A 70388-nucleotide genomic window follows, 5' to 3' on the forward strand; every position below is an offset into this window, starting at 1 on the left:
GATAACATAACTAAGATCATCTTCTAATTAGAATGTTTTCATAATTTCTTCTCGAAAGATATCATTGATTAGTCCTCATGAGAAAAATAATAGCACCATGTTCTTTTATTTTGTAATATAATATAAAAGTAATCTTTATTACTTGTTATGTGAATTGTGCCTATTCTCCTAATGATTATTGGGCCCCTGTATTAAAAAGCCCATTGAGATATGGGTGCAATTGAACATGGATCAGTAATCAAGCCCATCAATAAAAAATAATAATCATCAGTCCCAACTCAGTTTGGGTGAATCAGGGCATCAATACAAACTTACTCTACATTACATGAGAAATTTGTCGATGGCTGCAACCAATTTTCAATACTTTTTTTCTTAAAAACGAAACCATAAAAAAAGGTCCCTAAACCTTAATCTTATACAAATCATTAGGCCTAAGCGGGTGCTATCCAGCCACCACAGCTCTCCAATACGCGATCAAAACCATTTTGATCATCCGCAAAATGCGATTAGAACTGGCCGCCTTCGTATGTTTGCCCGAATCCCCAATTGGCGGGTGCAGCATCGTTGCTAATGATTGTCCTGCCATCGCTAGTGGTGACTTGAAACGAGAGGCTCTGACCGTTGAGGTACGAGTTGCTTTGCCAGTTTTGGCCCCAATTTCTCGACATCGGTTGCCATCCTGTCCTGGACCCCTTGATAGAAACGCTTCGGACGTCACCGGCACCGGCCACGTTCGTGACCAACACTAGGTTGAAGAAAGAGTGGCCATTTATCGTGAACCTTATTCCTCCCTTCTTCACACATGGCACCCTGCGAAAACAATATTTAAGCTATGACATTTTTACATTTGAAAAAAAAAAAAAAACCATTTTCTTGATTAATCGATATTATGCCTGTCAGCACTTTTTCACCTTCGGTAAGAAACAGGGACAATTCCAGCTCGGTAGACGCCAATTTGCAAGTAAGCGGGCTCAGCCAGATCAAAATGTTGGCGCGGAGGATTGCACCATCCGCCGTTGTCGTTGGGCAGGGCAGGGTTAGGCGGGCAGAAATTGGTGGCCGTCACCGTGATGGTTCCCGGGACGCACGACTTACGGTCTCCAGCACATGTCAGCTGGTAGCACGACCCGCAGCTTAAACCATTGTTAAATAAAGCAGTGCTCAAAGCTGCTGTGTCTGTGCCATAGCCTTGGCTGTATAAATTGCCATATCCACAAGCACCCCCTACATCCACAACAACCAAAAAAGCGTGTCAAATGTCTACTTTTCTTCAAGAAAAGAATAAATCCGCCCAAAAAGTGTATTTTACATGAATTAATTAATTTATTGAACATACCCATTGTACCGGATGCATCACCTCCACCATAGAAAGTCGCATGAGCATCTTCCCACCCTCCATAAATATCACCATAAGTTCCACGGATGAATAATCCCAAGAATGCTAAAGAAACCATTAGAATTGCCATTGAGCTAGTAAATATTAATCGAGATATATGAAAGATGATAGAGAAAAGGTTTCAATTTTTATTGAGTATCGAAAGGTTAGTACACAATTACTTTATGGAACACGAGGGCTCTATTTATATAGAGAAACTTTCAAGAATATGTAAATTTTAGGAGACAACGACTCGTGTAAGTCATATTCAAGAATCGGAGAGGGATATTGCCATATTGGGCAGGCAATTAATGTGGCAAGGTGGAAATTGACAAGTTAGCGGCACTAGTTCAAGTCACATAAGATGCACATGCAAATGTTCCAAAACGAAACTACCATTCGCTAGTATCGTAGACCCTACATGCACATGCATTTCTTCATTATTTTCCTTTTTACAAATTATGAATCTGAAATTATGTGATCATATTCAAACATGTACACGAGGAGTTTTTTATGTTTGGTTGTGGAATGTCCGCAAATGCATGCATGTTAACTCAAATTTCAAGCTATGATTGAAGATATTCGGATGATTCGACAAGTTGACAAGGAAAAAGTGGGGAGAAAACAACTGAAAATATAATTGATTTCTCGAATTTACATTATTAAAAACGAGACCCGTGTATATAACAATTGTTGAATCGTGAAACAAACTCTTTTTTTTAAGAAAGAAAGTACTAAAATTGAATATAGAAGATTTCTTACATTGTAATAAATGCATGTTGCGAACTTCGAAGAATCGAATGAAATCAGGAAGAATTTGGAGAAACATTGTAACATCGACCGAAGTTGAGAAGATTTGGTAGAAATAGTTAAAAAGAAATCTGGTTGAAGTCCCTACCATGTTAGGGGGCACATGCAAGGGTCCTAACAAAATGCTAACTTGTACNTAAAATATTACCAAAAAAAATTAGTGTATAAAAAATTATATTAAAAAAAACTAATTATCACTTTTAACTGGTATATGAATATTAATTAATGTTACAATATCGGAATCGACGGAACAAAAATGCATACAACTACATGTTGATGATAAATTTGAGACGATATATCAAATTGGAGACCTAGTTTTGTGTATTCTATCTAAATGTTTGGTTGTTTAGGGCGAAGGGCATTTATATTTTATGAAATGGACCCTCTCCCCCTAACCCAATCCAATACAATCCCAATTATCAACAGTGTTTAATGAAATGGTCACAAATTCTAGCCACATACCATCAATTTTTCTATTTAATTTTGTGTTTGGGTCTCATATGTTTGCCAAGTGCCACTTTATTGTCATTTGGATTTTCGACTCTTTTGATTTGACAATTTCTTTAAGGAAAATAGAAAAAAAAAACAGGTTGATTTGATTTTTGGTTCAACTTAGATTTCATTATTAAATACCTTATGGTTGGTTGATTGCTGTTAAACGGTTAAGATGTGACTTGATGTTTATCATATCCATCACACCTCATGCTATGTTTATTTTATAAAAAAAAATTCTTAAATTTAGAGATTGAGATACTCGAACTCAAACCGTTAGACGTAGAATCTCGAGTGAAACCAATAGAACTAAGCTTTGGTTTTCTCATGCTATGTTTTGCACTCTTTGAGAGTAGGGATGCCAATGGATCGGGGCGGAGACGGGTTTGTCATTCCCGCCCCATTCCCGCTTTCTCGGGTTCGTAAAATCCCCAAACCCGAAACTTCGGGGATCAACTTCTCATCCCCGTCCCCATCCCCGTTTCAAAAATATATATATGGCAAGATGATGACGGATTCGGAGATTTTTTCAAACCAAAACTTATTCTTATCTATTATTATTAGAGATAATATTAATATTAATATCAATATTAATAATAATATTATTATTAATATTTTAAAAAATAATATTATTATTATATTATTAATATTAATAATACTATTACTTTATTATTGATATTATTTTCGGGGCGGGTTCGGGGATTTCGGGGATGGGTATAGTAATCTCATACCCGCTCCGAACCCGAACCCGAAAAAATCGGAGATCCCCATCCTCGTTTCGGGTTTTCCCTACGGGACCCCAAACTCGTGGGGAAAGTTGCCATCCTTATTTGAGAGGCTCAAACTCAAACCATTACACAGAGAATTTCGAGTGAAATCAGTGGAACTAAGCTCTGGTTTTCTTCGGCTATGTTTTGCTATGATTATGAAGTTTATGCATGACCCTTTTTTTTTTTAAAAAAAAAAAGACACTACTTTAATAAAATTGTTACTATCTAATAATTGCCAAGGAATAAAAGATTTCTATATTTAAAAAAATTGCAAAATAGTATTTCAATAAATATTTATACAAAAAACCCCATTAAACAACAAACAAAAAAAACTTCCTAAACCATTGATTGATGAGTGGGTCTCATGTGAGACCGTCTCACGGATATTAATTTGTGAGACGGGTCAACCCTACCCATATTCACAATAAAAAGTAATACTCTTAGCATAAAAAGTAATACTTTTTCAAGGATGACCCAAATAAGAGATCCGTCTCACAGATACGACCTGTGAGACCGTCTCACACAAGTTTTTGCCTTGATTTGATTGATAATATAAACTATTTTACTATAATTTATATTTTGTTTACGAAAAATTTATCCATACATCTTAAATTGATTATTTATTTGAATGCAACTATTTTATATTCAACGATAAATTCATACAACAATTTTGAAATTTGTATTTATTGATTAATTTTTTTATTCAATCCTATTTATCATGTCGGAATATTTTATACATTGTTTTACTACAATAGCCCATTAAAAATATTTTCAATCGCGAAGGCATGGACCGTGGTTTCTCTATTGAGTTGGGCTTCTAAAGGTTGGACCTTTGAGGCTTCATAAGAAAACTATTTGGGTTCTGAAAGATAAAATTGGGGGCCTGATTGACAGGTCTATTGGGCCTAAATTGTTGGACATAGGGCTTGGCTAGGTCAGCTTGTACACTGTTTGTTCGAGTTTTGTTATGATGTAAATTCAATACACCACCCTTAGTCTCGTTTTAAGCCCGGTCTCATTTCGACTCGGGATAAACCGAGCTAAAAAAATGGAAAATAAAACTGTGTTCGAAAAAGAGTTTGTTATATTTGGATATCGAACGGAACCATGATATGTGTGATGGTTGATGTATTTTGAGTAAGTCTCTTATAAGACAGTCTCACGAATCTTTATCTGTGAGATGTGTCAACTCTACCGATATTCACAATAAAAAGTAATACTCTTAGCATAAAAAGTAATATTTTTTTCATGTATGACTTAAATAAGAGATTCGATCCACGAAATTGATACGTGAGACCATCTCACAATAGTTTTTGTAATGTATTTTTTATTTAAAAAATATATTGATTGTGCACATTTGTATAGTTTGAAACGTTTTGTTGGTCAAATGCGGAAGAAATGGCAAATAGGCACGTGGTTTTCTCATGTCAGTGCATGAGCGCCCCTCGCAAACACGCGCTTCGCTCACTTCCCCGCATGCCCATATTCCCATCTCTCGTACGCTTCGATTATACCCAATTATTTGTTCCTACTCTACCCAATCGAGAGAGAACCCACAACCACTTGGATTCTTCTACGAAATCTCGTTCTATATTCTTGTATAAATATATTAAATTCGGGCCTTTTATTTTAATTTGTCGCACACATACAATCTTGTTTCTTTCTCATTCATTGGCATCCACCCTTGAACGCTCTGAATCCTCGTTCGTTCGCCGTTTTCTTTGAAGATTTCTGTTCGATAATAACAATTCAAGAAATTCTTTTGAGAGTCTCTCTGCGTGTGTGATTGATTACTTTCGTGTTATACCCAATTGCCGTCTTTACTTAAGATGATGGCGGCGGCGAATGGGATTCAACCCAGAGGAAACATGGCTAATTCCTCTTTTCATGGAGCAAATAAATCGAATCGGGTCTACTCTTCGAACCCATGTTTGTCCATTTTTAATCAGACCAAGATAACGGCAAAAAAGCCTTTATCTGTATCATTCGATTTATCAAATAATTCCGCCATTGTATCCTCTCCCACGGATGATGTCTTAAAGGGTGCTTATGAATCACAGAGTAAAGATTCAGTCTCTTCAGAAAAGATCGATCCTTGGATCCAAGAATCGGTGGCAGACATTGTAAAGAACTTAAAGAAAGCCCCCTTGTTAGTCCAAATACACGAAGAAAACAATGGAGTTGGTGAGAAGAAAAGATTGGAATTCAAAATAGAAAAGGCCATCTTCGAGAACTGGGATTTCTTGAAAAGCGAATGGGAGAATGAGGGATCAAAAACCCCGGATGCTGTTGTCTTTGTCGAAGAATTGAAGCATGATCAAGAAAACTCGAATCAAGAATTGGTAGAGGGTGTGAATAAGGTGTGGGGCATGGTTGTACAGGGGAAAGGGATGGATTGTGTGCCTAGATGTTATTTGTTGAAGACTAACAGGATATGTGGCGGGCTGGGGCTGGGATTTTGCACTCATTTTTGCTTGATGAGGGTGATGGATTTCAGGGAAAGTGCTTTGGGGCAATTCAAAGATTGTTGGTTGCTACAATGAATTGGAGATTGGCTTCTTCAAATCCCACCTGATTATGATGATTGCTTTCGATTTATAATGTTGTTTTTTCATATGTTGCAAAAAGGGTGTCTTGTACTATTATTTCCCGGATTCGATGATACTCGAGTTACATAATTTGTAAATTTTATGTATCAACTTTAAGTGGTGGATAATTCTTCTTCTCATCATCATATCGGTTAAAAATGTCATGCTCGATCCGACCCTAGGCTCGCGTAAATGCGATTGCACGATAAGTTCTTGTAACAACTCTTATGTATTCGTCATTTCTTTAAGAAAATAGGAAACATAAGTTGTTAAAAAAATATATAGTAACTTTTTATAATCAATTCAAATATTACCTACAATCCGATGCAGGTATCACAAAAAAGATTATATCTTTTCATAATAAAAAAATTTGTATTGTTCAATTATTGTTGAATTTTCTTTAAAGATGTTCGAATTACCAACAAGGTGAAAAAATTCAAACTAAAGAATTACTCATGGAAAGAGGAAATGATCAATCTTGTTAATTGATATTATTAAGAAAAGATCAGCCTTAAAAAAACTGATTTTATTCTACCAAAGATCAATCATATCTGTTAATTTATAAATTTAAAAAAAACTATTTTATTATACTACTATATACTTTTCTTAGGTAAAAACTTGTGTGAGACGGTCTCACGGGTCGTATTTGTGAGACGAATCTCTTATTTGGATCATCCATGAAAAAGTATTACTTTTTACGCTAAGAGTATTACTTTTTATTATGAATATGAGTAGGGTTGACTCGTCTTACATATTAAAATCCGTGAGACGATCTCACATGAGTCCCGCTTCTTTTCTTAATACAATGTGATTTAGAACCATATTATTTATTGTTCTTAATAAAATATTATCAAATATGTAACGAATTTCTAATACTCAGATCAATTGTGGTATTATTCTAAGGCGAATTTTTCAAAACAAATTTCTCCGATGATTTTATGTCATTTCCAAATTCAATAAGTAATCCAACTCATTGTTCCTTCATATAAAAAGTCACATATTAAACCTTATCGATAAATATAAATCCTAACTTCGGAGAAATTGACCAAATACAATTTCAAAATGTGTCCTTTTCTAATCTTGAATTTATTGCAATAATTTAAAATTAGAGAAATGAGCTGGACAACCAAACACCGATAAAACATTTTAATATTGTGAAACTTGCGGCTACCACACCAACCCTTAGTGTTGGAGAAATTGATTAAATAATCATCCATCAACTTTTTTTTAAAAAAAAATAATTTTTGAAATGTATTTTAAATACAATTGATGTGGTCATTTTTTTAAAAAAAGAGTTAACCCATGTTAAAAAAAATACCCCTTTTGTTGTTATAATTGAAAGATCTGAAAAAACAATTGGCAATTATAATTAAAAAAATCCCACTCCAAAGGTATTCAAAAAATTAAATTTAATGAGTGTGATATTTCCCAAGTTTGTAAATATTGGTAAAATGGGAAAGCTAGCTTGAAAAATAAAATCCCCATCGAGTATGGTTCATTTATTGTGTTGATAATAGTTAAGATGTCACATGATTGGACAGACTTAAGAGAAATTATATATACGTATATGGACAATCATGTTCTTTGATATAGCTTCTGAGATTGAATGATATCCAAATCTCATTCTTAACATGGTATCAGAACAAATACTCGTCGTTATGTGTCGAACTGTCTATAGTTGTGTTATTTGTTAATGTTTATACACAATTTAACATGATATCAGAGTTCATACTCATCGTTATGTGTTGGAATGTCCATAGTTAGATAACATGTTAATGTATCCACGATCCATTTTTTCATTCTTAAGCGTGAGGGAGGTGTGTTAAGATACATTACCTCGGTTGGATAGAGTTCATGATAGTTGCATTTATAAACTTGAGCAATCCCTTCTTTGAACTAGTTTTTGAGATTGAGTTAAATCAAATTCACAATCTTAACAATAATAAATATTTGATATTATTAATAATAATATCATATTAACACATTTCATTTAAAATTACATGTAATCTTGAAATTTGATAGTCTAAATCAAATTTCCTTCAAATTTGAAGAAATTGACAAAACATTTAAAACGAGGAAATAAATTATTAGCGACTGTTTTGACTTTAACTGATATTACAACTTATTGCATGTGGTGAAATTGAATCAAAGAGATATTCTTAATTTATTGCCACTATTGCTAATCTGATTACGAGTATTAATTCATTTTGTCGTTCCCTAACAATTGACCAAACCTGTCTACAAGGTGAGTGTTCTTAAACTTTTTCATCTCATTAATTAAAAAATAAATAAAAAAATTCCTTAATCCATTCGGTGAACTTTTACTCACTCAAGTATTTGTTTCGTGGATTGATTTTTTCTTCAAAAATTACATTTTGATTATACCTTTAAATTATCTTGTATTTGTTCTTGTTTGATTTGATTTTATGTTATATGACTTCAACTTATTTTTGGTTTTTTAATTCGGTCTTTTACAATATGCAGAACAAAATTTGAGACGAGATGGAGATGACTCAGAATTCGAAGAAATCCTTGCTGCCCGATGTCACTCGTTTTTTCAAACCTATATTTGGCCAGGGCTACTCAGAATATTTGGTAATATAAATTCATTTAATGTTTTGAATTTTCAATTTATTTATTTTTTTGGGGATAAATTGGATGTTTCAATTTTGGGTTGTGTGTGTGTGTGTGTGTGTGTGTGTGTGTGTATAGTTAGTTTCCAAAGGAAACAAATGATTTGAAGTACTGTGTTATAGTATTTGCCTCCACAAATTGGTAAAACATTGAAACACATGGTTGATCAAGAGGCACATCTCCAAGATGCAACTGGGAAAACATGGCCTATTACAATATCATATGTCAATGGAGTCCTAGCATTCCACAAGGGATGGGATGATTTTTTCTTACAACACGGTCTATCGATAGGAGAAATACTGGTGTTCGAGCACATGAAGGGCTCGTCGTGCTTTTCTGTGAAAATATATGGTACACATGCGTGTGAAATACTCGATTTCGACGAAGAAATATGTGAGACGGATGAAGATGTTGGTGAAGAGATATCATCCCAAAGTGACACAAGTGAGGTGATTTCCTAAGGGGGAATGTAACGTTGGAACGATTGAGAATGATGGAGGTATATTGTTATTACAACATAATTAAGATGTTTTGAATTTGACTGGCAAAACTGATGGTTTTTTAAGTAAAATTTAAGATTTTGAAAAACATTTACATTTCATGTGCTCCTCTAGATGTCATTCTTGTATCATATTCTGTTAGTTTAGGTACATACGTGAAGATTCAACTTGTTTATATAATGAAATTGCAGCATCATTGCAAATTTTTCTCCTGCCAATGAGGCTGAAATGGTGTGTGTATCGGAGAAATAATACCAGAATTTTCTATATACACCAGAAGTTACTTCTCACAGCGTCAACACACTGTGAATTTTCGAGATCTACCTCATCTATTATGTTGAGGCATAGGAAGAATGACTTTTGGCTATATCACATCCTCAAAAATAAAACCTCAAATTTTGTGTCATTTTGTTATCATCTATATCTACATCTATTTCTATATCTATATACTATATATTAAGTTTGGACCTAATAGAGACAAAATGGACACCAAATTTCTTTTCCCAACTTCATGTTATATCAATATTACAATTTCCTTTTTTTTAAAAAAATTTCCACAAACCATTTTTTTATTTTTTTTAAAATTTCATCAATTCAAATAGCACTTTAGTCCTTCGATAATTTGTCAAATTTCACTTTAGTCCCTCAGTAATTATAAAAAAAACTGTACACACACGCACCACGTGTGCACAATAACTAGTTTAAAATTAATTTCTGGCAGGTCCAAACCAATTTTTTTTACCATAGCTCAACGCCTTTTGCTATTTGTTTTCAAGTACTCTTAAATCACTTGTCAGTTCTTTTTTCAGTACTGTTCTTGACAACTTTGCTTTTTTCTAACCACCGATTTAATTTTCCCTCTCCAGTAATTCGTTCTAGGCTTATGGAGCTAAGACGAACATCTTAAAGATTCGGGGACCAAATTTCAGACTTAATGGTTCTTGTTATTCTGCATTTGAATTGTGTAAGATACATGTATACTTTCAGCTTCCTTTTCATGATTGGATTTTCACATGTCAGGTTATTTGGAACACAATGAAATCTACCCGAATTCGGAGCTTATATTCGCATTCAGATTTAAATTTTGAGCTTAAATTCAACTCAGAATGTTCAAACTTGATAAATTGTCCATCCAATTTGAGTTTTGGCGTTTTATTGACCAACCTATCGCTACTCACGACTCCCTTCTTTATACGAACACATGGTCAGGCACACTAGAGCTAACTCACCATAAAAATTTAGACCTCCACTTTTAAAAGAGTACCTGACACCCCTAACCAAAAAGGTTCGAGACTAGAATAAGTCATGTACTAGATCAGAATGGCTTCTAAAATCTACAGCCCCTTTGTCGACAATTTACCGCAGAGACTTGTCATAAGTTCGAATCCAATATGTACGCTGTGATATATACGAGCTCGACTCTACAGCCAGGTGGGCATAGTCTTGCCGTGCAATGGATTCTCAGCAACTTTGGCAAGCGAGCGATACTGCAGTTTCACACTTTCTGCATTGTCCAACGTCTTTACTACATACCTGTCAGTTTCAAAATAGGTGAAGCTCACAATGTGTAAAAGGAGCTTTTCAAAGCGACGTGAGGTAAACGGGGTGGTGGACAATGAGTAAAATGAGTTTTTCCAAATCAGATGAGGTAAAGCAATTGACTTTGACTGACGCAAGAGACAATTCATAGTCGATTAAAAAAAGTACATGAGTGTCTTGTGAAAACAATTCAGAAATGTAAGTTTAGCTTCCACCCCTTCTTGTTTAACCTAGCTGTCATTCTTCCGCCGTATCCCAGTTATCAAAATCATGTTTTTACACATGTATCCACCACAATCACCTACAAACTAGATTAGCAAAGTGCTTTGGTGATTGGCCAGCAGGTTAGCATCGTCCAAACAAAATGTGATGTTTCAATCTGAAGATCACTTTTCCAATCTTTTTGTGGATGATCTGTGATTCTGTATAATGACTAGCGATGCACAATTCATCCAGCTTCTTATTCTCAGTCAACTGTTTCTAGCACATACCTAAAAGGATGTTTCCCTTTGTAGAACTTTGTACAGGCAACCTCGAAAACAACTTGTAGTGTATTTTGATCCAACTAAAATTGTCCCTCAAAAACTCGTACCAAGTTCCACAGAAGAGTTGACAATGTAACAGTTTATAACATGTTAAATTTATTCCATAAAAAATAGTAAAATGTCTAATCACAAAGTAAAGAGGGTATTTATGAAGTATAACTAATTATTAGAGAGATTTCAAGTGACAGGGCATTTCTAAATTTTTTTTTTTTTTTTTTTATAAGAAACAAAGCATTTCTAAAATTTGATTTGTTATGATTTGTCAAAATCGGAGTTCACGTAGAAAAGTAAAAGAAAGCTTTCCAAATCACTCTACTCTATGAGACATTATATTACAAAAAATGGTTATATGCCAAATTTCCCAACTTTTGAAGGGGGAAACCATTAACACGCCCACAACACAACAATAAATTCTTTTAAGTTGAGAATGCAGTAAATACTTATTTATTGAAATTTAGATTGCACGATATTCTCGTTATTTTAGTCAGAGGACTTGTCAGTCAGGTATTTTTCTACCGTTCTGAATCTCTTTTGAAACCATTCTCACCCCTCCTTTAAGATACAAAATTAGGATTGGCTTTTCACCTTTTAGGAATCTGATTTAACGCATTCACAAAGAACATGCAATTATCTATACACTCATAATAAGAAAGGCATGTACTGTACTAAACTTTACAGGAAGTGAGGGACCGCATTATTAAGAAAGAGACTTACCATCCATTCAAGCATTGTGCGGTAACAATTGCCTCACGTCCCACAAAATGTGGAGTGTTCTCTTGTTACCCTGATTCAGTTTTCCTCAGTAGTTTACACATTGCTAATAGAGTGATTTATATGAAATTTAAAAAAAAAATTAAATCCCACAACCTTTATAACAACCCTGTCAGTCACTGAAAAAGGAAACTGAACACCTATTCCTCTTAAGTGATCTGCAAGCATAGAATCTCTATAGGTTACCTTGTCCTACAAAAGCGAATGAAATGAACATCAATTAGAGACAACAGCATTACTAGGAAAACACAGACATAATCACAGTAAAATATGTTGTATAATCAGCTTGGCCCTTATGTTCCACAAAAAGATAGGTTTCACAATATCCAGAATCAAATTTAAGGAGCTCTCTTTTTAAAAAAAAAAAAAAAAAAAAAGAACACAGAGTCAGGACCACGGACATTCTGACAAATCATGCCATATCTTTCCTTTCTTCGTTTTGATGTAAGGCTAACTTGCAACTCTTCTTCCCTTTGGAACGCCTGGACAGCTAAGCGTATAGCTACACATAATAAAAGAAAAAATCACAGTATAAGTATTGTTTCACTGTAGCCTATTGATACAATTAGCAGAGCACTGAAACTTTAGCTTTCCAGGATTTCTGAGAAAAGAATTAAAAACACAGACAAACTACTGTACAAATAACATCTCCAAGCCCTATGCATGGATCTACAACACATTTTTTTTATGGGAAACTGTGGATCTACAACACATGCTAAGAAGAGAACGTGAAACAGGTACTTCTCATCAAAACAGATACAACTTTTCAAAATATACAAAGAATAGTTCAACTTACACAGATTTGGAGCAACTGAGTCCTCTGATACTGGTTGCGAACATGTGCAGCAAGCTTTCTAAAAATACATTTAGAAACATAGTTGAAAGAGAATTTCATTTATTTACTAGAGAAAATACAAATATCCACAAAGGATGCCATATAACAGATAGCCCAATCTAGAAAAAATGGTAAAGAATTATTGGATTCATTTCTAACAAATAAAAATAAATAGAAAACTGAACAGGAATCTCAGACATAAATAACAGTAACATGATCACAATAAATAAGAGTAGAGAACATAGCCACTACCACTTGATTACACATTTGAACAAATAAGATGATGAATCCTGTGAGATACTGAATATCAGTCAGACATAATGCAACAAAAGTGATTTTAAGCGACTAGATTCAGTAGCAAAATGGAGCCTCGCAAGAGAACTAAAGTCCCGTCACTGGACCGAAGAAAAGATGCCCATCTGAAAGTCATCCGTCCAATTCATGTCACTGGTTATCCAAACAAATTATTGAAATAAATGTCAATACAGAAAATTAATATAAAATGTATTTTAAAGAAGTTAACGAGAATAGTCAATCCTTATCTAGTGGGAGTGAGTCTCAGGACTAGCCATAACAAGGGACTTCAACCAAATAATTTTTTAATTGCCAATAAAATAGTTAGAAACATGACTATCCATATTTTGCAATAGTTGAGGTTAGAATTCAATGACGTAGCATGAAATCCATCATCTCAAGTGAGAAAACAGAATAAAGTAATTAGGAACTTCCGATCTTACCATTCTAATTATTCGTTCGATACCACCACTACCAAAGGAATGTCCACAAGGCAGTATCATCGCATCATCCATAAGTTTGCCGCTGTGAAGAGATGATTTAACATAAATTAAATATGGTAAATTGAATTCAGATACTCTCTCTCGAGAATATTACATGGCAAATTACTTTAATGAAATGGATAATTTAAGAACATTTATCGCGGAAAAGTCGAGATTCAGTTTTCTCATAACTATTATGCAATATTAAGCATTACGCAACAAAGCTAAAGCTCCAAAGAAAAGAACAAACATTGTGGCAATGAGATCATTCCGAAAAGATAATGATTCAGAGAACATGGCTAAAAGTAAACAAAAAGTGAAACTTTCGCCAAGTCTAGTGCATAAATGTCGAAGTTTCCGAGGCAGATAGCGGTTATGGGAAAATATTATCATGTGTCTGCCCGTTTTTTCTAGGGCGAGAAGAGAGTGCTCTTCTTGATCAGGAGTGGCATATAATTTCTGTTGCAAGTAAATCTTCCTTATTTGCTGTAAAGTTTTAGTAACATCGGTATTACCTTGTGTTGTGTATTGTTTCATCGATATCTGTTTCTTTCCTTGCTTCTGGAAATTCTGCTTATAACTAGAGGCCGCATCACAAACACATATTTAGACTAACATACACCCCAAAATATTTAGCATTTCAGTCAAATATTTAACTTGAGACAATAATTTAATGGATCTAAGCGCCCATGGCTTTTATCCATTAGAAATTTTTCAACCCCCAGCAAATCCAGCCAATTTAACCAACAATTTAGAAGTCCAAAAACCCTTATCTTCTACCATTCTGCTCTATCATTTGTGCCACTATCTTTTCCACCACTTACCTTTACTTTCACTTAAATATGAAACTATCATTTCCTCTCATCAGTGCTCTTCGCTTCCAAGTGAGAACAAGAATAAGCCATAATATCATTGAATGACGTGAATAGCTAGATGTGGTTGCTTGAACTCTTCAAGATCGAAGACAAAATAGAAGAGAAAAATATAGATCTGATATTATTATTTCGTATCATGGAATTTCATGTTGAATACTGCTACTTTTCATTAATTTATTCAATTATATGCATGTATGCATATGTTATCGTTTTCATAATCGTAAATATTTCAGAAACAAATTTGGCCGTCTCCGATTCACTTTCAGAATTTGATTTCTTTTTTTTCTTTTGGACAAGACTTAAAACATGCTAGATGTGTGTCAGTGTTGGGCCAGACAAGCCTGCATACATTATCGCCACTGAAAAATTTACCAAGCCTGTGCATACTTTAGGTGTGATAAACATCATATATATGCTAATATGAGGAGCGCAGATTATTCAGAGATGTCCTTAACTCAACCCGGTCTAAAAATTCTCATATTTTTTTGTATAAGTTAGACATTACTCATATTGACTCCACAAACAATTATGGAATGACTAATAAGTTTGAGGGGTCCTCTGACCTAATATACTAGCTTTTAGGATTTGAACTTTCCTTTTGATCTTATGCTCAAACGATATTGTTTTGTTCGATCCTAACGTTATTGCTCTGGTTGAGAGGACATGATAGAAGGGACAATCAAGGTAAAAACTACCATCAAATTAATCTCCATACTGTGACCGCATTTTAACTTGTATTAAGTGCTTGCTCCACGTGTCGATCGGTGAGTGAAATTTATCCAATAAATTGTCGTCGGTGTGGACTCTCAAGATGTGAGTGCTGTTAGATCTCCCACGTCATATTTATAGGTAATTGTGGAGCAATTAATAAGCCCGAGTGACTCAAAAATGTAACAAGCTAGTCTGTTCACCTTGGGCTCCCATATCGGGCTTATGTCCTACAAGTCCCAACGGTCCACTTTAATACCGAGTCTTTAGAAAACTCAAACAAACATATTCTCCATCATTTCACTCAACCAAATCTATAAAGAGACAAATATAACAGGACAAACTCAGGTATCAATCATCAGATATAATTCACCCTATCAATCACAGCAAGACCATGCTTGCAAAAAATGAAATCTCATCCATTTAACTTTTTAAAGGTCCATTTGTTACATACTCCAAGTTTCTAAAACTATTAACCTCTCAATACATAAATAAATACCATCAAAAACTAAAAAGGCGATATGGTTTCCACCTCATACTCCAAAACGCATAAGCTATACAATAAGCCATCATATTCTCTAAATGAAAAAAAATAGGAAACATAGAAATCACAAACAAAGTTTCTATAAATCCTTCGATCACACACATACACTAAAGAAACTTCCATACCAAACCCAAGTGCCCATTTTGAATATGGAAGAATAATAATCTTACGTTAGAGCATCCGACAGAATTCCCCTCAAGGACTCCCAGGATTCACTTAAAAACAAGTTATCCTTTCTCCCGCTAAATGTACATCCATTCTCCATCCCCGAAGTATCTTTCTGTCCCGACGAAGAACTTGGACCATCTGCCTGGTTCAAGTATGTTGGGTAGTACACTTCCCCTTCGGCGTTTCTCATTCCACCGTCCTGTTGAATCCCATTATTTCTTTCCTTACCGCTCTGCCTGACATTCCCCTCTTTGATTTCTGCTATAAACAGAATTTAAAAATCCAGAAATAAATCGGATAAACCCTAAGAATTAGATAGAGGTTCCATTTTCAAAAAGTTATTCGTAACTCACCCACGGCAGTAATGTCTTTGTTTTTCTGAGTACTACTGTTAGCACCAAACCTTTCTTCTTGGTTTCCGTCACTGATTTGGGCTACGGTGAGAAGATTCTCCACGTTATTTTCTTCCTCTTCTTCATCACCGCCGTCGTCATCTTCTTCGTCATCATCCACCGAAGCGTTTCCACCTGAGTCGCGGCAGTTAGCATTCCATTGGTGGCGGAACCCGGCGGCTTGAAGTGAGGAAGCATGAAAGTAGTGGGGCTGGTGATCAAGGAAGCTGGAAGTAAGCTCGCGGGTGGAGGTCTTAGGGTCACCAACGGTAGAGGCACGGAGGTGTGAAGGCTGCGGGGCACACGCGAAAGCCGCCGGGAACACAATCTGCGCTTGAGAGTGTGAGCTGAGGGAGTTACGAACTTGCTGAGGAGGGACCGTGCCGATTTTTTCAGACGCCATTTCCGGAGTTCAGAAAAACAATGGCAAAGGAACTCTGGAGAGATTTAAATTAAGTTAGGGTTTGGATTTCATCAACATTTTGGTAAAATAGAATTAATAGATGGAATTGAATCAATTCGGAAATCCGTGAATTGGTTAATCGAATTAACCGATATAATAAATATTATTATTTAATAAATTTTTATATATGTTTTAATTTTAAATTTTAAAATCAACTTTAATTCTAATCTGATCTCATTCTCACTTCTCTAACCAATCGACCGAATTAACAGATTTTAATTCGATTATGAAAATTAATTCGGTCGGTTCGATTATGGCTAAATATTTCGGTTCGATTCGGTTCGGTTAACCGAACCGACCGAATGCTCACCCATACTCGCAGCCGTTATCTTTCGATGAAAAATTATTGGATTAATTTCAAATTATGTTAATTAAGTAAATCATATTAGACAAACGTTACGTGACAAATTTGTAAAATAAAGTATTAGTAAGAAAATCAAACAATTGATCAATGGTCTAATATGATTTACTTAATTAAAAAATTTGTAAAATAAAATATTGGTAAGAAAATCAAACCATTATCCGTTGGGAGCTAAGGTTTCTTTTCTAAAAAAAACATGAATGTATAATGGTTAATTAGTCAGATTTGTCAATATTTTTGCATACAAGGCTAAAATAATCCTATGATTAATCAAGAAGACTTAGTTATCTCCCGTTAATGATTGAGAAATCAGTGGGATGCCAGGACTATATCAATTATAGAACATACACCGACGAGTCTTTTTAATTAAATTTTTTTTAAAAAAGAAAATCATTTTGTAGATATATTTCAAAAGCAAGTAGTTATGAAATCACGGGTGTAAGTAAAAACTACTCATCTAACAAATTCGCAAATAAGCAGAAAAGAGTGATTATTCGAGAATATAAGGTTGTATTGATCAATTTGATCAAATCCATATATTTTATATGTATTTTTGTTGTTTAGATAAATAAGACCATAAGCATCAAGTTCACCATTTACATATTTACATCATTTCATGTTAATATTTCAAGTTCACTCAATAATTGTGTAATATATTTTACTTTGTATATAATATTAATGAGTATAAATAAAATGTTGATTTAAGATTTAATATATTATTTTAATATAAACAACAAGACTAATCGAATCCATGAATTCCAATTCTATCTTCCCACATATATAATAAACGTGCCCAAATTGTAATAAAAATGACAGTGTAAATACAAATTAAGGGACCATGATTTCTATGGTCGCTAATTTTAAGTCAAAATAAGTATATTTTGGAAGTGGTGCACTTCAAACACTACATCATGGGCATTCAAATATTATATATTGATGGAGAAAAACATAGAAAAACACCTTGAATATATATGGATGGTGTTAATGGCGGAGTCATGATCAGTAATCTACTCGGAATATAATTTAAACTATGGAATTTTTTAATGTTTGAAATTGAGTCATCCGAACTAATATTAAGTAAACCAAAATTATCACAAACCTAATATACAAATTTTTAATTTTTTTTTATAAAAAATTGTTCTTTGTGGCTCCGTCACTCACGTGTAGTGTAATAAATATCACTTTATTGTTAGACACAATAGATAAACATTCGGCATATATTTGAGGTGTGTATAATATATTTGTATTGTTAAAAGTTGGTAAAGTACAAATCTTGAAGAAGTGACAAAAATGCAAACGGATAGGTTTCAATCCAAGAAAATGACGCTAGGAAAAAAGGAGAAAGCACGTGAATTTCGATGGCATAAAAACCTAACAATGTGTCGTATTCTATCGGAAAGAAATAAAAAAATATATTAAAACTCTAGAAAAAAAAAAAGACAAAAATACAGCCATGGATTGAAACTCATGGAGCGGGAAATGAAAATTAATCTTTAAATATAATTTTTTTAATACAATTAAAACTACATTAAATTACTTATGCATCAAATAAAATATTACAAATATATACATATTCATAAATCTATGATTAAAAACGCACTTGAATCCCTCCAGCATGTTTGACCAAATTGAATATTCAAAAGGGGAAGTTGATGTTACATATACACTGACAGCATCTTGTATTTTATTTCCATTTTTGACCCTTTTTTCCCTTTCTTTATTATGGGTTTTCTCCATTCTCTTTGGTTATGTTTATTTTAATATTCGCAACTCAGATTCATTCGCTTGGGGGAGTGGGGAAATCAGAATCTTGATAACCCTGCGGCCAGACTATCGAGTTCTGCTTTTGACTTGCCAAAACAATATTATAATTGAAATCTGTCACAGCATATACATTAATATACACAATGTGTGTTTTGTGTGTGAATTTGTGCTTTTGGCTGGTTTGAAGATGTCAACTTTATCCTCTTTCCACGTGGAAAAAGAACAGGGCGCAGATTGGTCTAAAACATGTGCAAGCATTAAACAAAATGGTTTTTTACAGCGCTGATTATTGTATGATCATTAGAGATTTAACCAAGTTGGAATCAACAAAAAGGACTTGTAATGAAGTTCAAACTTGACAATAAATTACAAAATCCAGGAGGGTTTCTTTTGGGGTGAAAAGAACATAATGGGAACAAAATAATTCCAAGAATTACATCTGATCACTTCTTGAAAAATAAACTAACCGAATTCTTGTTTGCGCAAGATCACTCTTAGTTCATACATCTCTTGAGATCCTAGAAGTTAGATTCATCCTGGCTTTCTGAAGGGCATCTAATCAGCTCCAATATGTTAACCACTTCTGCCATGTCGGGTCTGTTCGATGGCACCTGGGACGTGCAGATTAAACCTAGTTTCATCACCGGAATCACCTCATCCATAGGAAACGTCCCCTCCAACCTACTGTCCACACATTCCTCCACTCTGCCTTCTTCTAATGCTCCTCGAACCATATCACATAGCACCACGACATCATCATCCATGTACTCGACAGGCCTCTTGCCGGTCACTATCTCCAAGACCAATATACCGAATCCATAAACATCACATTTTTCTGTTATTTTCACTGTTTTGCAGGCAAACTCCGGCGCCATGTAGCCTAAGGCACTCTGAATCTTGCTGCTCAAAACATATCGATCCAGCATAGGTAATAGCCTTGCTAAGCTATAATCCGCAACCTTAGGTTCACCGGAGCCGTCAATTAAGATATTGCTCGACTTTAAGTTGTAGTGGATTGTGTTCTTCAGGTGTAAATGAGCTAACCCTTTTGCTGAGCCAAGAATGATATTGAATCTCTCATTCCACGAGAGGTAATTTCCAGCACATGTTTCATGTAGGTGCTTGTACAAATTTCCACCTGAGACAAATTCATATATAAGAAGCTGTAGTGATGGGGTCCAGTAATAACCATCGAGTGCCACGAGGTTATCATGACGAATTCTCCCCAACTTCTTCATTTCCCTTTCAAAATCTTCTTGGGATTTGACAAGACTCGAAGCAGTGAGTTTCTTGATGGCGACTGAACGCCCATCTCTAAGAATAGTTCGATAGACCGTACCAAATCCCCCACGGCCAAGTTCACAATCTTTGTTGAGCAGAGCATGCGTCCCAGTGCTAAAATTGGGGTCTCCTGAAAACATAACAAGTTTTCCAGAATCGCCATCTCCAGTCGGTGAATGGCTAAATTCATTACCAGAAAATGTAAGAGCTACAGCCGAATTAGAAGTGGAAGACCGTACACGGAAATTCAGAACAGTTATGGCAACTACACCAATGACTATAGCAGCGGCCGCACTAATGGCAATTAAGGCCGAAATGCTGAGAATTTTCTTCCCATGACGAAAACTTTGGGGGTTGATACCTGGTCCATCATCCGTAGAATTGGGATTGAGTACGAGCGGTTTAGGAAGGACAGTAGGGCAACTTTTATGGACTGCTGCCCCACAAAGAGATGGATTTCCTGATACTGATGATGGTGCAATGGCGTTGAAGAAACCACCAGCAGGCAGTTCACCTTGTAGTTGGTTCTCGGAAATGTTAAACGACTGCAAGCGAACAAGATTTGCCAGCTGCTTTGGTAGTGTTCCTGTCAGCTTGTTGAACGAAAAATCTACAATTTGAAGGTAGCTAAGCTTGGCAAGAGATGCGGGAACTGATCCCGTTATTTCATTATGAGCAAGAGACCTGCCAAAACGCAGCAAAATTCAATAGGAACTCCTGTTAGAATGGTAGAGCCCGAACAACTTGGCAATTAAGGGGTTTTGAATCAAGATTTTTCGCCAAGAAAATTTCTTCAGAATAAGTTATTTCAGGAATGGCATGCTCTAAAGATATCATCCTACAGTAATCACAAAACTAAATAACAGTCTAAGATTGTACAATGATCTATATCATTTTCAACCACCATAGCAGGACGAAAACAACCACTGAAAAATGTTCTCCTTCACAACTATGAAACATCTTTAGCCAGTAACAAGATGAATAGAGTGGCTTAAATCAGAGACGATTAACCACAAATACTGAAAAAAGCCACAATATTGACAAGTTGCAAGATAAATAAAGTCAAATCACATTACAAGCATAAAACTTACAAAATCATCAGGGAAGAGCAATCCTCAATTGTCGAAGGGATGTTTCCACCAAACAAGTTCCTCTCCAGTTTCAATTCATTTAGAGAGATGGCTCCTCCAATTTCAGAAGGTATGCTGCCACTTAACTGATTCTCGCTGAAATCAAGAACACTTAAGGCCTTCAACTGAGCAATATCTGCAGGTATGCTGCCCATGAATGAGTTACTTGCCATATTCAAGAACTGCAAGCTGCTAAAATCCCCAACAGAAGATGGAATTACACCAGATAACTTATTCTGGGACACATCCAAAATCAAAAGCTTTTTACGAGAGTTTTCAGTTGAAGAATCGATGGCAGTATCAATGCTGCCACTTAATTTGTTATCTGAGAAGACAACTTTCTCCAAACCAATATTGAATATCCAAGAAGGAAGATTTCCTATCAAATAATTATGACTGATATCAAACACCAGAAGGTTTACAAAACTGCTCATGGATTCGGGCAAGCTTCCCGTGAGGGCATTGCTGGATACGTTGAGAATCTTCAACGACTGCAGCTTCCCAATTGAATCGGGGACTTGACCGCTAAAACTATTTGCAGAAAGATCAAGGGTCTTGAGGCTTCTCATTTCTCCAATCCATTTGGGCAACTCTCCCACAAATCCATTTTTGTGTAAAACTAAACTATTGCACAAAGCAAGACTCTGCATTGTGCTTGGAAGCCATCCAGAAAGCGAATTTTCGCTCAAATCGATTAACCTCAAAAGCAAACAATTCCCGATTTCATGAGGGACTTCACCGGTAAACTGATTCTTACGTAAATTTAATGCCCTCAAATTGTTCGAACCTTCTATGAGCTTTGGAATTTTACCCTCTAACATATTATCAGACAAATCAAGAGACCTAAGCCCTGGCAACGACCAGAGCCCAGAAGCCAACACACCCGAAAACTGATTACCCGAAAAGTTGAGGGAAGCAAGCATAGAACATGAGCTCAAACTCTCAGGAATCATGCCTGAAAACTTGTTATGAGCCAAGGAAACAGATCGCAATGACCCACATTGGCTAAAGAAATCACTTGGAATCAAACCAGAGAAGCCATTATCACTCAAATCCAAGACCCTAAGATCAGGAAGCTGAGCAAGGCTGAGGCTTAATATACCTGTAAGATTGTTTCTAGCAAGCGAAAGCTTTCGAAGAAACTGCAGACGGAGCAGGCCTCTGCCTAACTTTCCTGAGAGCTCACAGCCATCAAGAACAAGGTCAGACACTCTATTGGATCTGGGGTTACATTTTACGCCATTCCAGTTACAAGGGGTATTGTCATCTTCGTTCCAAGAACTTAGTTTGCCATCAGGATCCTTGACATCAGCCTTGAACACGATTAAGCCCAGAACATCGTCATTTAAAGAGGGGCTAAAAGATGTGACCAAAAATGGAGAAAAATAAATGAGAGAGAAAACAAAGAGCAAATTTCTCATCTTCAAGAAACTGCCACGATGCTCATATAAGGTTAAGACATTGTGAAGCCTGATGGAACCCAATGAGGACGAATCCTTGTTCACTGAAAAACGGAGCTCGACGACTGAAGGAGAAACAACCAGGCATAAGCCGAGTCTGAAAAGTAGCTGAAACGACTGATGATTCTTAAAAAATTCCTCTAATTCTTCAAGACACAAACTATACTGCCTAAACACCTTAAAAAACTTGTAAAAAAATTCAACGCATATACATACAAAGATTGCGATTGCAACGACTTTAACGGCTAGAAATCGAGACCTGAGGAAAAACACGAAAGAACCCAGAAAATAATTAAAAAATTCCAAATGAACTGGACCAGAAAGAGAATGAAAAATGGGAAATGGAGGTCAGACTTCGGAAGAAAGAGTGAGAGTAAAGTAGCAGGCAGCAAAACAGGAGCAGTTTCGATCTCGAGAGAAGGGAAATGACTAATGAGCTCAGTAATGTGGCAAGCTTCGCCGGAATATTGGGTGAACTTCAATGGCGTGCAAAACAGCCAAATCCGCCGGGAAAAGTGCAGAGAATGAGAGTTCCCGGCGACAGGAGAGTCAGTAAAGCATTTAAAGCACTTACTTTCCTCTCAAATTTTTTTATTCTTCTGATTTTTTTGCTACTAAAATAAATAAGGCGAGGGAAACGAAAATGGATCAAAATATAATTATTTTATACTAATTTATTTGTAAGCCGGTATATTCAATTTTTATTTAAAAATAAGTTTAAAAATAATATTTTTTTATAAACTAACTCGTTTATGAACTTAATCTCACAATATTTACTACGACTTTACCATAATTTTCGTTTTTATTAATTTAATATACTTTTGCACAAAGACTTTACATCATAACCTTAAATCAAATATAATTTTTAGCGTTTTTTTTTTGTTTTGACAATCAAGTATCCGAGATTTTGCCCGACTATCATAAAGTTCTATAATCTAAACTTTCTTGTTTTTGAAGATGTCATTTATTTAAATATCAAAACAAGAATTTTTGCATAAATGACAATGATACCTTGCCCACTAACTTTCATGTGGCACTTTAATGGCTTAGATAGGGCTACATTTTTATGAACGGAAAATGGGCAACTAAATAATTATTTCCACAGTGCAATTAACTGAAATAACTTTCACAAAATATCTTTTTTAATATATATATATATAGAGTTATTTCAGTTAATTATATATATATGATGCAGCTAAAAGTAGACTGTGGACGCGAGATCCGACTGGTTAGTAAACTGATCCACTTGGCCGGTAATTGAGCTCACCTGACTTGTAAACGGATCTACGTAAGAAATATACAGTTAATTTGCGGGGGCGTCACCTGCGTCACGAACACTCGTTAAATGGGCGCCGATAAGGTTCTCGACATAGACACTCCGACGCTCAAGTCAATAAACAGTTCAAAGAAAACTCAGAGAACTAAAAAAACTTTTATAAAAATGATAGCCTCCCTTGAATTGTCTGAAAATTCCTCTATTTATAGATTTTTAAGAGCGTCTAATGAGCTTGGACTTCTGCAAACATAATCAATATTTTAGACATCAACAGTGATTTTATTAACCCACCAAATAATTGATCTTATACACATCAATATATATATATATATATATATTTTTCATATATATGTATAATATAAAGTATACACAAAATTGTGGAAAAATCAAAATCTAAAACAAGGAAAAGTTGGTGGAGGAATAAATAGAGTGGGTGGTGGCAATAAAGAAGGTGGGAATGATACATAAATGTGAGCAGGGAGGGGGCACAGAATATTGCAGGTGGGTTGGAGAGGGACTCTATCTTTGCCTTTAAAGCTTTTCTTGCAGCTTCATATTCTACTCATTCGATTTCAAACAAACCAAAAATATAACTCGATTCAATTTAACACATTTCTCGTATTTGAATTTGGTTTACGTGAGATCCGTCAGACTCTTAGATACACTATTCGAACAATACATTCAAGAGCAACTTGAAATTTCTCGATAATTAGTTCATGGATAACGCTCCGATTGAAGTGAGTAACCACGGTTATCATTCAAACGATTTTTCGAATGTTTTTTGTATAAAAATTTAAGAATCCTTTGATTATTTCCCCTACAAATCGATTTTATTTTATTTTTTACATTTTCCCGAAGGTATATATGATGATCAGAGGCACGTTGTAAGAATTAATTTTATAAATTCATATCTGATACGTCTATATTATCTATACTATCTATACTATATTATTAAGTGTGAGACCCTTATAATAACTACCTTTACCAAAATATTTAATTCAGTAATTAACCTTCTTACCTTACTAAAAACGTCCTCAAGTTAATCCATATTTTACATAGAAAAAAATCTAAACAAAACTTCATATTTGAACTCATATAAATTGAAATAATTTCATGTTAATTGTCTNTGGATGGAATAAATGTGCATCGGTGTAAGATAATAAATTAGCGGTTTAATTATACAATATGATTTTAATTCAAAAATATTCTACATTGGACGATGGTAAAAATAATATAGAAAACACGTGACTAAAATTGTACGGAATTGATATGTTTGAACAAATTGTGTGTGTATATTTTGTGTCCATGTATAAGTTTTCCATGTGTACAAAGCAATACGAAGCACGGGCCTAACGGAAATACAAATTCATTAAAGCAAAAATTTGTGTGAGACGGTTTTACAAGTCGTATTTTACATGTCTCTTATTTTAGTCATCCATGAAAAAATATTACTTTTTATGTTAAGAATATTAATTTTTATCGTGAATATCGTTAGGATTAACTCGTCTCACAGATAAAGATTCGTGAGATCGTCTCATAAGAAACATGCTCACCTACTAAAGCGAGCAAATGATGAAATCTGAAAAGAGAAATGAATAAAATCATGAGCATTTGGTAATTATTTTAGATATGTATCTTGTGTACGTCGTTCGTTAGTATAAATAATAAATGTATCTAGGTAAGTCGAATGAGATTAGGGATTACAATTTCTCATGGGTCCCCAAATTAGGGCGGGTTTGAGAATTTTTCAAATCTATGGAGACAAATAAGAGACGAATATGATAATGTTATCTTTATCTTTGAACCCGTCACAAGATCTCTGATGATAATATCATTATTACTACTAATAATAATGATTTTTCCTAATAATTGACAAAAAAGAAAACTCAAATTCCTAACATTCAAATATCGTTCATGATCCAACTCGTCACCTCATGATAATTATATGGTTTCATATTTTTTGTTTACTAAAACCGTGAATTACAAAAGTTTATATTGTTTAAGTAATATTAATATTTGTATATGTAATTGGATTATTGTATCAATTTTTTTAATTGAATTTGAAGATTTATTTGGTTAATTCAACTGATATTTGAAACGGTGATCAAGATATTGATTTAATTCACGTCAGATCGGGGATGATGATGACAAATTCGGATACCTCATTACCATTTGTAGATTATTTGAAGTGGGGATGAAGATTAGGATGAAAATTTAATGGACTTAATCCCCGCATAAATTAAATAAGGATTACTTGGGTTAGTCTATGCTACATTTCGAGTGTTTTTCACAGTATTTCAATATCATTAGATAATGTGAGTCTCTCACTTTAAAAAACAAGGGATTTGAAAAATAGTTATATGTTTTTTTGGATATCTCATAAGTCACAGTGATGTAATTATAATTTGGCCCAACAAATCTTTTGCAGGAAGCACTTCTTCAACTTCGTTTTTAAGACAAAATAATCTTCTCTTGCTTTAAAAAAAATACAAAACAAAAAACATCTTATACATATTTCGTCATACACCTATCGATGTACTTACACACACGCGTATTTATTGAGTAGGTGTAATACATTAGACAGTCTCACATATTTTTTTCCTTGCATCAAGTCGACTTGAATAATTTTTAAAGTGAAAACAATATTTTTGTCATAATAATTATTTTTTCATGAATCATATCAGATTAGATATCTATCTTGTAAAATTGACATATGATCCAATCTCACATAAATTTTATGCTATTTATTTATCTACTTATTTATTTGTGTAGAGGGCTGAGCTAGCCACTAAATGCCCATGTTGCAATACATCTTTCAAATTTGCATGTGGCTTCATCATGATGTTTGAATATTTCATCATATTGGTAGTAATGGGAAATCTTTTGATTTTCTTTAACATGAAATAAAATCATGATGACAAAATGTTTCTTAAAAAATGATGGGTAAAAATTTGTGTGAGACGATCTCACAGGTCGTATTTTGTGAGATAGATCTATTATTTGTGTCATCCATGAAAAATTATTACTTTTTATGCTAAGAATATTACTTTTTATTGTGAATATCGATATGGTTGACCCGTCTCACAGATAAAAATTCGTGAGAACGTCTCACAAGAGACTTACTCAAAATGATGAAAGAAAAGGGGAAAAAACACACAATCAAGAAATTAAAGCTATAGTAACCTTACGGCTTGACACTTGTGTGTTTTTCGTCAACTCCTCAATGGTTTGGGGCACTACCCATATGGGTAGGGTCGACCAAACCGAGTACCACACTTTGTCACATTCTACAACCGTGGGAATTATTATAATTTCCATTATTAGAATGTAATTGGATTTTTTATTGTATAAATTATATATAATTTAAATAAATAATAATAAGCATCAATTTGGGAATTTTAATTTTTCTTTAAAAAATATATTTTTGGGAGTGACCGTGAATAATTTTTTTGCATAATTATTAAATTCTAATTTTTTTTCCGCAGCCTTACTTATAAAAACCGCGTTAATTGCAATAAATAACTGGACGACATCCACAAAAAGAAAGGTTATTTTTCTTGTGTAGTTTTAAATAAACTATTCAATGTTTAGTTAGTTAAATGTTCTTTACACGATTGTCAAATAAATAAATAAATTATATCATGAAAATTCCTATTTTCATGAATTTGACTTAATTTACTTTATATTTTTGTAGTCAATATGTAATATAAAGAGACAGCTCATTATTCGTTTAATAATTAAATAAATTAAATAAATGATGCTGCCTGAAAAAACTAGTTTCTGTTGTTTACGTAATTATATTTAAATATCTGCAATTTCGAGTGATACAGTTACAAATTATGTTTTTTTAATTATTTTCTGTTGTATCAAATCAAATAATTAAAATAATGATAAATTGGATTTTAACATCCTAAAAATTAGACATAAGAAAAAATACAAAAATTATTGTGAGACGATTTCACATATCAATTTCGTGGGTTGAATCTTGATCCATGAAAAAACATTTCTTTTTATGCTAAGAGGATTACTTTTTATTGTGAATATCGGTAGGGCTGACTCGTCTCACAGATAAAGATTCGTGAGATCGTCGTATGAATCTCGTAAAATAACATCGGTGGCAGTAACAATATTCAATGATTTTAGTGGATTTGAAAGAAAAAATAAAATAAAAAACAAATTATTGAATGAAAATCAAAACTTGATCAATAATATGAATACGATACTAAAATTTCAATTTTTTTCAATTATTTTAATCCATTTTTGAAGTTAAGCGGGGCGGGACAATTAAAAAAATAAGATTAATACAGAAAAGATTTTAAAAAAAGGACTCTGACTTTTTTTTTTTAAAAAAAGAAGGAGTTGACTCTTAATTATTATATTTAACCTTAATTGAACTGTAAAACCTGTAAACTTAATAAATTAATTGTTATGTTGTCGTTTTTTCTCTTTCTTCTCAGTCTACGGATGTAAAAACCTCATCTACCTACCACATCAACGACTGCAGCATTACATTAAAGAGAAGTTGACAAGCTCATTCTTCAGATCTATATCTACATCTATTGCCCGATTCTTCTGTATTTGAAGACCAAGTCGTCTCCTTTTGAAGAAAAAACGAGCACGGTAAGTTTTCTCCATTTCCATTGAACCCAATTCATTGTTTTCTTCGTCTAGCCATCTACGAAAATTAACCTCGCCGAAAATTAAGTCTGTAGTTGAAGAAGAAATTTTTTTCCTCAACTTGGTCGACCAAGAAGAATTCCTTCTTGGTCGACCAAGAAAGAATTCTTATTGGTCGACCAAGAAAGAATACTTCTTGGTCGACCGAACAAATTGCGGGTGGACATAGTGTGGTCTTTTTTTATAATTATAATTTAATAAATTTGCCCATTCTAATTATTATATGTTTTGTTGACTAATTATCATATGTTTTTGGTGAATTTTGTAGATATGCCGACAGTTATTGTTGTTCATTTCGATGGGAAATGGGAAAATGAGGAGCTGGTATATAAATGGAATGCAGGGCCAAATGCAAAGTTTGTTGCTATTCCAGTGGACGATGATATTTGTGATTTTGAAAATTTAAAAAGTGAAATATATAGAGCTGGAAAATTAGAAGATAGTGTCATGTTGAGGATGAGTTATCTTCTAGATTTGCCGTGCAACATTCAACCGATTTACATAGAGAATGACCATGATTTGAAAGCATATTTTTATCTTGGTTGTCCGAGAAGTAGGCCAGTGCTTCAAGTTGAAATTGAACGTGCTGCTTCTGTTGATGTTTTTGATAATGTGCACGAAAACAATTGCAATTTTATCGAACAGAGACATTTTGATGATTATTTTCACTTGAATATTGTTTCTGTGGATTGTAATAACATCACTGACTTTTTCGACGAAGCACATAACGTGGATGCCATGCATGTGGATCGTAGTAACACAGACGAGTTATATGATGAAGCACGTAATGACGCAAACGATGTCGAGGCAAATCTTGTTGCAAGTGTTGACGCAAATTTGGTTGCGGATGTGAATATTGATAATGACACATTTTCATTCACTGATGGTTCAAACTTGTTTGTTGGTCAATAATTTCCAAACCGAGAAGCAGTGAAAAAAGAGATAATTAGAATAAGTTTGGAAGCTTGCTTTGAATTTGAGACGGTTAAAAGTAGCCAAAAAGTGTACGCCGTAAAATGTGTAGTGTCTGATTGTAAGTGGAGAATCTGGACCTCAAAGATTAAGAATGATTCACATGCAATTTCTGTTCGGACCTATTGCAATACACACACATGTGGTTTGACTGGGAGACGAAAAAAAATCCGTGGAGCGAGTTCTGCTGTTGTTCGTGATATGTTGGTGGATAATTTCCAAGGTCATCCAGTGCCAATTGTACCAAAAGCAGTGATGACGATGATGCGCAATAGTATGAATACTGATATATCATACTACAAGGCTTGGAAAGGGAAAGAACTAGCAGATAATATGTTGAAATGTGGTCCTACGAAGAGTTTTGCTTTATTGACTTGTTATTTGCACATGGTTGAGCAGATGAATCGAGGAAGCATAACAGACATTTTTGTCGACGAGGAAAATCGATTCAAGTAAATGTTTGTTGCCTTTGGTGCATGCGTCAGAGGATATCGAAGTATGCGGAAAGTTGTATCAATTGATGGTACGTGGTTAAATGGGAAAGTATAATGGTGTTTTACTGGTGGCATCGGCACAAGATGGAAATTATCACCAATATCCTTTGGCGTGGGGAATCGTAGATGTCGAGTTTACTTCTTCGTGGAGTTGGTTTTTGACGAAGTTGTTAGAAGTAGTACCAGACGAGGATGAATTGGTGATAATTTCAGACATGCATCAAGGAATCATAAATGCGATTTCTACTGTATATAGAAATGCGCATCATGGTCATTGTACGTGGCATTTATCCCAAAACCCGAAAACTAGATGCAAAAAGAAGGGTGCAACCGAAATGATTTTGCACATTGCAAAAATTTATAAGCCTTTCGAGTTTGATAATGCATATAATGAATTTAGGAATAAATATCCTGAGGCAGCGCAATTTTTGGACGAGAGAGATTCACTTGATAGATGGAGTCGAGCATATTGTCCAAAGACCCGTTACAATATTATGACGACAAACGAGGTTGAGTCGATCAATGCTAGATTACTTGAAGAAAGGAAGCTGCCAATCATTGCACTTTTAGGTTCTTTGCAGAAACTGGCCTCATGTTGGTTTGCCCGACATCGCCACGCTTCAATTGCAAGTAACATTAATCTGACCCCTGCCATCGAGGGGATTCTTCGTAGCCGATTCACTGATGCCCATGGAATGCAAGTTTTTGAATTAGGTCGTCTGGAGTTTGATGTTAGGGGCCATGGACATTCGGCCATAGTGGACCTGGAATCAAAAAGATGCACATGTCGAGTATTTGATATTGATAGAATTCCATGTGCTCATGCCATTGCAGCCAGTTGGTTAGCGAAGATTGAGATATATGATCTGTGTTCAGAGTACTATTCTACGATGTCATGGTGCATGGCTTACTCAGAGACTGTTTACCCTGTTCCGGAAGAAAATGAATGGCCACGCAACATTAATTTTCCATTGGTCTTGCCTCTTTTGGTAGAGAAGAGAGTTGGTAGAAGAAAACAAAACAGAATTCCTTCCATCGACGAATTCAGCAAAAGATAGAATCATATGCTGCTGGATGGTCGACCATTAGCCTGAGGGTCGACCAAAGTTTTATTTTTGGTCGACCATTAGACCGATGGTCGACCATTGGATTGATGGTCGACCAATCTTTTATTTTTGGTCGACCATAACCCCATTGGTCGACCATTAGCCCGATGGTCGACCATTACATTTATGGTCGACCATTAGCCTAATGGTCGACCAGGATGGTCGACTATTAGCCTGTTTATTATGTAAATTATTTCCCGATTCAATCATTTTGAGATTGATTCAAATTTAAATTATAACATATGACATAATTTTTCAGATCGTGACACCTGTAAATTATATCTTACAACGTAATTGTGATTTCAGGATTCAAATTTTTTGAAATGTAACGTCATTTTGAGATCGATTCAAATTTAAATTATAACATATGACATAATTTTCATATCGTGACACCTGTAACGTAATTGTGATTTCACGATTCAAATTAATTGAAATGTAACATCATTTTGAGATTGATTCAAATTTAAATTATGACATATGACATAATTTTCATATCGTGACACCTGTAACGTAATTGTGATTTCACGATTCAAATTAATCGAAATGTAACATCATTTTGAGATTGATTCAAATTTAAATTATAACATATGATATAATTTTCATATCATGACACCTGTAACGTAATTGTGATTTCACGATTCAAATTAATTGAAATGTAAGATCATTTTGAGATTGATTCAAATTTAAATTATAACATATGATATAATTTTCATATCGTGACACCTGTAACGTAATTGTGATTTCAGGATTCAAATTTTTTGAAATGTAACGTCATTTTGAGATCGATTCAAATTTAAATTATAACATATGACATTATTTTTATATCATGACACCTGTAACGTAATAGTGATTTCACGATTCAAATTAATTGAAATGTAATATAATTTTGAGATTGATTCAAATTTAAATTATAACATATGACATAATTTTTATATCATGACACCTGTAACGTAATAGTGATTTCACGATTCAAATTAATTGAAATGTAACATCATTTTGAGATTGATTCAAATTTAAATTATAACATATGACATAATTTTCATATCGTGACACCTGTAACGTAATTGTGATTTCACGATTCAAATTAATTGAAATGTAATATCATTTTGAGATTGATTCAAATTTAAATTATAACATATGACATAATTTTCATATCGTGACACCTATAACGTAATTGTGATTTCACGATTCAAATTAATTGAAATGTAACATCATTTTGAGATTGATTCAAATTTAAATTATAACATATAACATAATTTTCATATCGTGACACCTGTAACGTAATTGTGATTTCACGATTCAAATTAATTGAAATATAACATCATTTTGAGATTGATTCAAATTTAAATTATAACATATGACATAATTTTCATATCGTGACACTTGTAAACCCTAAACCTAAAGCACTGTGGTCGACCAAAGCACAGACTTGGTCGACGATAGTTGTATGGTCGACCAATAGTGGTCGACCAAAAAATGAGGGATCGACCATAAAAAAAAGAGTGGTCGACCATAAAAGAGAGTGGTCGACCATATTTGTATGGTCGACCAAAAAGCACAGGGTCATGTTTCATGGGGGTCGACCAAAAAACACAGTGGTCGACCAATCTTAAAAAGATTGGTCGACCAAAAAACTAGAGTGGTCGAAAAAAAAATACTATGGAATTAGATAACAAAACAAACAAATAACAAACAACGTGTGTCCAGTAATTGCATAAAATTGTCCTATACATCACAACAATGACCAATCATTAAGGAACATATTACAAGCTAAAAAATATCTAAACTCATATACTAATTTTTCATCCAAAGTTAGTACTAATTGCGCACTCTTCGTAGACAAAGAGTATCCAGCAACGGCTAATACAAATGCTCCAGAGTCTTCGCTGAGAAAAATAAAATAAAATAAAAAGTTATTATTTACTTTATAAAATCATGAAATATAATAAATTTTTTATATTTTAATTAGAAATTGGACAACTTACTGTATAATCTTGGCACTGTATTCATCATGAAGCTTTATATTCCATGGCCTCTCGGGGTGTGGGTTGTTCTCGACAATGGATAGCAGACGAGCAGCGTTTATAAGTATAGGCTCTATTTCCTCATTCAGATCTTTGAAGTTGGGATCGTGCCTTCGCTGCAAGTCATATATAATGCACTTATTCACCCCTGTAACAAGTTTAAGCAAAAACCAGCGCCTATATTTGTAGACAGGGATGAGAATTCTTCGTGCCTTCTCCCACGAGATACAAGGCCATTTTGGATCACTGCTTTTCACTTTCCCCACCAGATCTGTGTTGACAACATTATCTCTATCTTCGGCCAATATTGACATCGAACTGTAGAAATCTATGTCCATCAACGACACATCTGGCGACATCACTTCAGGATGTCGGATCTGCATCTCAAGCAATCAATGGAGAGCTTCGCCGAAGTGCTGAATACAACAAAACAAAAGTTTTTCAATGTTTTAAAATAACTTCTCTAACAAATTTAAAAGCATTGTAAATGCTTACAGAGAAAGTGACACGCGAGTTTGCGATCGCCATGGGCCCGTAGTACGACTTCTCATACTCAGCATAAAAACCTCGAATCATACTTGGCAAACGGTCGAGCATCGATGCCCTAACTCGCGCCAGCGAGGTTTTTTCTTTCAGTGTCACAGTCTCCGCAAGTGGCCTCACTGCGTAAATTGATCAATTAAAACAACTTTAATGAAAATATGAATAGACAAGGTGTAGTGTAATAACCTCTCGACGTGGTCGCCTCGCGACCTGACATACGTGCATCGGGAGTCACTTGAATATCTGAAAACAAAAAAGTATATTGTTTAATATACTATACATAAATATAAAATCAAAAAAGTGTCTTACCTTACCTTTCAAGGACTCCTCTGTAATGCCTGGAAGGATAGGCTCGAATATGTGTTGGGTAGCCAGATTATCATCCACACCTAACAGCGTACATTAAACAAATTAAAATAATAACACCTTCAATGCAAATATGAATAGACAAGGTGCAGTGTAATAACCTCTCGACGTGGTCGCCTCGCCAACTGGATTACGCGCATCCGGAGTCGCTTGAATATCTTAAAAAAAAGTTTATTGTTAAATAAACTGTACATAAATATAAAATCAAAAAAGTGCATTAGCTCACCTTCTGAGGACTCCTCTGTAATGACCGGAAGGTTAGGCTCAAATATATGTTGTGTTTGGCTACTACTGCCAATTTCCCTAGCCAGATTATCATCCACACCTAACAACGTAAATTAAACAAATTAAATTAATAATGACAATTCTATCACATAAAAATAATTATAATTAATATAATTAACTCACCAAAATCGGCCTCGGATGATTTCCTCTTCCGCCATCTGCTATAGGCTATGCTATAATCTTTGTCTTGATGCACTAGAATGGTAGACCTCATCTCATCAAAACCAGCTCTGATCTGTTCAGTCAAACTCGATCTCAACTCATCGAGACCAAGATTGAAACTCGATTTCAAGTCATCTAAAGTCATATTTATATTCCGGATAGACGCCCTGGTCTCAATAAATTCTGATGACATCTTAACATGCATAGACACAACGGAATCCTCCAAGGCAGTCAACCGTCTCTCGAAACAATGCTCCAACGGTGACGGGTGGCGGGAAGGATTGAGTCCAAAGTGGACTCTAGGACCCGTACGCATTGGAGAACTAGTGCTAGAGCTGGATCTATTGAGATCACCAGAACGGGTGCCGGAAACGTCCTCAGATGCATTTGCAGAAACGGTGTGCTCGACTGATCTACTCATATCACCATAAAAGTTGCCGGAAAAAACAGGACGTGAATGTGCAGAAGGCGTGTGCTGGACTGAGGGAGACTCCAAAGGGTGCTCGCTACATATGACTGTTTCACCTTGCCTCCAGAGCTCGAGCACCCGAGTGATGACCGCATCAGGTGCAGAATCAACAAAAATCCCGGTCGTATAATAAGGTGAAACTAGCTCCTCAGGAGTAGGAGTCAAAAAACCAAGACAATCCTGCATATAATTAATAACACATCATATTAATAAAAAATTAATGTCCACAGTTATTATATCAAATCAATTCATACTACTTACATCTATAGGAGAACCACCAAAGGCTGCAGTGATATCAGCGCCAGTTTGGGCACGGTTTGACGACCATGTGTTAGTCACCCACTGAAACATCCTGGGCAACATCAAACCTTCTACATCTCTTCTCCTTGCTACCTTTTGTGCCACGCTCGGATAACATTCATAAGCAAGGATCTGTAACATAAATTTCAAACAATGTTACTAGTCGAAATAAAGATATCAAATCCACTTTAACATTCAAAAAATAATATACCTGCAGAGGTAGAACAAAACCGCCGACAAGGAAGCTGCCGTCAACTTCTTTCCGACCTTGTGCCTCGGTGAGATAATTATATCGCCCTAAAAGATCCTTCTTCAAACATCGGACAGCATCCCGATAGGCTACTCTACCCCAGGGATAATGGTTGAACCTATCCAAATCATCTACAAGCCTCAAAAATTTAGGGTCTATCTTCATCGTCTTTTTCCTCGTCGCCTCACCAAATACGGCACAACAAAAGTATAGACTAGCCATCTTTATCTTTTCCACATCTATACCAGTCTCATTATGCTCTTCGACATTAATCTTTCCCTCCAAATCACTCAAAGCAAGCTCAGACTTACCGGAAAAGTGTGTGGTGCCAAATACATCTCTATCTGATAAATCTTCGGGCTCTATAGCGCAATCTAGACCCGTTATTAAACAATATTCTAACAAAGAAAATCTAACCGGCCTTTTGCGCACCACCATCCACAAATCATCACTACTACTATCAACGATCTGATTACTCATTAAATACCATATAATTTGACTGAAAATGTTAAAATCTCTATAATACCTAACCAAATTACCAAAAGCCGACTGCTCGAAAAAATGGGTTCTCTCGTCGTTGTTCAAATAACGATGAATCTTCTCAGAAACCTCTTTGTATCTCGATTGAATTGTCAATTTGCATCGAAATACTGCATCTCTGCCAAGTTTCCTCGGCAAATAAACCTGTGACACAAAAAAAATTAGTACAGTTACGGAAATATTGGTCCACCACAAATTGTCGACCATAGCCATTATTGTCGACCATAACGTATGGTCGACCTCACATGGTCGACCATGAAAGTGAAAAAACCAACAGATTATGGTCGACCACCTTGTTTTTTTATGGTCAATCATTTGACCACATGGTCGACCATAAAAATCAAGGTGGTCGACCATAATCTATTGGCTTTTTCACTTTCATGGTCGACCATGTGAGGTCGACCATACGTTATGGTAGACCTATCATCGTCGACCATCAAAGTAAAACACAGAAGCAAAAAAGCACGAAAATGGACAAAAACACAGAAGCAAAAAATCGAAATAAACGCGAATCTTACCACATTTTCGTTTGCCATTCCTTCGATTGAGTAAGCGTCGCCCTGAGGGAAGGGTTTTTCGAGGGTTTTACTGGAACGGTCGGAGGTTTTTGAAATTTTTTTCGAAATAATGCTATGAAGGTATAATCTGAGATAATTAGCTAAAAAGGATGTGTTTAAAGAATTTAAACTTAAAACGTAGGGACATAAAAATAATTTTAACCATAAATCATTTTTTTCAAAAAAAACACAAAAGAGTCCCTTTTCCTAATTTTCCCTCAGCGGGGCTGAGTGTAGATATCCTGCATCAGCAAACTGCAAGCAACATGTTAGGGTTTTAGCAAGGGGGTGGAAATCCTGAAGAAGCAGAGCCCATCTGCTCTGAAACGAAGAAGAATGAAATCGATTAGAGCTCTTAAAACCATACTCACCAGGTATTCTAAGCACAGGATTTACCAATTTAATCGAAATTTGTTTTTGGTTCGCGTTTAATTAATATTCAGTTGCATATAGGTTGCAGGTGGCTCAGGAACTTGGCATCAAGAGAAGACACGTTATTCGAGCAGAAAATGTTTGCAAATTGAATACGGATATGAAAGCTGGTCAGTATACGTGTTCCTTTTTGTGCAAGTAATGACCTGAAAATTGAGCTTTATTATGGGTTTCATCACCGAGTGGTGAATTTGATCGTATGATGACGTTTGGTAGGCGTCTCGGTGTTGGTTAGAGCATTGGGAAATGGAAAATTTGCAAATGTCCGTTCGTCTTTGGGAGTTTTTGAGGTCAATGGGTTGAACATTACAATTCCTGGTTATGCTAGGTCCATGGCAACAGGAACTTCCGAATCAACACGGAAAAGCTCGCACGAGGTTTTAATTTCAACCTAAATGCCATTAAAAGACTTGATATCCAAGTGTAGAAACATTTATCTATCTCTGCAATGCATCATCAACTTGTATGTTCGAAGGAAGTTATAGATGAAATTCCCAGTCCCCAGGCCTGGAAGCTCCCTCTTTGAGGGGAGAGTGAAGGCTATGGAACCTTTTCTTGCATCGCCCCTTTGCGGGTCTGTTCTTGATTGGCATATAACTGAAAGCTCTCGCGTGTTCCTGCTTTGTTTGCCGTTTTCCTCATGTGAATGAAAAATTGAATACATCACACACTGTATTCGCTCTATTAACTATTTTTAGATATTGCTAGCTTACATTCCTTCAACATTTTCTATGATTAAGGCAAAATCGTATTGAGATTCTTTCTGAAAATTTTGGAATCTGAAGTAGAATGTGCCCCTGATTTGACAATCACAGGTTTTCCCTCCTCTGGATTTATATTTCAATCATAAAAATTTGCTTGTGATGAAATTTAGTAATCAATATCAATTTGTTAAAAGGAATAATTGATACCCCTGCTGATAGTTCAAGAATTTTTAGATTTCCAAATAAATTTTAGTTAAAATGAAATATAATTGTATCTACACATCAGACTCTACTGACTAACAAATCTTATCAAGTGTTGTGATTAATGCAAAAATGTTTTGTAATTTTGCATATTGATTACATGTTCAAGCTAGATAATATGCTCCTTATACCATATATATCAGCAACTTCACTTTGATTGTGAACTTCGAACGTTTGATTTGTCTTGAATAGTATGTAAGTCATCAATGCTAACTTTAAGCTTAAAGCTTCTCGTGCTAATAACTTTCATCTTGCTATGTTTACCATTTTGAAATTACCTTGATAACCATAGAGTTACTTTCATTCTCTCTCATTCATACAGACCAAAAAAGATGTAACCACAGTCGAAGATCCATTTGATGCTCCAACATATAATATACCTGAGAAGCCAATGACATTTACCGAGGGAGCTTCTTATAGCGTTCTCATCCTTGCTGGGCTTGGAATTGCAGCAGCTGCAGGATATGCTGTTTTTAAAGAACTTTTATTTGAACCTAAAGAGTGAGGGTTCTTTACGAGTGAATAAACTTGTGGTATATGATTAAATTCTTGGGAATGGAACCTTAGTTTCTGATTCTTAGATACCGATCTTTATAAAATTTTTGGGAAGGCTCTTGACAGAATAAAAACTGACAGTCAGGTTCGATCTATTCTATGTTTTTTTTTCAACTTCCAACTCTTTTTCATGTTGACTTACTCATCTTTGATCGCTGGTTGTGAATTGAAGTAAAGCATGATCAGTTAAATTTTTGTGAATTACAGGTACCAAATAAGTGATACCTGGGCATTGAACTTATGATTCATGTAGTCTAAATTTAAAGATCCTCATACTTCTTTTCCTAAACTTGATTTTTGGTATAAATCCAAACCATGAAGTCTAGATAGGAAGAAACTCATGGTAATTTTTCTGGGAAACCTTAATGGGTTTAGAAAAGTTTAAAAACAAAAGAAACTCAGCATCATTTTGGTTCATAGACTCTATGAAATTTGATTTTCAGGATCCATTTTTCTAGGTCTTTGATATTGATCTCGTGTTGATGCTACTGTTCCTGATTTTATTTCTGTATGTATCAATCATTTTCGTGATTCCGCTTTTGACATTTTTGACATCCTTTGGATCAGGTTAGAGTTAGAATCGGATCCCCTATAACTGGGTATGGCCAGGAAAGCCGGAACCGAGCTGCTCGCCAACGCATCCCTAATCGAGTATGGACCGATGAAGATGGAAACGAGCATATCGAGGTAGCCCTTTCTTTTCATATCCATAGTGCCTACAAGAGTATACAACAAGTTAAAATTTCTGTCTGTCCAGCATACACATTATTTACGGATCTTTCTGGCAAATATTAGGTTAATTTCCACATTCGCGGTCCCCATGGAGCTGGGTTAGTTGGTGCCGAGATGTTCAAGGACAAGGTTGATAAGCAGTGGAAGTTCGTTTATTTGATCGTAGAAATCAGATCACCGTCCCCAGCAAAACTGCTGCTCGAATCTTATGTTCCAGCGTGAATTGGATAAACCGATTCTCCTTTTGCCCATACTCAGGCCTGTGGAATGTATAACTGTTGAATCTTTTTTCCTTCTGCTTGTTTTTTTCTGGATGAAGTCTTTATGTGATGTTATACATATCAATGTGTTGATAATAACAACTTTGAGCTATGTAAAAACTGTACATTTTTGGCTTTTGCTATGAGAACTACAGACTTGTGAACGTGCATATTAATTTCCTTTCTTTCTGTGACCAAATAAATAAATACAAATTCGATATAATGTATATAAATACAAATTCGATGCATCATGTAACGATTGGAGATGAGCACAAGCTATTATTAGGATTGAGTGGTTTTAAGTAGCTATCTTGGTCAGTAATGTATCTAAAATCCCTTTTTAATATGGCAAAAATTTGTGTGAGACGGTCTCACGGGTCGTATTTTGTGAGACAGGTCTCTTATTTGGGTCATCCATGAAAAAATATTACTTTTTACGCTAAGAGTATTACTTTTTATTGTGAATATCGGTAGGGTTGACCCGTCTCACAGATAAAGATTTGTGGGACCGTCTCACAAGAGACCTATTTTTTTAATATAATGTCATATCCTTAAATCTTCTTATACTTAAAGCATGAATCTGAGCAAATTGGCCAGTTTACTCCCGGTGCCAGGTAAAACCCATAACACGTGTTCCTTCCACCACTCGACAGCAGGGGGCTATATCACGTGGGCTTGGCGCTTCTCCCCACGACATCATAGAAGTACCGGTTGCAGTGAGCTTCCTTCTTCTCTTCGCCCCCTCGCCTTCCTTTGTTTCATCACCTTCGTTTTCGTCTTGCCCCACTGCAGCGAGCAAAGTTGCGGTTTCTTCCTCGATCTCTTCGGTTCCCCCGCCTTCCTTCGTTCTACCGCCTTGGTCTCTGCCTTTCCCCTGGCACAGCGCGCAAAGCCCAGCAAAAAAAGTTTGCTTGGTGTGTCGTTTGTGTCCTTCTTCTTCCAGTTTCTCGGTGTCTCCTCTGCTGTATTGCTTTCCCCTTTCTTGGAATTGTTAAGCTCCTACTGTGTTTGTTTTCTTCCCCTCTCTTCAGCTTATCTTAAAAGTCTTCGGCTTCTTCTTCTGTTGCTCTTGTTTTGTGCCTCCGACTTCTAGAGTTGCTTAGTTTTTGGTTGGTCAGCTTCATTTTTCTGTTTCCCTCTCGCTTATTTGCTCTCTTCGACATTCTCCCTCCTGTTTTTACCTTGCTTTGGTTTTAGTTTTAATTTTACAACAATTTCCATTTGCCTTCTTGTATTATCATCTGGTATTTTTCTGCATGGTATTCTTTTCCAGCGGATCTATCTCTAATAATGTTATATCCTTTGACTTTGATCCTATTGATGCTATTTTGTTTACCTGTAATTCCAATGATGTGTTTACAACGTTTTCTTGGATATAATCATTTCAATGCTTATTTGTGGAGTTTTATTTAAACAACACGAAGAATATAATAGCTGTATAAATTAATATCCATAGCTAGCTACTGGCAGCTGACATTGTTCAGAGTTTTCTATTGAATCATTCTCTGATTTTTCCCCTTTATGTATTTAATGTCAGTGTGTTATAATTCTCTCTGCACGATTGTTGCAGATTATAATTTATTTATCCAACAAAATAGGCTTGCTCGGTGTGTGGTCAGCGTCCTTCTTCCAGTTCCTCGGGCTCATCTATGATGCTTGCCTTTCCACCTTCTTGCCATAGGTAAGCTTCTACTGTTTTGCTTTGCTCCCCTTTGCCCTTCTGTACAGCTTAAGACATTGGTTTTATTATTGTTCCACTTGTCCTCCTTTTACAGTTGCTTCGTTTTAGGTTTTTAGCTTCCTTATTCTGTTTCTGTCTTGTTTTCTCTGCTCTCTTTAACATCCTTCTGCCTGCTTTTAACTGTCCTTGTCTGGGATTTCTGATATCTTCCCATGCTTCCTTTTTGTTGTCCTAGCTTCTCGGAATTTTGATGATTGAATGTGCATAATAAAAAAGATGCCAACACTTTTTATTATAAATTCACAGCACATATTAGGATAAACATTCCAAGTCAATTCGATTTAGTTTAGTTATCTTCTCCTTAAAAAACGGACATGCTTCTCTACCATACACCTTCTGCCTACCTGCATAAATATGCATAAATAAAAATCAAACCAACTAAAAGTTTGCCAAAAACTTGGTGATTGTTGGTTACAACCTGAAATTTTGGCATACAAAAACATTCCAGTTCACTTCGGTTTAGTTGAATCATTTTCTCTTTAAAAAATGGGCAGGCTTTTCTACCATACCACCTCTGCCTACCTGCATAAATATGCATAAATAAAAGCCAAACCACCCAAAAAATTGCCAAATTCTTGGTGATTGCCTGAACGTTGGCATACACAAATATATTTATGCTTTTAACATCATCTTTAACATTTTACAGTTTGTTTGAAAACCTTCATATTTGGTGTGATATGAAATTTGATATTTCCATCTTTCGAAATGTATGAAATTCCAAATAATTGAAAAAGATTGAAACTTTAGTCATATAATTCAACACCCATTAATGATACAAATCGGACTTGTCATCATCCTTTGATGCAGCCACCCAAAATGGACCACTAAATTCAACATTATTTTATTGAAAATGCAACCATTAAGTCACTGTTCATTAATCACACCGAAAGATGAATGTTCACAACTTTGCATATAACAAAAGGAATTTAGTCATCTCTTGTTTATTTCAGCTGTAGAACGCTGAAATTTCTCAACTTCGAAAGAGAGGAAAAATTAGAATGTTGAAAATCCTACAATAAAGAATATGTTATTTTTTAAGCGTTAGGTTGCAGCATTGTTATTTAGGAATATTAAGGTTTATAGCTTCAAACTAAAAAAATTACTGCTTATCCAAAATTATTGTACACTTGAATTGAAAAGATCGTGAGTTTTGACTGTCGTGGAGATATATATACCGTTATCAGTTTTAAATGCATTTTACAAATCTTGACTAACCCAACCTAATTATAAGTAAGAGGAGTTTGAAAGCCAGTGATTTTATATCATTTTTCAATCCAAATTCCCTATTCCTAGCACTGGAACTTGAAAGGTTTTGATTTCAAGTAGAGGTGAGCTATTTATTGATATTCTTCTTGCTAATTTGATTAGTAAAATATATGGTTTATTATTTTCAAGGTCCAGTTATGCCCTCTTTCACTATAATAGCTTGTGTTTGCTACTCGTATGCTCTTGTTCGACATGTCTGCCTAACACAGCGACGTTGACAATGGTTTGCTACTTTGCTTGCTTCCTTGTTCTCTCTTCCCTTCATTTCCTTTTTAATAAAATGCTTTACATTTTGTGAAACAGTCAACTGCTTTTTGAATATTCAATTCTTATACTTAGTGGAGTTGTGCAACCTGATATACAAATTCTAGAATATAATGAGAATTTTTAAGACTCGATGCACCACCCAATATAACGTAACAAAACCGTTAACGTGTAGATCGAAATAAGAAAGCAAAGTGCGAAACCCTCAACAAACTAATCCAGCAACGATTACTGCACAAAACAAAGGTTTACTATTTGTTGGTGACATTAAGATATGTTATGGTTGCTCGAGAGATAACTGGTTCGTGGATACACTTTGTTTGATTAATGCATCACCTGCACGTTTTTATTTGCATATACACCATATATGCTGACAACCACAAAATTAGATTGCTTCGAAAGGAAAATGTTCCAAATCCTAAACTCCCACGAACTAAGTTTTTTTACATTTGTTGCCTCAAATTTTAAACTGGCTCATCTCATTTGATATTGATTTTTATTTTCTTGCATGCGTATATCGTTACCATCGTCGTCCGCCTACGGCTCCACTATACCAGCCTGTACGTGCTGTAGCTGCACAACATATATTGCTAAAAAAATGTGTAGCTCTTCAGCTCGCCAACCATACAGGTCCACCTGTTTATTACAACTTCTTCAATACTAGCTATTTTGTAACTCCATGTTTCGTTCAGCTTCAACATAGGCTTAACAATCACTAAACTATTAAAATCTGTTTTCTGTTACGATGTGCTAGACTTTATAGCTTTGTACGGGAGTAATTTAGGCATGTCTATGTCGGCTTGTTTTACCTTACAGTTTCTTGTTTGACCGTTGTAAATATCCTACATTTCAACTTTTTTCCTCATAGCAATGTGCTTTATTCTGTAGCTTTGGGCCTGCGTAAACTTATCCACATTTAGGTTTTACTATTTTTTGTCTTTTTATCACTCGGTTCGGTGACAATGCCACGTAAAATTAACGACCGTATCTCGGAAATCACTACACCCACAAAGCTTCGTAAAAGGAAGTATGCTTGTTTACAAGAGCGTAGGTTAGCGAAAAATTCTAGGCGGAGAGTGGATGGGCAAATACAAATGCCGAGCACGGATCATGCAGAAAATGTTTATGGCGACTCAATGCCACATATAGTAACCAGTCCTGATTTGCTTCCCGATGTACAAAACTGTGAGTTTTGTGATGCAAAACGCATTTACCTTGAACCACCATCATTACCATATTTTAATTCTGATTTTTATTTTTATTTTTCAGCTTAATATTTATATTATTGGAGTTTGCGTTCAAAATAGTTTTTTTTAACTCACATTACAGAGCCATGTTTTTATTTCTATCTTTCACTTCACTAAAACATAAAATACGTTATAATTAGCTATGCATTCCCAACAATTTGTTGTAGATTATCAACAATTTATGTGAACACTATCAATATAACTATCTATTTCAGAAAGATGTGACCAACTTAATAAAAAGATTTTACTCCAGTCCAATATGGGCCATCATTTTACAAAACATACCTAACATGGAATCAAAACTATTGCTCCTACTAAACTACGCAATAGACATAGAGACAATTCTAAAAACCAACGAACTCCATCAAAACAACCATGTACATGTGCGTAAACGTATTATAAACTTTATATCAATACGAGCTCCAAACAATTTTTACTCATATAATTTAATTTCTGTTATTAAGCCATCATTGCTATTTTTTATTCAGCTGTCTTATGAATTAATATTAACTGGCATATTTATATGTCATAAAAAAACCCTAGATTCCAAAATTCATATATCCGTCAACTAAATTCTCAAAAAAAAAAAAATTTTAAACATATTGAAATTTTTACTACATTAATTTTTTTCCAAATTTTTAAAATTACCCTAAAATTTTTTGTGCTCTTATCGATTATTTAATGACTCATATTACAATTTATATTTAAGTGAAAGTTATCATATTCATATATTCATTAACACCACCAACATAACACTCTTACAACCAATACCAAAATACGTATATTCTATTTTCGAATTTATAATAACATATTTATGGAGTATATCTTTCATTATATTTTAAAATAAAACAATACATTATATTTAATTTACAACGTTTTATTAAACTTCTTCTATTTGAACCTCACTTGAATATTTTTCCTAACTATTTGCACTTTTATAAATTCTTTTTTTCATATTTTTCACTTTTTTAAATACAATATCAATTTAAAATACTATTCGTTTGAGCGTACGCATATAAAAAAACATAAAAAATCCTATGTTCATGATAATTATAGCTTTTAAATTTATATTATTAAACAAGACCTACACAAATATAAACACATGATTAGTTACTCTTAAAAATTATATATATTCATATGTTATACTGTAAACTTGGGTAGGTCACTCAAGAATTGAGGTGCCCATACCTAGTTATATATAAATGATCAAATAATAAGTGATACACTTAGTGGGATTAAAGCTAGTTGTTGATGAATATGTGAAAGATATGAATTTTAGATTGAATAAAATATTATATTTATACTTTTAAAATTTAAAATTTAATGACTTAAATTTTTTTAGTTATTTTCTTATTTTAATTTTACAAAGCAAACATGTATATATTTTTCGATTTGTTCTAAAATTTAAATTATTTTTACAAGTTAAAATCTACCAAAAATTTTTCAAAACGAAGTTATTTGGAAAAATCTAACAATTTTTTATTCTACCTCTGAGTTATTAAAGCATTTATATAAAAATATATCTTTTGTTTTTGAAGATTGAAAATATATAACGTTTAATACACACCTAAACATGTTGCAATACTTACTAACTAGAGTAGACGATCTCACATATTTCTATTCGTAAGATGGATCAACTATATCTATATTTACACTAAAAAAATAATATTTTTTTCATGTGTTACTCAAATAAAAAATTCGTCTCAAAAAATTGACTATTGAGACTGTTTCACAAAAGTTTTTATATATTATCATTATTTATTATTATTATTACTAGTTTTCATTTCAATATAAAAAAATTCATTTTCAAAATATTTATTTATTCTTAGGCTATGTTTGGTAGGTTAGATTAGGTGGGTTTATGTTTTTTAAACCCACCTAATCTCATGTTTGATAGGATTTTTATTTAACCAAGTCAATCCCTCCTATAAAGGATTATGTTATAGTAACTGGGATAAAATAATCACCCCTCCTTACTAGAATTATTTATCCAACTCTTAATCTATCATATTTTTCCAATTTTACCCTTCTTCTATATCCAAACTCACCATCACTTCCCGCCGACCACCACCGCCCGCCGCCGACCTCCGACCGACCATCACCGCCCGTCGACAACCGCCGTCGCTGCCGCCAACCACCGACCTCCACCGCCACCGCCGACCACCGCCAGCCGATCACCCCCACGACCGACGCTGGCCGACCATCATCGCCGTCGCCTCCGTCCGGCCACCACACCGCCGCCCATTCGCAGTCGCGATAGTGGAAGGGCAATTTAGTCAATTCATCAAAAGATTCTAAATTATCACATTCTTAATAATCAAACCAAACATAATATTATTTTATTATTATATATTATTTACCTATTTCATTCATTTTATATATCATTTATCTCTAATCATTTCATAATTTTATTGTTCGACCAAACGCCAGCCTTATAGTTTTACTAATAATAAACAATAAACGTTCTAAAAGGAAAACGATATTGGGCCCAATCAATAACGACATCTGAAATGAGTACTGATACCAACTCTCAAAACACTCAGTAAATTTCTGGCTGCTCATATCACTCAACTATCGAAGATTGAATTTAAGTTTAATTTATCATAATAGGAAAGTGATTTTGACACAAATTTGGATTTCGATCAATGGCATCTGAGATTGCGAAGCAAAATATTGTTTTTGCTCTCTTTAAATGCCTTTCGTTGGATCTGGTAAGCTTCATTTTCGTTTTCTTTTCATTTATGGACGTTAATTAATGAACTTTTTGAAAAGGGATTCAGAGTCGGCGATGCTTGGTTTTGCAGAATGAGTTTTCAAGTGATTCGGGGAGTGATGTGAAGAGTCTGTACACACGAATGCTGAGTTCATCAGGAAATGGGGATGTACAATTTAACATCGTCGAAGTAATTTTAACGTTTTTATGATTAATTTTCTTTCTCATATGTGTTTTTAGTTAAGTAGCGTGAAATTAAGCATTTTGGTGCGGCATGTAAGAAATATGACACATATTAAAAGAGGCGTGGCGTGTAGGAATTGGCGACGGCCAAGAAGCCTACAATTTTGACGAACAGCACATGCAGCCTCAAAATTTAGAAAATTGAGACGTGCACGCACCTCTTCCTTTGACAATCAAGATCCCACAATAAACTCGTTGATGGTATGAGATGCCTATAAATAGCAGCGATTAAAGTCCCTAAACATACAATCTCATACAGAATAATACACCATCTATAGAGAGATTGGAGTGTTTAGAAGGCTTCAATCGAAGGAAAATCAGAATACTTAAAAGATGATTCAATGGCTGGAGGTAACGCTCGATTTAGATTCCGCATATTTGTTTATCATATTTATATACGTACAGAAACATGATTTTTGAGAAAATTTCTAACATTTGGTATCAGAGTCGTGATACATTTGCCTTGAAAATATTTGTTTCATTTTCTGTGAAATTATGATATTATGAGCTCTTCCGAAAAATTGGTTTACAAAATTTTTTATACGAGAAGAGTAAAATTTTTTTTAATAGTTTGAATTGAGGATCTTTGTTCGATAAGTGGACAAAGAAACATGCTAAAATTAAAAAATTGATTTTTGAAAGTTTTGAGTAAGAAATTTCAATACTTGAAGTTCATATATCACAATAATGAGAAATTTACCTGGAAATTCTTCTAAGTAAAACTCGTAGAAGAACTGGTAGAAGAACTTTGTTCTCGATTGAAGTTCTTTGTTGAACCACAAAGTCTTGAAAATCGGATGAAATAATCATTTTGAGAATGCATGAACCAAATATGTTAACTATTCAGAGAACTTTGCTCGGAGGTTGAAGAACATGATAAATGTTATCAAATGATAAATGATGATTGTATGTTGATGTGGTATTATTACATTTGACAAAATTCAAACAATCACGTGAAGCCTTAAAATCTCATTTATTGAGATGATGAATTGGATGAAATAAATAGACATTCAACCAACTCAAATTAATTGGATCATGTTTTATTCAATTGAAGGAAAATAAATAAATATATATTTATTTATTAAAAAGTTGACCGACCCATACTTTGCAAGTCGTCTACACAAATATTCTATATATATTATGTCAATTTGTCAAAGAAATGGATGGAATTCACTGTGTAACATTAATCAACCTATTGTCCATGATATTATTTTGACAAAATTGTCTGGATTTTATTCGGAAAATTGTAGCATAAATGTTGCATGAATTTATGTTATTTATTTTGCTTGATTATGTCCGCTAATGTACAGTTTTGGCATTAGTTGAAAATTGGGGCTAATACTGTAATGGTGACATTCGGTGATTGTGATGACAATTGGTGACTTGATTTTAAAATCAAGGTGTTGATTTTGAAATATCTTGAAAATATGGAAAATAATTTTCAGATCCAAAACAATTATAAAAGTTGGTTTGGGAATTGATAATTGGTTAATCTTTATCAACCAAAAATTTGGATATGTATATATACGTATGCATATAATTCTGAAAATCCAATCCAAATTAATAAATTTGACTTGAAATTATATTTTAAAGTTCAATGCAATTTCCAAAACATGTTTATAAATTATTTTTGCATGTTATATTTTAAGTCAAATATTATGAATAAGTGTTTGATGTGTACATGCAAATTTAATATTATGTTTGCATTTATTTTTGAAATTTTTAAATGCAAATTGCATTAAAAAAATTCTGGTAAATCAACATTCACATTATGTTTATATTAAATTATATTAAGTTGTTTATAATTTGAAATGAACATATCAAATAAAATGTGAATATAATATAATAAAATATTTCAGATGTTCACAAATGAACAAATAATCCTCACTTTATCACTACTCTGATAAAAGAGAAAAACTGATGAGGAGCCCACATTTTTACGTAAATGTGATATTCACTTTATCACTACTCTGATTGAAGAGAAAAACTGATGGGGAACGTATTTGTTCATATTAAGTAAAAATGTGAATATAAAGTTATTTAATTAAAAATTTTGGCTTATAAAGATTCACATAAATGTGGATAATTAAAGTTAATAATAATTATAAGGTGACATGAGAAAATATGATATGGAGGAGTTCTTCATAGATCGGTTTAAATTGCGTTGACTTGCCACCGGTCTCCCTGAGGAGTGTTGCTCTGACTAGGAGTTAGGTATTTAAAGGGCCTTAGCACTACCTATCTTTCCTGGGAGCACTCTTGGAAAATGTTGATTATGTTACTAAATAATTATTATATAAAGTATTAAAGTAAAGCCAAATTTTTTTGTCTAGTGATCAGTATAATTTTAAATAATTAAGGTTTAGCCACAACACCCTTAATTATGAGAAATTATACTTTAAGTCAGTCAAGTGATCCGTATAATTTTAAATAATTAAGGTTTAGCCATAGCACCCTTAATTATGAAAAATTATACATTAAGTCGGTTAAGGATCACATAAAGGACATTTATAAAATCAAAATTTATGTCTAGTGAACCGTCTAATTTTAAATAATTAAAGTTTGGCCACAGCACCCTTAATTATGCAAAATTATATATTAAGTGGGCCGAGGATCACAAGAAAGACATTTATTACGAGCATAAATATTTAAAAAATGGTGATTTAATGTCTTAGTGATTCGTATAATTTTAATTTATTAAAGAATATCTATAGTATCTTTAATTGAATTAAAATTATACATTAATTTTTAATCACATTTAGTTATAACAGACATAAATTACATAAAATTATTCATCATTTTAATGATACTTTGAGATGAATAATTATGAAGAATAAATATTTTATGCATAAAGAATTTAATATCTTAATGATTCGTATGATTTTAATTAATTCAAGAGTAGCCACAACATCTTTTATTGAATTAAAATTATACATAAATTATGAGGATCACATTTGGTTATAAGAGATATAAATTATGAGGATCACATTTAACTAATTCAGTCCACAGACAATTTTTATGTCAGTGATTCATATGTAGATCATGATTTACATGGGTAAAACATGATATATGGTTTATTGCTTCATTTAATAACATTAGCATGTATTCATTAATTTTGCAGTATATTGTTATTACTCTGATATTAATTTCTTGAAAAATGACTTGATTAGTGGGAGTGATCAAATTCAGAATATTGATCAATATGATGCTCATTCATCCACACAAGTTATATGTATTGATTGTTATTCACAACATCCTACAATTAAAAAGTATGTTTTGAAACCAATCATATAAATTCCACAAATTGTTGGTCATGATCTTATAGTTCTTATTGCTCATAAAGGTATTGAATAATTCAATAGCAAGTAATGAAGTCTGAAAGTTGGTTCAATTGCCATTCATTTTAAGATGAGTCTTCGAAACAAATAAAGTCTCATTAGGCAATATCGAACAACATAAAGAATTCTTCTCTAGTGATGATAAATATTTAATATTTCAAGATTAAGAAAACGATATGGATTGAAACATGTCTCACATTAGTGGTATTTCAGGTTTTACAATGTTATCTCTTCATTAAGTTTTGTTGAGAATATTGTGGGCCATTATGAATACCAGAAGGTTAGTGGGAGCTTAATTATTAATGAGAGTAATATAAGTATTTGACCACTAAAAAAGCTGAAAAATGTTTTGGGTTACCTTTATGGTATTAAAGTTTTACATGCTTATGTGAGACGAATTGACAATTTGGAAAGTGATTTGCTACTTCCATTATTGAGTCAAAATTCGTCATTGAAGCACTATTGTGTGGTGTATTTTAAGAAGTTTCATTATGGGCTTAGAATTATGGATTCTATGTCTAAGCCATTAAGATTATATTAATGCAATTCAGTTATAGTCTTTGTGACTAAAGCGGTGGTTGAATTAAGTATATCGACATAAAGTATTTTAAACAGTTGGAAAAAGTGTTAATAAAGTGGTCATTGAACACGTTAACACTGAATTGATGATCGTTTAACCTAAAGTCATGCAAATTTCAGATGTTAAAGGATCATATGGTAATTACTGATGGATTTTATTCCATAATAAATTTATGTTATATACATTTGGTTTTGATAATGAAACACATTCAGTTATGATATTTCTCATATTCAGTTATGTACATATTCAGTTATCTTGAGAAAAATATCAATAAAGTTGGACCTCGAATAAACATAGGGTTTATTCATTAAGTTATTTGAGAGATATAATACATTGTAATACATGGAAGATAATAATCGTTTTTAGATGAACTATCGCCATGATTCATGTATTTTATTTTCTCCTATGGTAAATGAGATATATGTGTAAAGTGGGAGAATGTAAGAAATATGACACATATTGAAAGAGGCGTGGCGTGTAGGAATTGGCGACGGCCAAGAAGCCTACAATTTTGACGAACAGCACATGCAGCCTCAAAATTTAGAAAATTGAGACGTGCACGCACCTCTTCCTTTGACAATCAAGCTCCCACAATAAACTCGTTGATGGTATGAGATGCCTATAAATAGCAGCGATTAAAGTCCCTAAACATACAATCTCATACAGAATAATACACCATCTATAGAGAGATTGGAATGTTTAGAAGGCTTCAATCGGACGAAAATCAGAATACTTAAAAGATGATTCAATGGCTGGAGGTAACGCTCGATTTAGCTTCCGCATATTTGTTTATCATATTTATATACGTACAGAAACATGATTTTTGAGAAAATTTCTAACACGGCAAAATTAAATCTTGGTGGCAGCTGATGAAATGGATAGAATTTGTTGCGTCGATTTTGGAAATTTCTAGTGCGACTTTATAACGTCTTTCCAAGTTGAATGAAGAGTTGCTTACAAAGTATGTTCTTCTGGGAGGTGGACTGAAGCCATCTGAAGCTGATATCATTGTCTTTTCAGTTGTGCATTCGACTGTGGTATGTGGTTTTCGTTTTTTTTAATGAACTGTAGTAATTATGCGGATGGAAAGTGTATTCTTTGGTGATATGCTCCATTTGTGCTCACGCTTGTGATTGGATTTGTTTAAGAGTCCATATTTATCGTTTCTCAGTTTATATCTATTGATTAGTTTTTTGGACATTTTAGAGAGATTTACGGATGTTGGAAGTAAAGAGATTTCCTTACTTCTTACCCTGTTTTGTACAGTTCTGAGTTCTGACTAATAGCTAGCTAGTTGTTTGCGAGTTTCAGAGTGATCTTGCAAGCTCTGACAAAGCCAAGCTGCCGCACTTGTTGAGATGGGTTGATTAGATTCAGGTATGAATCGTCGGTTGGCCGTAGATTGAGTTTTTCTTATTTGATTTAATTTGTGCAAAGAAACCAGTCTTGATGTCCTACAAAGAGGGTACGAAGATTTTCAAATGTTCGATATTTCAAGTTAATATTGATTGCCCGTGCTAGTGTAGTTGACCATAATGCATCCAAAGATTATATTCCATAAAAATACGATTAAGTAATTGCTGACCTTTCTTTGTCCCTGAACATTACCGAATGACCTCGTCCATTGAAGTGGCTGTTTGTGGGAGTAATTAACTGAAATATATAGTCTATAGAAGCGTACTCCTGATAAATCGGAATCATTCTCCATGGTTCTTTATTTTTTTTATGTAAAACATCATTAGTAATTAATTCGGCAGATGACGCACATTATAATCAATTTTTGCCTAAGATGAATGAACCTAATACCAAAATTTGATTATATATATTTTTAACAAATTACTTTTAAAAGAAAGATATATTAAATTGTATATTTGTTATACTTTCTGTATTCTATGCAAGTTTCTATAGCGACTAAAGAAACGTGCTGCATTTATTTATAGCGCCTTCTTGATTTTTCTTTCTTTGCTTCCTTTTTATGAACTCTGCTTCAGAGTGCAGAACAAGGAAGATTTTGGGGAATTATTAAAAAAGTTTCAACTGGAGAAAGTCCAATTCATTCCCTCAGTCAGTAACTTGCCAATATGCTTGTACTTTATCGGGGTCATTATCTGTTCTTTTTTATGAATGACTGATTACCAACTTTGTTGCATTGATTTCTACTATTGTAGTCTGAGCTTTAACATGCTAGAAGTTATGTTGAGAAACATGAAGACACTAGTGAGAGTTCAGAGGGTCTTTTGTTTTTTTGTGTTATTCCATCAGTAATTCAAACTACATCATATATTGACATGTAAGAGATTGGATTGCTTCCCATCTCATGATTCCAAATATTTTCATGCTGAAGGTACAAACAGAAGAGAGGACCAATTGTTCCTAAACATATTGTGACTTTCCCATGGGAACAGAACAAGGATACCTAATTGTTCAAACTCACGATAGATGTCATATTTATTTGGATTGAGAAATTGGAATATTTTTGTGTGCCTTGTTTTCTCGAAGTTATTACTACCTTGCGCTGAGAAAAAAATAAACTTGAATCTGATGCATTAATATTTCAAGAATTGATTTGTAGGCATTAAAATCGCTGAGGAAGGTTGATAATTCCAATGCAAAGAAAACTATTCAAGAAACAAAAGTGGCTATCATTAAGGAAGCAGACAAAAAATTAAAGACAAGTACAGGCACAGTAAGTGCTTCATCTGTACATTTTCTTCTAATTGAAGTTATAGTCGGAAAATTATCGGTGGAAACAGATTTTTCGAGCATGAAGTGTACTCTGTTTTTTCTTCTTGTTACTAACATATACTCCTGTTAGAATGGACCTTGGTACCACAATAAATTGCCTATGATTTGTTTCAAACTGCTTCATTTTTTAAAATAATTTCTAACTTCTGTCTATTTTAAAATGCTGCTAAATTTTATCAACATGCAGTCTCTTTTATTAGCAATTTTGTTGTTGAATTTCTCGTGGCTGCATAAGTATATGTACTAATATGTTTACGTTAACGATGTCTCCCTGTTTCTTTGGAAAACAAAAGGAAAAGGTTGAAGCAGCCAGTCAAGCTACTCCAGGCAAAAGGAAACTTCCTGGAAAAGAGCTAGGTAAAGCGACACAACCTGAAAAGGAGGTGGAAAAGAAAGACGAAGAACTTAACGTTAGTCTACTTAAAATTCAGATTGGACATATTCGCAAAGCCTGGAAACATCCTTCAGCTGATAGGTGAAGTGACTATGCCATTGTTCTTCGGTTTAAGATGAAATCTAAGTTTTTGGAATTTGCTTTATTCCAGTTCACCCAATTTGCAGTTGACCAAATGCTTGACATTCACATGATTTAAGGCATGGAATGTTTCAGGAATTTTCTTTTATAGATATACTTGTGATCTTCTTCTCCTTTCCTAATGGGAATTTATTCTGAAATATCTGAGGTCGAATTTACTTTGTTTTGTTAATTATATTTAATTTGTGATGGTATCATTACTCGAGCACCCCGATTCATGTACTCCTGTTTTTCACCCAGTTGTTGCTCTAGAGATGAATTTTTCATCTCTTGTAGAAAGCTCAATGAATACTTTCAGTAAAGTTGGGCTGTCTCCTCGTACTAATTTTTAAATGAAGCTCGATGGTTGAGGAGATTGAAGTTGGAGAAGCCAAATGCAGGCAAGTGGTGAGTGGCCTGGCAAAATATTGTACTCCAGATCAGTTGACGGTACGAAGGCTTAGTGTAAATTGAAACTTGTTTTACATCCTGATCAATTTTGGATTTTGTAGTGCGCTGTTAACATCTATTTGGTTCTTGTTTTTGCCTCTTATTTTCAGAATCGCCTAGTGGTACTGATAACAAATGTAAAACCTGGAAAGTTACGAGATGTGATGTCAGAGGGACTGGTAAGCTCCCACTATTTCCCTGTTGTTGACACTATGCATCCAACAACCCCCCGCTCCTACAACCAAACCCCACTCCCGAAAACAAAGCTCCCTGCTCCTGCTACTTAATTAGCAGCATTAGTCTTTCTATGTTTTTGAGATCAACATCATCTTTGTTATTATTTCCAATCTAGTTAATCTTAATCTTCCCAAGTTTATTCAAAATCCATGCTAAATAATCTATTTCTTTTTTGTTTTTTGAAGTGAAAATGAAGTTCCAATGTTCCATTAACCCGATAACAAGTGTACAGCTTTAGTTACACAAAAGGAATAGCTTCCTGATATTCAATATTGAGTCTCAATCTCATTTACTGATAAGCAAGAATGTAATGTGTCTTCTGTATTGGAGATCGGTCATGATGAGTGCCTTTCTTTTCCATTTCTTTAAATTCTAGGTGTTGTGTGCTTCTAATCAAGATCATTCCGTTGTGGAGCCTCTTATATCTCCAGACGAGGCTAAAATTGGTGAATGTGTTACATTTTCTGGGTATGTCTTTCCTATTAATTCTATTTAGGCATTAAATTTTTTTTTTGTTGGCCAATTTGTTATTGGCTTACTTAAGCATATTTTAGCTCACTGTCACAATGAAAGTTATCTTTGGATGCGTTTGACCAGGGAAAATTTCCCTTTCTTTTTATGCATAGATGTTTTACAAATATCCTGTGAACAATTTCAACTTTTGACAAATTTAATTTATTTATATTTTCTTGGGTTCTTGTCCAGCTTTATGGGTCATCCGTGTTGTTCACGTTGATTTTTTCATGGGATTTTTCATTTCATATTCATATAAGTTTTAGAAGTTTTCAATATGTAAGAGATTTAATTTGTGGCCATGTAATCAATGATTCGCTGTTATCTGTTATATTTAAATTTACATGCGATATCTGCTTATCCTCTACTCTCCCCTCTTCCAATATTCAGTAGTGTAGAATCTACCTTTTGGCCAGTGAATAAACTATCATCAACTTTAAGTACAACAATTGCCTCATTTAAATAACTAGACTAGATTGCTGACTTAACCAACTTAATGTTTAATCCATACATGACGGAAGACCAGAGGATCTTTTGACCCCCAAAAAGAAACAGTTGGATAAGGTAACTCCGGTACGTATTCTTCTCATTTTCTGAACCGGTTAGAGCATGACGTTCCACTCGTTATGTTTCATTTTAGTTTTGGAAAAAGATCGAGAATAGTTACATATATTATATTATGAGCGTCATTCATCATGATTTATGCAGCATCTTTTCACGGATGACAAGGGCGTGGCCATATTCAAGAACATCCCTTTTACGACCTCTGCTGGACCTTGCACTTCATCCATTCCCCAATGCGTCCATCAAGTGAACTATAAATGTTAATGCAATATATCCTCATCATCTCGATATATAAATTTTTTATGCAAATTTGTTTTCACAAGTGTTTTCACAAGAAAAAGATAACCTACTCGTAATCCCAAAATTTGTGTTGGTTTAAAAATTCTTGTGATCAATTTTGTAATTCTTGGGGATGGGAAATCATTATTGAATATCTTTCTTTCATGTTGAAAGAGAGTGATAGATTACATTCAATTTACTGTTATTTAAATGTTTCGTAAACAATAAAGCTCCATGTATATGATCGAATGATCACTTGTCAATTAATTTTCTGATAACTAAATTCTAAAAATTCCATTAAAAAAAAATTCATCCAACTTTTTAGGTAATCTGTAATTACTACTGGCTAATCATGTATATTTGATGTGTTCTCACGATAAGTTCATTTGAGAATTTTTTTTAACATACCAATATATTATATCTTCATTCAATGTTTCATAATAATATATTACATTTTATAATTGAATAAGTCTCTTGTGAGATAGTCTCACGAATTTTTATCTGTGAAATGGGTCAATCTTACCGATATTCAAAATAAAAAGTAATACTCTTAGCATAAAAAATAATATTTTTTTATGGATAACCTAAATAAGAGATCCGTCTCACAAAATACTACCCGTGAGATCGTCTCACACAACTTTTTGCTTTTATAATTTTATTTCAAAAGTGTAACGGAAATAGAGTGCCATTTATAAAAAGATTGAATCTTATATATAAATATAATTATATTCTTTGTAATTAATATGTTACTTGTCCACCACGCGAAAGGTCTCCATAGGCTGAATTAAATTTTTTTAATTCCAATTGACTTCATTTCCCGTGGTACAAGATTTTGAACACTATCGCATTAGATTATTATTTTTTATATAAAAAAAAAAAAGAAAGAAAGAAAAAGGTTACAAAATTAATTTATATACACACACTCTGTCTCTCTCGTGAGGGATAATTCTAGGGAAATATATTAGAATATAAGTACAATTAGTTAAAACACGACTTGACTTAGAACGTACAGGTTACAAATTCTTGTCTGATTTTTTATGACTACATAGACAAATATAAAGAAAAAAAATCATTATTTTGAAAATAACAAATTTATCATATCTATACTTCTATATATTATATATTATTAAATTTGAGACATGAATAACTAACTTTGATATTAAGTTAAAACTCATTTAAAATTATAAAAGCACTATATTTTTATTTAATAAAAAAATATCATAAAAATAGAAATTAATTTATGTGTTATCTTATCATTACATATCCATTTCAAACTTTTTAAAAATACTAAAATATTTATTTATTTTTAATTCAAACTTTGAATTTTAAATAATCACATCAACTTGCTGATCTTTCTTAAATATCAACTTGCTCAAATATTTGTTAATCACTTTCTTAAAAACGATTAGAGTGGACAAGTTGCTCCCGGAAAAAAATTATTCTTATTTATAAATTCTGTATATAAATTTTTTTAGTCATGATTTCGTCTAAGTTAATGTAGATTTTTATACACTGGAAAATAAATTACTAACAATCAAACAAAAATCTCTATTTAATTATGTGCTGAAGAAAATGATTTCTAAACTGATTTTTTTCACTCCATTTCATATACATCCACTTGGGAATGGGATAAATAATTTTTAGAAAATAGATGAATAAAAAGATAAATAAAATGAAAATATAAATCCTTATATATAATATAAAGTTTTGCTATGCTGTCCACCAATCGTGTTAATCTTTGTGTCCATCAATGATGTGACATTCCCATATCGAATATACAATTTTGATATGTTTCGTCACATCCAATCCAATAAATGAGTATCAACTTAGTGATGANCATGGCCTCAATGCACGGAGCTGGTCCTAAAATTATATAAATCTGCACAAAAGCACGTCCACATAAAAATAAAATAAATAATTGTCTTCCAAATAACTTGATAATTACGTCATCAGATGACATAGTGTGATTACGTCATCATCCGGGCTCTGTCAAACCGCAAACTTCATGGGTATTTCTACAAATTTGATATTTCCTCATGTCTACCACTCTCTCCTCTTCCCCACAATACAATTAATATTTTTATAAATCATTAATTAAAACCGAAAATAAAAGAGCTAAGAAACTAAACCCTCGTCTCTTAGATCTCTCCCGCACACACACGCTGCCTATTGAGTTGAAAAAGGCAAGCGAAAATTTACATGCAATGGAGAAAAGATTGATGGAAGAGTTATTAGCAGGCAAGAATAGTGCAATCCAACTCCAAACCCTTTTGCATAATCCTGATAAAGATGAAGGGTCAGTCTCAAGAGAAGAACTTGCCATGAAAATCTTGAGATCTTTCATTAATGGTATTTCGATCGCGAGTTCTTGCACCGCCGTCTTACCAGCTCAGATCTCCGCCGTTGACTGTGTTGGTGGCTCAGGCTCAGGCTCAGCTTGCTCCGGCGAGGGGAAGAAGAAAGTGGTCAAAGATAAGAGGGGTTGTTACAAGAGAAAGTGAGATTACTATGTCGTCTTATATATTCACAACTAATTGATATTTGTGAATTGATTACTTCAACATCAACAGTGATTTCACTAAATATTACCAAGTCGGTAATTTAAGGAAGATGGATTAAATATTACTACACACTATTTCTAGATGTCGATTGTTTCCTCTAGCACTTTGATTTCGTCATGAGCTAGTCTATCTTTAGCAATATTCTGCCACTACTTGATTACTTAATTATATAAAAAAGATGATTCTTTTTTCCCCTTCCTTTTCTCCTGTTTTGATAAACTGAAACTTTTTTAGTAGATTTTGGCCTAGTTCCAATTGCAAGTATACAGATCTAAAAAGGAAAAAAGAACACAATTTTTGCTTTATTGAGGAATAATTTTAATTTTTAACTCTTTTGCTGTCATATTCTGCAAAACTGTATGTTTCAACAGTGATATATGAATGCTGTGATGCTCGTTTACTATGGTCATAAAGGCTGGGAATAGGGTCAAATAATTCAGGTCTAAGAGTGCAGAATCAACATAATTTTTTTTACAGGTGGTTTATATAGTGGCTGGATATATATTACACGATTTTGTACAAATGATTATGCTTACTCATTAGAAGATATGGCAGTCGTTATTCGTTGGAAAACATGCTCTACATGTAACTAGTTAAGAGCATCCAGATTAATCGGATATGGATTATCGATCCCCTTAAATGTCCTTAATTGGTTATAGTTTTATTAAAATTTTCATATGCCGTTGAAATTGCATTTTGCTTTTGTTTTGAACTCATAAATTGTGGGTGAGTTTGAAGAAGGACGTCGGATTCATGGATCAAAGTGTCCCCTACGGTAGAAGATGGAGGTGCATGGAGGAAATATGGCCAAAAACATATCTTGAACTCCAACCATCCAAGGTAAATGAATTAAGTATTAATATATAATGTCTTATAATAACCCATAATTTTAAAGGGAAATGATCCCAAATTATATGTTCTTATAAAAAAAAACTGGATGTTCCATGTAGACACAGCATGATGGATGTGGGAACTATCAAACAAAGTGCTCTTACAAGAAAGAACATTTAAAATTTTTATTTTATTGAGTTTAGTTTGGCTGCCAATAGTTTCTTTTAAAAAAGTTGAAGAATGATATCAAAAAGGAAAAAAAATGATTCCACATCTATACTAACCATTGGTAAATAAATTATGTATAATTCAAAACATCATGCTGGAAATGAAGTCATAATTAATCGTGCATGTGATACCTATACTTCAATTTTGACAATGAATGAGACTTGTAAGATATAACTTTGACACAGTTTGCTACATGATCAATTCAAAACAATAAATTCTGCCTTAAATTAATAATTAATAACTTTGGGGTGATATGCATTGCTTTTCACAAATTAATTTTCTACAGTCTGAATCATATTTCCTTGCATTGTAAGATCCTTCAAATGCATGTAATTCATTGTCAACATATATATAAATGTTTTTCTAATAAACATGGGATGGGATTTGTCTGTGTTTATGGTATACAGGTGCTATTATAGATGCACACACAAGTCTCAAGGCTGCAAAGCTAAAAAACAAGTCCAAAAAATCAAGGATGATCCAATGTACCAAATTACGTACTTCGATCATCACACTTGCACAGACACACAGATGATGCTTCCACAGCACATAGTCGAATCAGACCCGATTGAATCCAACCTACTCAGTTTCCAAAGAAGTATCCATTCCCTAAAACCTGCCAATGTTTCTTTGCTGAAACAAGAATTTGAAGTCGTAGACACACAAAGTGTCGATTTACGTTATGCAAAATCGTCAGTTAACACAAGCTCACAAGTCATTATCGGGTCAGGGTCTAGTACTGGATGTAAGCAGGTATTTTCTCCACGAATACCGGTCCCTGGTGATGACCTAGAGGAAGAGGTTTCAGGGTTATATTCGTGTGCATCGATGAATAGTTTTCATGGGCTTGATATGGAAGTTGATCAACTCGGTGACATAGACTTTGAACAATGGTGTGATGTAAACTTCTCTCGTGTTTAATGCTATCCTTTGATAAGTGAGTGCATGTTCGACGCGATATTCATATGTTGTGTAATAATTTCATATAAAACGACAGTTTTATCGAATGGATGTATGCGAATGTGATGTTATATACTTTCTCACTTGTATTAATTATGGATACAATTTTTTCCTGCAATATATATATATATATATATATGAATAGAATATATGTGAATTTTGTTGGTGGAGAGTTACAGCTTAATGGACTTGAATTGCCTGTTAAATGGAAACGATGTAAGGGTAGATCACAAGTAGCTAGTGTTCATACGCTAGCTTTACAATAAAATCTACTTCCGACATGAATTAATCTTTTAGGAGTACAAGAAAATTTTATCCTTGAGAGTTAATTTTACATATATATGACAGGAATGTTTCGATCCCATTGGCAAATATTTTCATGGGATCTGGGCTTATGAATTTTTCTGTCCTTTTGTATTAAACAAAATTAGGTCTTCATTATCCGGTTGGATGAACTGAATAAATGCTGATATAAGAAAACTTTGATTGAATATTAGGAAAATTACATGTTATTTAATTCACTTCAAATCCTTTTGCTGGGCTTTTGAACTGATATTTTTTATAATACGTATCTCTATATGTACGTTTTTATGTTTTTTTTTAATTATAAATTTGAACATCGTCGACTCAGAGTTACCGGCGGACTGGACTAATATTGTACGTTCCAGGCCCACCGTTATTGTCGGACTGTCATATGAGCAACCCGATAATGTCTTATAAACTTCACGCTTCATATGTTCATTCTTGAGCGTGAGAGGGTGTGTTAAATGTCCCACATCAGTTGGATAAAGTCTCTGAAAGTTATATATATGGATTTGGACAATCCTTCCACTTGAGCTACTTTTTGGGGTTGTGTTATATCTAAGTCTCAATCTAATTAACACTTTCAGTTTTTGATATAGGTATGTTGTCTTTTCATAGTTGACTATTTTGGTCAATTTTCGAAAGAAAATGTGGACTAGTCAGTGGCGGAAGCTGATGTGGTTAAAAAAATTTGAGATTTCTTGATTTATTTCATATACATTTCCACTAGGATTCCACTTAATATTCAAGTCTAGTTATTTTATTTTGACGAAAATTGACCATCCCGGTAAAAAATTGACCAAAATAGCCTATGATGAAAAGATAATGTACGAAACCAAAAATTGAAAAACTATTAGTAGACTAAAATCCTAAAATATAAATTTACTGTAACAAAAAAAATTAACCTTAATTATCGCCAAATAAAAAAACAAACAGAAGGGTCTATTAACCACGCTTGGCATTCGATCTTGGCCAAAAATACGATCCATTAATGGTGAAAATTATAACTAAGCATGAATTTATTAGACGAGAAAAGCCATTTACCATTTATGGTATACAAGTCTTTTAATTTATGCAACACATGCACAACAAATATCATATTCTGTATGAAAAGATACATATAATAATACCAGTACTCTAGTTTATATCTGAAAGAAGTCTATATCACTAGTTGATTAACCTCCGTATCGAGCCCATGCTGCGAACCAGTCATCGATGTACACGAATACAGCCCGAAACCGCTTCTTCTATGTCATCATAAGAGACCAATATTCTTGGAGACCATGCCTGCTTAGATTCAATCGATTCTGGCTCGACGATTCCCGGCCACGGGTCCGATGATATTGAATGAGGGAAACAAACCATATGTTTGTCTTCCTCGGAGGAAGAAATCTTCACAGGGTTTGGGGAACTATAGAGGTGATTATTTGGTCCAAAACTGAGTAGATTTGAGTCGGCAGGGTCTGATTCAAGGATGAGTTCTTGTGCTAGTTCAGTCGGTGTTGCTGTGCAGGTGTGATGACTGAAGTAAGTGGTTTGGTACAGAAGTGGTTCCTCTTTGATTTTCTGAACTTGTTTTGTGGCTTTGCATCCTTGATTCTTGTGTGTGCACCTATAATACAATCTGCATGTTCAACATAAACAGATTCAATTCCAGGATTTTGTGTTATATTTGTTCACACATGCACATATATATTTTGGTGCGTTGGAAAAGCGATTCATTTTTATTCAATGCCTCTCTCCAAATCATAAAGAAAATCAGTCAGATGCATGTAAAAACCTTCATTTTTTGAATTTTTTTCCCATGAATATCCCATAATTTAGTCCCATTTCTGATTTCTCTATCAATTTTAATATTTATCACATATATAGATTTCATAATATTTATGTATTATTTTGTTTACCACCACTCAAGTTCTATTAAGTTCAAACTTTTTCCTCCCTATGTATTAAATACCAATAAATCGATGTACTACGTAGTACTATTTGAATATTTTAATTAATCTGTAAAAACTAAAGAGGGTTGATTATTATATATGAGAAAGTGGAATGTTCAAACCATTACCTCGGATATTCACAGTTTAATATAACTTTCTGACCATATTTTCTCCATACACGGCCATCATCTGTTGTTGGAGATATCTCTGTCCATGAATCTGAGGTTCTTCTGCAGAGTTCAATGTTGAAAAAACAAAGATTCGATGAAAGAAATTTAGCAGATACAATTTCAGCTCGTGAATTAAAAATTGCAATGGATAAATCATATCAATTAACAAACTATATTATATTATTTTTAATTTTAGTGTTAGTTTCTTTCATTCTTTTATTTTTTTGTGATTTTGAAAGTCATAGTTAAGTAGTCAACATTGAACATAATTCACATCCAGTCATCCACTAAACAAAGTCAATAAATTAATAAGCAATCAATTGAGTTTCTGAATTTGGCTCCAGAAAACCTTATCTCCATGTACCATATATATTCCAAGTCTGGAAATTACCATATTCAACGAATATGAAGAGATACTTTTCCCAAGAAAAATAAAGGCAGCAAAGATAAACCCCAAACAAGACGACACACACATATTACACGTTTTTTAAAATATATACTAATCAACTTTCTAGTACAATGATTCCTATTTTTGTGTTTAATGATGTATTGCAAATAAATCATATAAAGATGATAATTGAAAGGATTCGTGCATCAGATATTAGGTTAGTACTACCCCAATCAGATATCCAAAAGTTCATATCTGCGCAGAAGCATCCTTTTTTGTTTGCTTTATTGTCCATCAAGTAGCAGTACAACTAATTGCCAACACAATCAACATTGTAAGTGTACGTGTATTGTCCTATTAGATTAATTAATTGATTTGAACTCTCCCTAGCTACCTAGTAAACTACTGTAAATAGTTAAAATATTTGAGTATATGTTGAGTTAATTTGTTCTTCATCATCAATATTCTAGCAACTTTGCGCAAGGAAAAAAAATAATCTTGACTAGTCTCATGTTCTAGTTTTTTTTTTTTTTTTGAATTTATGATTATTCCTAAGTTGTTCTTTTTCTATGATTCGTCCTAGTTATTATCATACATAATGCTAAAAAATTAAAAAAAATAATATAATCAATCGGCACAAATAAAAATCATGTAATCTATATCAGAAGTATTATTGATAGAAATCTCACTTTCTTTTGTAGCAGCCCCTCCGATCTTTGACCCCCGTCTTCTTCTTCTTCCTCTCACCCCCATCTCCTCCGGCGGCGGCGCCACTTCCAGCACAGTCAACGGAGGCGATCTGGGCTGAGGAGGCTGTGCCTAAAGTGACCATTGAGAGACCCTCAGTCAAAGATGTCAAGATTTTCATGGCGAGCTGTTCTTGACCTGAATCTTGAGCGAGCTTATGCAGAAGGGTTTGGAGTTGGAATGCACTTTCTCTGCCTTTTATTAGCTCTTCCACCAATCTTTTCTTCACTGCATTGAAATTTTCACCAGAGTTTTCCATTCTGCTTTTTGAGATGAGATNTAATTTTTTTATGGAAGGAACTATTAATAATATTGTCCGGAAAAGAGGGCAAATAAATGGAAATTCCAGCTGTTGGATAGGGCCAAGTGTTGTGTCGTCATCACGCTTGTGTCATCTGATGACGCGATCAATAATGCTTCATTTTTCCAATTATCTTTTTGTAACTTGGAGATTATTTATTTTTACTAATGTCTCTAAATTTAATTCTCCTAGGCTCCCATTAACTAGTTTCATTTTTTTCGATTATTTCAAATATATAATCAAAATTTTCCGTTTAGTAAGAATTTTTTTTTTCAGATATACTTATATTAATAATATATCAAAAAGTGTGCAATCATATATTTAATGAATAAAATAAAAACAAATTATGAAATTTTTTTATAATTTTTTTTAATATATGTGAAAAATCGAACAAACATATATATTTAGAACGAAAGAATAGTTTAGATGATGTGAACATGAGTGTGTTTGTGGATTTTCCATAACTCTTCAATGTCATATACATCTTAGTACAATGTCAAATCTTTAAGGCATAGTTCGGTACACATGATAGGATAAACATGTGATATATAATATAATGATAAGTTAAGAATATATAAGATGTAGGATATTATATTTAATGTTTGATATGATTTTAATAAGAGTGATTAAATTTATATATTTGATTGTGAAGACAAAATTAACCTTATCATAATAAATTTTACAATTTCAAAGTTGTTGTTTGAATTCATATTTCTTATTTGTTCATGCGTCGACAATGCTTTCATGATTTATTTATTTTTACCTAATTTTATATATTATATAATATGATAATTGTGCCCTTGATTTTGTGAGTCAAGTCAAATATCAATTTTTAAGGTTAATCGAGTGATACTAATAATTTTATTGAGATTTATAAAAATCATTTATATAATTATCTCGAATTCATTTATATAATTATCAAATTATATAATATATAAAAATAAAATAAAAATATTTATTTGATGGGACGGTGAAATGAGAGAACGATATGATTTATGATTTTTATATATTGAGGGCAATTAAGTCATTTGTGGTGTTTTTTATGATTAGATTAAAATTGTCACATGTCATAAAAGGGATACATTATCTTTGTATAAAACTATTTATCACGAGCACACGATACTTTCTAAAAAGATACCAAACGTGGGATAAGGAAGATTATTTATCAATCCATCTTTTATCTCGTGTATCAAGCTATACATAAATTTATAATTATTTGTGGTTTTTTTGTACGGAATTAAATTTTGCGAAAATCCAATATTATAAGTTAATTGGTAGTTTATCAAGTCTTGTAGATTAATTAACAATCGACAAAAATTTGTGTGAGACGGTTTCACGGGTCGTATTTGGTGAGACGAATCTCTTATTTGGGTCATCCATGAAAAAATATTATTTTTTTATTGTGAATATCGGTAGGGTTTACTCGTCTACACATAAAGATTCGTGAGACCGTCTCACAAGAGACCTACTTTTAACAATTAAATGAGGGTAACAATTAAATATTAAAGAAAGTACAATAATTTTATATTTAAATAACCTCAAATTGTACCTTAAATGATCACATCATCAATAAAAATTGTATAGACAACAATAATTTTTAATCTGAATAACTTTGTCCAAACAAATTATTTTGTTTGGTCAACATACAACAGAATATGTCCAAATGTCAAATTAAATAACGGCATTCACTTAACATTCGAATTAATACTAAATACTAATTACACCATTAATATTTTGTCATCTTTTTTGTTTTTGTTTTTTTCGACGACAATTATTGTGCCATCTTCAACTACATGCAAATTGCAATGTGCACATAGCCCTTTTTTTTTAATCATTAATTAATCGCATCAATTTATCCCCAACTTCTATATGCAATGAACCAGCATTTAATCCTTCGATATATTTTTAATTATATTGACTAATTGTTCAATGTGTATAATAATAATAATAATAATAATAATAATAAGTATTATTAAATGTTTAATAATATTATAATCAACAATATCTATTTACATAGTTTTGTTCTGTTGTCCACTAACTGTGCCAATATTTTTGTCCATTAATGAGGTAACGTGCATCTATTGGATATATATTTTTGATATGATTCATCACATCTGATACGTAAGTGTCACATAATTGATGGACACAAATGTGAGCATGGTTGGTGGACAACATATAAAAAATTTATATATATACGCACACACACACGATGTTTTTGTTATTTATTAGTATGAATATATTCATCTATCACATTAAATATTTGACAAAAAAAATAAGAAATAAATACGTAATTAAATATGAGGTCTTTTTAAAAAAATCATATTTTAATGTGATGTCTATTGAAAATATAAATTACCTATAGATGTCTACATTGATTATATCATTTTGTTTGATTCCGTTAAGGTATTGACTTGTTTGATACTTTTATTTATTTAATATCATTAATCCCTATCATATTATATACGTTTTTCAACTTTTTCAAAGAGTGTCATCGTGAATTTTGATATATTGATTGTCCGTAAATTAATTGTATTATTCGTTTGATGAATAAAAATATGTTGACTTTTCCAAAATATATATTTATTTTTTAAAAATTTGATAAACAAAATAATATATAATTTTAGATATATTTTTATATTTTTTATTAATAACAATTTTATCTAATCAAGTAAAAAACTAAATTAATGTTATAATATTATTATTCTCATTGAAATATTATATCTCTAATAATATAAATGTTTTTAATATAATAATATTCTACTTACTAATATTAATAATTAATTACATAAAATAAAAAACTAATGGGTTGTAAAAATATAAAAATTAATTGGCGGACTGCAGTCTCTAGGGTTTCAGTGTCTTCGGGAGCCAGGCCGAAGCTGCATTTGATCATCTATTTTCTCAAAGTGTGAGTTCTTTTCCTATATTTATAAACTGACTATTTATCGAAACGAGAGATCTTTTGTTGAATTCGGTTTGCATGATTAATGTTGATTTCCATTAGGCTCGAGGTCAACAGATTTTAATTTGAAAAAGTTTTGAAATGGGTGTTAATTTACTCATCCATATTTACCTTAATTCATATGAGTCGAATTGGAATCGTAGTCTTCTCACGTGATATGGTTTTTATGATGTGGGGTTCCTGGATTCGTATATGGGAATTTCAGAATTATGTTTTATTTTGAATCAGTATTTTGTATTTTCTTGCTTCTACATGGAAGAATGTCTTTTAATCTTGTTTATATTGTTTGGCGTGTTTGTTACAGCGTGAGAAATAATGGAGACGGAGCTGACTGAACTTTTTGAGGTGGTGAAGAGAGCCGCAGATGTGGCTGATAACTCGCCAGGGGAAGAAGATCGGTGCATTGGAGCTTTAAAGCAGCTCAAGAAATTCCCTGTCAATTATCAAGTCCTTGTTTCCACACAGGTGTTTTAAGTTTCCGCTTATCTTGATTTATTTCCCTTTTTCTCTCCTTTTATCTTGTTGATTAATTGCTGTCTACCGTTGTATATACGAGATAACAGTTTTGCTAACTGTAACTTAAATTTTGGAGTTGAGTAGCTTTATTCGGCATGGAGTGAATGTGATGGCTAATTGAATCTTTTCATGGTGTGGATTTGTCAAGTATGCTGTGTTGACTATATACGTTTTTTTGTATTATTAACTAGATGGAAACATATTCCCATATTCCCGAATGTGGATGTAATTCTTATGTCTGTCAGCCTTGTTTGTTAGCAATTAGGCTTTTGATCAACGCCCTCGGTTACATCATATGTTGAGTATTTAGGATTTGATACCACGTGTGTTGTGTTAATAGCAGAAACTTTTAGATGGGCTGATTATACAAAGCCAGCCTCCTTACTTGGTATAGACCCTCCATAGTCCATTCTTCGCCATTTGTGAAAAAATTACTTGTATACCACACCGTCTCTCATGCTTTAATATGTAAGATAAATCAAAATTTCCTCTTTTTTTCTCATCAGTTCTGCCTCATTCTCTCCTTTGAAGTGGACCAATCAATTGCAAACCCCACGACCTCTATCAAATTTCACCCCGTGCTATCACCAGTTAGCTCCACATCTTGATTTCGGCTTCACTCTTCATCTGGCTCTGTAGGAATATTCAAGTGCTACTAATTAATATTCATCATTATTTGAGAATTTAACCTTTCTTCACTCTGTTTGATCTTTTGGAAGTGTAAATGTTGAGATTATGCACAAGATAAACTGGTTAACAGAAAGGGGAAACTGGAGTGAGCAGAAAAATCTGCAATCGGGTAACATTTGCCATATCGCCAAGATTTGTAGCTCTTCGGCTTCGAGAGATTCTCCAGCACAGCTGTTATTAAGATCCGGAGCCTTAAAATAAACTTGGTGAAATGACGAAAGATGGTATGATAGGAAAGAGAGAATGATTTCTATCATAGTATCATACCATCTTTTATCGGGTAACAATAGTTATGATTTTTTTCCCTGATGCCCCACATCACCAAAATAGTATGATGTGGGGCATTAGGGAAAAAAATCAGAACTATTTTATGTGTAGAGACTAGAGATACAAACAATCTAAATGATTTCTTTTGATGATTTGATGAGCAGGAATAAGATCTATGTATTTTCATGTTTTTTCTCAATGTAGAAAGCCTGTAAATTGACCATCTTATTTAGAGTGAAGGAGGTACCTTGATGAATAATATTATCGTCTCTCTTCCTATTTTTCTACTTTTCTTTTCTCTAATTTCTGTTCTATTCCTCACCTTTAGGAGAAACGATAATATTATTGATTATGGTATATATCCCTCAATTCAAATCAATGTAACTTATAGGCCTTTTCATTTAGAAAAGACAAATGAAATTACATGGAAAATTATCCCTAATTGCAGGCTGCCAATGGTGATAGAGAAAAATTGTGGTAAAACTAAAAGATGAGATTGACATGTTGAATGTGAAAATTTTGAGAGTTTTAATGGTTAAGTTTAATTGGTGAACTTAGCATTCTTATGGTCAGAATAACTTTTATATATACTATTTATAAGTAGAACATTATTTTTGGACATCCTGATTAAGATTTAACTTTCCATTTTTTATATTATCTTTTTTAGCTGTCATTTTTGTACTGCCGATTGTTTAATTTCATTTAAACACTTACATTTCAGGTAGGGAAACGTCTCCGCCAACTGACAAAGCATAAAAGTGACAAGATCAGGGTCTTGGCTTCTGATGTGGTTGAGATGTGGAAGAGCATAATTGTCGAGGAAACAATGAAAAAGAAGAATGGGAGTACTAGCAACGGCGATACTGTTGGTACTGAACCTGCCTCAAGTTCGGACACTAATGAGCACAAGAAATTTCAGAGGACAAACTCCATTAAGACTGAGCAAAAATCCACAGCTAAGAATGTGCACCTCTTAAAGTCAGAAACATCAACTATCCTTAAAAGTGAGAAAACTGACGTTGTGACGACAACAAAGAATGAACCTGGAGAACACAGACAGGTTAACATGAAAGTTAAAGAGAAGGCG

General features: G+C 33.5%; 9 protein-coding genes, 1 long non-coding RNA gene and 1 pseudogene across 12 annotated transcripts in view; 6 read left to right on the forward strand and 5 right to left on the reverse strand.

The window, feature by feature from the left end:
* Nucleotides 1-302: 302 nt before the first annotated feature.
* LOC140977045 (expansin-A4-like) lies at nucleotides 303-1509 on the reverse strand. The gene is made up of 3 exons (XM_073441577.1): nucleotides 1337-1509; nucleotides 912-1224; nucleotides 303-810 (listed from the first exon to the last, which is right to left on the reverse strand). Exons 1-3 carry the CDS (start codon nucleotides 1464-1466, stop codon nucleotides 507-509), a joined length of 747 nt encoding a protein of 248 aa, XP_073297678.1. The 5' UTR covers nucleotides 1467-1509; the 3' UTR covers nucleotides 303-506.
* A 6710-nt stretch (nucleotides 1510-8219) lies between these two features.
* On the forward strand, nucleotides 8220-10440 carry LOC140977046 (uncharacterized). Its single transcript, XR_012175362.1, has 4 exons — nucleotides 8220-8280; nucleotides 8520-8630; nucleotides 8792-9168; nucleotides 10036-10440. It is a non-coding gene; the product is annotated as an uncharacterized lncRNA (long non-coding RNA).
* Nucleotides 10441-10577: 137 nt separating this feature from the next.
* Nucleotides 10578-16773, reverse strand: LOC140977039 (U-box domain-containing protein 62-like; annotated as a pseudogene).
* Nucleotides 16774-19227: 2454 nt separating this feature from the next.
* LOC140977036 (probable LRR receptor-like serine/threonine-protein kinase IRK) lies at nucleotides 19228-22946 on the reverse strand. Its single transcript, XM_073441559.1, has 2 exons — nucleotides 21283-22946; nucleotides 19228-20875 (listed from the first exon to the last, which is right to left on the reverse strand). The coding sequence occupies exons 1-2, from the start codon at nucleotides 22740-22742 to the stop codon at nucleotides 19429-19431; spliced, it is 2907 nt and encodes a 968-aa protein (XP_073297660.1). The 5' UTR covers nucleotides 22743-22946; the 3' UTR covers nucleotides 19228-19428.
* A 7295-nt stretch (nucleotides 22947-30241) lies between these two features.
* Nucleotides 30242-31258, forward strand: LOC140977732 (uncharacterized). The gene has a single exon (XM_073442475.1). The coding sequence runs from the start codon at nucleotides 30242-30244 to the stop codon at nucleotides 31256-31258; it is 1017 nt and encodes a 338-aa protein (XP_073298576.1).
* Nucleotides 31259-34609: 3351 nt separating this feature from the next.
* Nucleotides 34610-36781, reverse strand: LOC140977733 (uncharacterized). The gene is made up of 4 exons (XM_073442476.1): nucleotides 36764-36781; nucleotides 35667-36389; nucleotides 35417-35587; nucleotides 34610-35335 (listed from the first exon to the last, which is right to left on the reverse strand). Exons 1-4 carry the CDS (start codon nucleotides 36779-36781, stop codon nucleotides 34610-34612), a joined length of 1638 nt encoding a protein of 545 aa, XP_073298577.1.
* Nucleotides 36782-37020: 239 nt separating this feature from the next.
* On the forward strand, nucleotides 37021-39931 carry LOC140977047 (probable mitochondrial import inner membrane translocase subunit TIM21). The gene is made up of 7 exons (XM_073441578.1): nucleotides 37021-37176; nucleotides 37256-37344; nucleotides 37451-37611; nucleotides 38522-38701; nucleotides 38792-38839; nucleotides 39322-39441; nucleotides 39550-39931. Exons 1-7 carry the CDS (start codon nucleotides 37139-37141, stop codon nucleotides 39706-39708), a joined length of 795 nt encoding a protein of 264 aa, XP_073297679.1. The 5' UTR covers nucleotides 37021-37138; the 3' UTR covers nucleotides 39709-39931.
* Nucleotides 39932-49028: 9097 nt separating this feature from the next.
* On the forward strand, nucleotides 49029-56595 carry LOC140977048 (methionine--tRNA ligase, cytoplasmic-like). Its single transcript, XM_073441580.1, has 12 exons — nucleotides 49029-50530; nucleotides 50727-51896; nucleotides 52005-52175; nucleotides 52450-52603; nucleotides 53132-53202; nucleotides 53711-53824; nucleotides 54177-54358; nucleotides 54757-54847; nucleotides 54958-55026; nucleotides 55461-55552; nucleotides 56119-56170; nucleotides 56306-56595. Exons 4-12 carry the CDS (start codon nucleotides 52588-52590, stop codon nucleotides 56423-56425), a joined length of 807 nt encoding a protein of 268 aa, XP_073297681.1. The 5' UTR covers nucleotides 49029-50530; nucleotides 50727-51896; nucleotides 52005-52175; nucleotides 52450-52587; the 3' UTR covers nucleotides 56426-56595.
* A 1901-nt stretch (nucleotides 56596-58496) lies between these two features.
* LOC140977578 (WRKY DNA-binding transcription factor 70-like) lies at nucleotides 58497-61091 on the forward strand. Of its 2 annotated transcripts, none has more exons than XM_073442334.1 (3): nucleotides 58497-58937; nucleotides 59743-59841; nucleotides 60468-61091. In XM_073442334.1, exons 1-3 carry the CDS (start codon nucleotides 58645-58647, stop codon nucleotides 60979-60981), a joined length of 906 nt encoding a protein of 301 aa, XP_073298435.1. In that variant the 5' UTR covers nucleotides 58497-58644; the 3' UTR covers nucleotides 60982-61091. The 2 variants fall into 2 exon arrangements, with proteins under 2 accessions (XP_073298435.1, XP_073298434.1); XM_073442333.1 differs by having other exon boundaries at nucleotides 58500-58937; nucleotides 59740-59841.
* Nucleotides 61092-62329: 1238 nt separating this feature from the next.
* On the reverse strand, nucleotides 62330-64842 carry LOC140977579 (WRKY DNA-binding transcription factor 70-like). The gene is made up of 3 exons (XM_073442335.1): nucleotides 64508-64842; nucleotides 63389-63490; nucleotides 62330-62947 (listed from the first exon to the last, which is right to left on the reverse strand). Exons 1-3 carry the CDS (start codon nucleotides 64822-64824, stop codon nucleotides 62533-62535), a joined length of 834 nt encoding a protein of 277 aa, XP_073298436.1. The 5' UTR covers nucleotides 64825-64842; the 3' UTR covers nucleotides 62330-62532.
* Nucleotides 64843-67675: 2833 nt separating this feature from the next.
* LOC140977049 (transcription elongation factor TFIIS-like) overlaps nucleotides 67676-70388 on the forward strand; it is a 3563-nt gene continuing 850 nt past the window's right edge. The window contains exons 1-3 of one of the 2 annotated variants that reach the window (XM_073441582.1): nucleotides 67676-67774; nucleotides 68133-68293; nucleotides 70023-70388. The exon at nucleotides 70023-70388 is cut by the window's right edge and continues 850 nt beyond it. In XM_073441582.1, the coding sequence (XP_073297683.1) occupies nucleotides 68144-68293; nucleotides 70023-70388 (516 nt within the window). In that variant the 5' untranslated portion in view covers nucleotides 67676-67774; nucleotides 68133-68143. The other variant, XM_073441581.1, reaches the window with a different exon arrangement.

The sequence above is a fragment of the Primulina huaijiensis genome, chromosome 5, assembly GCF_012295235.1.
Source record: "Primulina huaijiensis isolate GDHJ02 chromosome 5, ASM1229523v2, whole genome shotgun sequence".
NCBI lineage: Eukaryota > Viridiplantae > Streptophyta > Magnoliopsida > Lamiales > Gesneriaceae > Primulina > Primulina huaijiensis.

What these genes read in the sequence shown, in the direction of transcription:
- LOC140977045 (XM_073441577.1), bottom strand. Translation starts at nt 1,466, where the DNA reads ATGGCAATTCTAATGGTTTCTTTAGCATTCTTGGGATTATTCATCCGT. An exon ending in TGATGCATCCGGTACAATGG is followed by an intron (nt 1,225 to 1,336) that starts GTATGTTCAATA and finishes TTGTGGATGTAG; the next exon opens with GGGGTGCTTGTGGATATGGC. An exon ending in GTCCCTGTTTCTTACCGAAG is followed by an intron (nt 811 to 911) that starts GTGAAAAAGTGC and finishes TTGTTTTCGCAG; the next exon opens with GGTGCCATGTGTGAAGAAGG.
- LOC140977036 (XM_073441559.1), bottom strand. Translation starts at nt 22,742, where the DNA reads ATGAGAAATTTGCTCTTTGTTTTCTCTCTCATTTATTTTTCTCCATTT. An exon ending in TGCTCTTCCCTGATGATTTT is followed by an intron (nt 20,876 to 21,282) that starts GTAAGTTTTATG and finishes GCGTTTTGGCAG; the next exon opens with GTCTCTTGCTCATAATGAAA.
- LOC140977732 (XM_073442475.1), top strand. Translation starts at nt 30,242, where the DNA reads ATGGGAAAGTATAATGGTGTTTTACTGGTGGCATCGGCACAAGATGGA.
- LOC140977733 (XM_073442476.1), bottom strand. An exon ending in GTTTTGTTCTACCTCTGCAG is followed by an intron (nt 35,588 to 35,666) that starts GTATATTATTTT and finishes TTTATGTTACAG; the next exon opens with ATCCTTGCTTATGAATGTTA. An exon ending in TTGGTGGTTCTCCTATAGAT is followed by an intron (nt 35,336 to 35,416) that starts GTAAGTAGTATG and finishes AATTATATGCAG; the next exon opens with GATTGTCTTGGTTTTTTGAC.
- LOC140977047 (XM_073441578.1), top strand. Translation starts at nt 37,139, where the DNA reads ATGAAATCGATTAGAGCTCTTAAAACCATACTCACCAG. An exon ending in CACGGAAAAGCTCGCACGAG is followed by an intron (nt 37,612 to 38,521) that starts GTTTTAATTTCA and finishes TCATTCATACAG; the next exon opens with ACCAAAAAAGATGTAACCAC. An exon ending in ATGGAAACGAGCATATCGAG is followed by an intron (nt 39,442 to 39,549) that starts GTAGCCCTTTCT and finishes GGCAAATATTAG; the next exon opens with GTTAATTTCCACATTCGCGG.
- LOC140977048 (XM_073441580.1), top strand. An exon ending in ATGTGATGTCAGAGGGACTG is followed by an intron (nt 55,027 to 55,460) that starts GTAAGCTCCCAC and finishes TTTAAATTCTAG; the next exon opens with GTGTTGTGTGCTTCTAATCA. An exon ending in AGTTGGATAAGGTAACTCCG is followed by an intron (nt 56,171 to 56,305) that starts GTACGTATTCTT and finishes TGATTTATGCAG; the next exon opens with CATCTTTTCACGGATGACAA.
- LOC140977578 (XM_073442333.1), top strand. Translation starts at nt 58,645, where the DNA reads ATGGAGAAAAGATTGATGGAAGAGTTATTAGCAGGCAAGAATAGTGCA. An exon ending in AGGGGTTGTTACAAGAGAAA is followed by an intron (nt 58,938 to 59,739) that starts GTGAGATTACTA and finishes GTGAGTTTGAAG; the next exon opens with AAGGACGTCGGATTCATGGA. An exon ending in TTGAACTCCAACCATCCAAG is followed by an intron (nt 59,842 to 60,467) that starts GTAAATGAATTA and finishes TATGGTATACAG; the next exon opens with GTGCTATTATAGATGCACAC.
- LOC140977579 (XM_073442335.1), bottom strand. Translation starts at nt 64,824, where the DNA reads ATGGAAAACTCTGGTGAAAATTTCAATGCAGTGAAGAAAAGATTGGTG. An exon ending in AGGGGCTGCTACAAAAGAAA is followed by an intron (nt 63,491 to 64,507) that starts GTGAGATTTCTA and finishes TGAACTCTGCAG; the next exon opens with AAGAACCTCAGATTCATGGA. An exon ending in TTAAACTGTGAATATCCGAG is followed by an intron (nt 62,948 to 63,388) that starts GTAATGGTTTGA and finishes TTGAACATGCAG; the next exon opens with ATTGTATTATAGGTGCACAC.